General features: G+C 42.9%; 1 non-coding gene and 1 pseudogene across 1 annotated transcript; both read left to right on the forward strand.

Moving 5' to 3' along the window:
• The first annotated feature begins 40,677 nt into the window (after positions 1 to 40,677).
• Positions 40,678 to 40,738, forward strand: LOC116270877. Its single transcript, XR_004179182.1, has one exon. It is a non-coding gene; the product is annotated as a U7 small nuclear RNA (small nuclear RNA).
• Positions 40,739 to 44,567: 3,829 nt separating this feature from the next.
• LOC108580807 lies at positions 44,568 to 47,421 on the forward strand (annotated as a pseudogene).
• Positions 47,422 to 60,948: the final 13,527 nt, after the last annotated feature.

The raw sequence follows: 60,948 nt of genomic DNA on the forward strand, positions 1-60,948 counted from the left end.
CCTCCAACACTGGGGACTACAATTCAACATGATATTTGGGTGGGGACACAGAGCCAAACTATATCACCAGCATACTTGACCTATCTCCTATCTTCTGCTTTTTCTCATTCAGCTTTTGTTGGTTATATCACTCCTTCACTGTCAGAGTTTATAACATACACATTTTGCTCTTTTTTTTTTTTTTTTTTGAGACACAGTCTCGCTCTGTCACCCAGGCTGGAGTGCAGTGGCTCAATCTTGACTTACTGCAACCTCCATCTCCCAGGTTCAAGTGATTCTCCTGCCTCAGTCTCCCAAGTAGCTGAGATTACAGGTGCACCACCATGCCCAACTAATTTTTGTATTTTTAGTAGAGGTGGGCTTTCTCCACGTTGGCCAGGCTGGTCTCGAACTCCTGACCTCATGTGATCTACCCGCCTCAGCCTCCCAAAGTGCTGGGATTACAGGCGTGAGCCACCACGCCTGGCCTACCTTTTGTTCTTTAACCATAATTGCCATGTTTGTTTTCATCTTAGTTGCATCTTTAAATGGATTTGATGGTCATCGCCAGTCCCTTTGTGTCTTTTCTCCATTTACCCTCTATTAGAATCTTTTAAAAAGTGTTGTAGAAACTATATTTCCTGAATTCTTGCACATTAAAAAACATGTTTGTGTTGCCTTGTCTCTGAAGTACAGTTCAGCTGAGTAAAAATTTCCTGGGTCACAGTTTCTTTGCATGAAGACTATATAGACTTTTCCCATCTGTCCTCAAATATCAAATATAGCTGTGGCAACTTGGAGGCCAGTCTAATTTTCTCCTTTTAGTTAATTACTTTGCATAGTCGCTTAAAGCATACTTTCTTTATCTTTGAAGTCCAATAACATTACAAGAATATATTTTTGAGTCAATTTTCCTTGGACATGAGGTACCCATTCAATTTTTAGACTCATACTTTTAACTCTGGAAAATTTTTAAAATTACATCTGTAAATACATTTTCTGTTCTATTCAAATTTCTCCTTCAGGAACATGAATTATGTGCATATTGGATCTCCCGTGCCTGCCTGTCATGTTTATCACTTTCTGTCTAATCTTTTTTAAACTCTGGTCATTTCTATTTCATTTGCCTTCCTTTCTCTATTCTAATCGATAGGTCTATCTTACTTCAATGGTGTCTATTCTACCCTGGAAAAGTACACTTGGAAATAATTTTTTAAATGCTTTTTTGAAATTCTACTTATTTACCTAATGCTTTTAACTCATAGTTCATCTTTTTAAAATTGTGTAAAATACACATAGCATAAAATTTACTATGTTAATCATGTTTAAGTGTACAATTCAGGGGCATTAAGTACACTCACACTGTTGTGCAACCAGCACCACTATTCATCTCCATAACTTTTTCATCTATCCAAACAGAAACTGTGTCCATTAAAACGTAACTCCCTATTCTCCCTCCCTCTAGCCCCTGGTAAGCGCTATTCTACTTTCTGCCTATACGAATTTCCCTATGTTAGGTGCCTCATGTAAGTGGAATTATGCAATATTTGTCTTTTTCTTGTGTGACTTATTTCACTTAGCAATAACACCTTTGAGGTTCATTCATGTTGTAGCACATGTCAGAACTTCCTTCCTCTCTAAGGCTTACTAATATTCCATTGTATGTATATACGACATTTTATTCATCCATTCATCTGCTGATGGATATTTGAGATGTTTATACCTTTCGGCAATTGTGAATAATGCTGCTGTGAATGTTGGTGTGCCAGATTCTGATCCCTGCTTTCAATTTTTTCAGATATACAGATAGTTCCAGAGTTACGATGGCTCGACTTATGATTTTTCCACTTTACAGTGGTGCAGAAGTGATAGACATTCAGTATGCTTCTCAACTTATGATGGGGTTGTGTCCAGATAAATCCATCATAAGTTGAAAATATCAAAAGTCAAAAACTCTGGCCGGGCACGGTGGCTCATGCCTGTAATCCTAATACTTTGGAGGCGGAGGCAGGCAAATCACCTGAGGTCAGGAGTTCGAGACCAGCCCCGCCAACATGGTGAAACCCCGTCTCCATTAAAAATACAAAAATTAGCCAGGCATGGTGGAGCATGCCTGTAATCCCAGCTACCCAGGAGGCCGAGGCAGGAGAATCCCTGGAACCTGGGAGATGGAGGTTGCAGTGAGCCAAGATTGCGCCACTGCACTCCAGCCTGGGTGACAGAGCGAGACTGTCTCAGGAAAACAAAACAAAGTCCAGGTGCAGTGGCTCACGCCTGTAATCCCAGCACTTTGGGAGCCATAGGAGGGCAGATCACTTGAGATCAGGGGTTTGAGACCAGCCTGGTCAACATGGTGAAACCCCGTCTCTGGTAAAAATACAAAAATTAGCCAGTCATGGTGGCACACACTTGTAATTCCAGCTGCGTGGGAGCCTGAGGCAGGAGAATCGCTTGAACCCGGGAGGTGGAGGTTGCAGTGAGCCGAGATCACACCACTGCACTCCAGCCTGGGTGACAGAGTGAGCCAAAAACTCATTTTCAATTTATGATATTGTCAACTTTTTTTCCCCTATGGGTTCACTGGGATGTAAACCCGGGAGTGGAATTGCTAGATCATAAGAAAATTCCACATCTAACTTTTTAAGGAACTGCCATCCTGTTTTCCACAGAGGGTGTATCATTTTACATTCCCACCAGCAAGGCACAAGGGTTCTAATTTCTAGACATCCTTGCTGACATGGTTTGGGTCTGTGTCTCTGCCCAAATCTCATGTCTAATTGTAATCCCCAGTGTTGGAAGTGGGGCTTGGTGGGAGGTCATTGGATTACTGGGATGGAGTTCTCATGAATGGCTTAGCACCATCCCCACTTGGTACTGTATAGTGAGTAAGTTCTCATGAGATCTGGTTGTTTAAAAGTGTGTAGCACCACCCCACTTCCTCTCTTCCTCCTGCTCCGGCCATGAAAGACTTGCTTGCTTCGCTTTCACCTTCTGTCATGATTGTGAGTTTCCTGAGGCCTTCCCAGAAGCAGATGCTGCTATGCTTCCTGTACAGCCTGCAGAACCATGAGCCAATTAAACCTCTTTTCTTCATAAATTACCCAGTCTCAGGTATTTATTTATAGCAGTGCAAGAACGGACTAATACACTTGCCAACACTGTTTTCTTTTTCTTTCATCTTCCTTTTTGTATAATAGTAGTCATGCCAACAAGTGTGAAATGGTATCACATTGAGGTTTTTATTTGCATTTCCCTAATGATTAGTGGATGTTGAACATCTTTTCATGTGCTTATTGGCCATTCATATATCTTATTTAGAGAATGTTTGAGTCTTTCGCTCTTTTTTTTTTGAGGCAGAGTTTTGTCTTGTTGCCCAGGCTGGAGTGCAATGGCATGATCTTGGCTCACTGCAACCTTTGCCTCCCAGGTTCAAACGATTCTCCTGCCTCAGTCACCTGAGTAGCTTGGATTACAGGCATGCACCACCACACCTGGCTAATTTTGTATTTTTAGTAGAGATGGGGTTTCTCCATGTTGGTCAGGCTGGTCTCAAACTCCCGACCTCAGGTGATCTGCCCACCTTGGCCTCCCAAATTCCTGGGATTACAGGTGTCAGCCACTGCACCCGGCCTTTCACTTTTTGAATTGAATTGTTTGATTTTTTGTTGTTGAGTTGTAGGCATTCTTTATATATTCTGGATATTAATCTCTTGTCAGATATATGACTTGCAAATATTTTTTCCCATCATGTAGGTTGCATTTTCACTCTCCTGATAAAGTCCTTATGTATACAAAAGGTTTTAATTTTGATAAAGTCCAATTTATTTGTTTTTTCTGTTTATTGCCTGTGCTTTTGGTGTCATACTGAAGAAATTATTGTCAAATTGAATGTCATGAGGCTTTTTCTTCTAACAGTTCTCTTCTAACAGTTTTATAACTTTAACTCTTTGTTTAGGTCTTTGATCCACTTTGAGTTAGTTTGTGTATATTGTATAAGGTAAGGACCAACTTCAATCTTTTGCATTTAGATATACAGTTTTCCCCCCCAAAATTTGAAAAGACTGTCCTTTCCCAATTGAATGATCTTAGCACCCTTGTTGAAAATCAATATATAGGTTTATTTCTACACTTATTGTTCTGTAGTGGCCTATATGTCTGTCCTTATGCCAGTCAGAACCACACTGTTTTGATTACTACAGCTTTGTAGTAAGTTTTGCAACAAAAAAGCATGAGTCCTCCAACTTTGTTCTTTTTAACATTGTTTTGTAAGCCAGGCATGATGGCTGACTCCTGTAATCCCAGCACTTTGGGAGGCTGAGGTGGATGGACCACTTGAGGTCAGGAATTCAAGACCAGCCTGACCAACATGGTCTGTCTCTACTAAAACTACAAAAATTAGCCAGGCATGGTGGTGCATGCCTGTAGTCCCAGCTACCCAGGGGGCTGAGGCATGAGAATCGCTTGAACCCAGGACGCAGAGGTTGTAGTAAGCCAAGATCGGGCCATTGTACTCCAGCTTAGGCAACAGAAAGAGACTCCATCTCAAAAAATAATAATAAATAATGAAAATAAAAAAAGATTGTTTTGGCAATTAAAGGTCACTTGATATTCCCTATGAATTTTATAATGGGTTTTATTTTTATGAAAAACAATCATGTTGGATTTTGATGGCGATTATGCAGAATGTAGATAGCTTTGGGTGATATTGTCATGCTGTCAATATTAAGTCTTCCATTCTATGAATTAGAGGTGACTTTGCATTTAATGATGTCTTTTTAAATTTCTTTCAGAAATGTTGTATAGTTTTCTATGTAAAGTATTTTGCTTCTTGTGTTACTTTGTAAATATTCTATTATTTTTGATGCTGTCGTAAGTAGAATTTTTTTTTTTTTTTGAGACGGCATATCACTCTGTCACCCAGGCTGGACTGCAGTGGCGTGATCTCGGCTCACTGAACTCTCTGCCTCTTGGGTTCAAGGGATTCTCCTGCCTCAGCCTCCCGAGTAGCTGGGATTACAGGTGTGCGCCACCATGCCTGGCTAATTTTTGTATTTTTAGTAGAGACAGGGTTTCACCATGTTGCCCAGGCTGGTCTCCAACTCCTGACCTCAAGTGATTATCCCGCCTCAGCCTCCCAGAGTGTTGGGATTACAGGCGTGAGCCATTGTGCCCGGCCCCAAATGGGTTGTTTAGCTCTAAAAGTTTCTTTTAATGAAACCAACCTTTAGGGTTTTCTACATAGAAGATCAAGCAATCTGCATACAGAAATGATTTCATTTCTTCCTTTCCAATTGGATGCCTCTTTTTTTTTTTTTTTTTTTTTTTTGAGGTGGAGTTTTGCCCTGTCGCCCAGGCTGGAGTGCAATAGCATGATCTCGGCTCACTGCAGCCTCCACCTCCCGAGTTCAAATGATTCTCCTGCCTCAGTTTCCAGAGTAGCTAGGATTACAGGTGCCCATCACCATGCCCAGCTAATTTTTGTATTTTTAGTAGAGATGGGGTTTCACTACATTGGCCAGGCTGGTCTCAACTCCTGACCTCGTGATCTACCCTCCTCAGCCTCCCCAAGTGCTGGGATAACATGTGTGAGCCACCGAGCCCTGCCGGACGCCTCATTTATTTTCCTTGCCTAATTGCTCTGGCTAGAACTTCCAATACTATGTTAAATAGAAGTGGCAAAAGTGTGGCTGGGGACAGTGGCTTACGCCCTCTAATCCCAGCACTTTGGGAGTCCAAGGCAGGTGGATCATTTGAGGTCAGGAGTTCGAGATCAGCCTGGCCAACAGGGTGAAACCCCATCTCTACTGAAAATACAAAAATTAGCTGGGTGTGGCGATGCAGCCTATGATCCTGGTTACTGAGGAGGCTGAGTTGGGAAAATCACTTGAACACGGGAGGCGGAGGTTGCAGTTCCAAGATTGCACCAGTACACTCCAGCCTGGGCAACAGCAGAGTTTGACTCTTTTAAGTCCAAAAAAAAAAGAAAGAAAGAAAGAAAGAAAAAAGAAAAAAAAAGCAGTGCCCAAAGTGGGTATCCTTGTTTTATTGCTGATCTTAGGGAGAAAATTTTCAATCATTCTCCAATATTAGTTGTAGATTTTTCATATATGGCTGTCTTAGTCCATTTGTGCTGCTATAACAAAATACCTTAGACTGGGTACTTTATAAAGAATAGAAATTTATTTTTTACAGTTCTGGAGCTAGGAAGTCCAAGATCAGGGCACCACCTCTGGTGTCTGGTGAGAGCCGCTGTCTTTCCAAGATAGCATCCTGTTGCTGTATCCTCACATCCTAGAAGGTGGAAAGGCAAGAGAGTGCTCCCTTCATACTTCAGCCCCTTTATAAGGAAGCCAATCTTATTTATGTGGACAGAGCCCTAGTGATTTAGTCACCTTCAAAAAGCTACCCGTCTTATAATTGCACTGGGGATTAAGTTTCAACATGAATTTTGGAAGGGAATCATCATTAAAATCATAGCAACGGTTTTTATCATGATGAGGTAGTTTCCTTCTATTCTTACTTTGTTAAATGTTTTTATCACGAAAGAGGATTGGATTTTGCCAAATGCTTTTTCTGCATCAACTGAGATGGCCGTGTTTTTTTTTCTTTGTCCATTAATGTGTATTCTTTTCATCTTCATATATTGAATCATTCTTGTATTTTAGGAATACATTTTACTTGTTAAAGGTATATAATCTTTTTTAAAATGCCACTGATTCCAGTTTGCTATTATTTTATTGAGGATTTAACATCAATATTCATAAAGAATATGTGTCTGTTCTTTTTTTGTAGTGTGTTTTCTGGTTTTGGTATTAGGTTGATGCTGGCCTCATAGAGTAAGTCAGGCAGTATTCCATTCTCTTCAAATTTTTAGAACTGTTTGAGAATGATCGGTGTTAATTCTCTTTAAAATATTTGGTAGAATCAGTCAGTAAAGAAATGTGGTTCAGGCATTTCTTTGTTGGGAGATTTTGGATTACTAAATCAATCTCCTTATTAGCTACAGGTTTACTCAGATTTTCTGTTTCTTCATGATTCAGTTTTTGTGGGTTATGTGTTTCCAGAAATGTGAGAATTTTGTCTAGCTATTTAATTTATTGACATACAAATGTTCATAGTATTCTCTTTTATTTCTTTAAATTGGTAGTAATATATATACATTTATTTCTGATTTTAGTAATTTAGTCTTCTCTCTTTTTTTACCTCATCAGTTTAGTTAATCATTTGTCAATTATGTTGATCTTTTTGAAGGGCTAACTTTCAGTTTTGCTAATTTTCTCTCTTATTTTTCTAGTTTTGATTTTATTTTTCTTTATTCTGGTCTTTATTATTTCCTTTCTTCTGCTGGATTTGTGTTTTTGCTTTTCCTTAAAGTGTAAAGTTAAGTTGTCGATTTGAGATCTTTTTTCATTTTCAATGTATGTAGGTTTTAGCTATAAATTTCTCTCTTAGCACTGCTTTCACTGCATTCCATAAGTTTTGGTATGCTGTACTTTTATTTTCATTTGCTTCTTGGTTTTTTATAATTTCCCTTGTGATTTCTTCCTTGACCTACTGGTTGTTTAAAATTGTATTGTTTAATTTTCATATATTTCTATATTTCCAGCTTTCCTTCTGTTACTGATTTCTAGCTTTATTCTATTATGATCTGAAAATACATTTTGTACAACTTCAATCTTTTAAAATTCATTAAGAATTGCTTTGTGGTCTACACATTGTGTATCCTGGAGAAAGTTCCATGTACACTTGACAAAAAATTGTATTCTGCTGTTGTTGGGTGGAGTGTTTTGAATATGACTATTTGTTCTATTTGGTTTATTACTTTGTTCAAGTCCTCTATTTTCTTATTAATATTCTCTCTGGTTGTTCTATCCATTATTGAAAGTGGTGTTGAAACCTCCAAGTATTATTTTAGAACTATTTCTCCCTTCATTTCTATCAATGTTTCCTTCAAATATTTTGCAGCTCTAATATTTGGTGCACATATTTATCATTGTTTTATGCCTTGGTGAATTCACCCTATATCTTTATATAATGTCTTCTTTGATCTCCTGTAGCAGTCTTTTACTTAATTCTATTTGGTTTGATATTAGTATAGCCATCTCATCTCTCTTTTGGTTACATTTGCATGGAGTATCTTGTTCCATTGCAGGCATACCACAGAGATATTGTGGATATGGTTCCAGACCACTGCAATAAAATGAATATCACAATTTTAAAAGTCACATTTTTTTTTAGTTTCCCAGTGCATATATAAATTATGCTTTGGGCTGGGCACAGTGGCTCACGTCTATAATCCCAGCACTTTGGGAAGCCGAGGCGGGTGGCTCACCTGAGGTCAGTAGGTCGAAACCAGCCTGGCCAACATGGCAAAACCCTGGCCCCACTAAAAATACAAAAATTAGCCAGGTGTGGTGGCAGGCACTTGTAATCCCAGCTACTCGGAAGGCTGAGACAGGAGAATCACTTGAACCCGGGAGGCGGAGTTTACAGTGAGCCAAGATCACACCATTGTACTCTAGCCTGGGCAACAAGAGCGAAACTCCGCCTCAAAAAAAAAAAAAAAGTTATGCTTATACTATACTGTAGTCTTTTAAGTGTACAAAAGCATATGTCTTTAAAAATGTACATATCTTAATTTAAAATATGTTATTGCTAAAAAATGCTAATGATTATCTGAGCCTTCAGCAAGTTGTAATTTTTTGCTGGTGGAGAGTCCTGCCACAATGTTGATGGCTGCTTACTGATTAGGGTGGTAGTTCTGAATGTTAGAGTGGCTGTGGCAATTTCTTGAATAAAACAATAGTGAAGTTTGCTATATCAATTATTTTTTTCCTTTTTTTTTTTTTTTTGAGATGGAGTCTCGCTCTGTTGCCCAGGCTGGAGTGCTGTTGTACAATCTTGGCTCACTGCAACCTTCGCCTCCTGGGTTCAAGCAATCCTCCTGCCTCAGCCTCCTAAGTAGCTAGGATTGCAGGTGTGTGCCCCCATGCTCAACTAATTTTTGTATTTTTAGTAGAGACGAGGTTTCACCATGTTGGTCAGGATGGTCTCAAACTCCTGACCTCAAGTGATCTGCCTGCCGCAGCCTCCCAAAGTGCTGGGATTACAGACGTGAACCACCACACCCAGCCTGATTATTTTATTATAAGAAGTTAGATTTACTCATTTTGTAGATTGGGAATGTTCTTTTAAATATCTGAGGGTAGGTAAAAGTTGAGCAAACTGAAACATCAACAACTCTTCTTAGATTTGTAAAACATAAAAATAAAAATTTAAAAAATGGAGCTCACAAGGAAGGTAAAATGTTGCCCCCCACAACTGGAGAGACAAATAGGTAGGCGACTACAGAGAATCACAATATACTGGGGCAAAAACTTGCACTGGAACCAGTGCCAGGGGAAGGAAATCCTGAACTGTAATTGATTATTTGCCAGAGGCTGATTGTGGAAAAGTCTGAGAGTTAAAAACTCCAGAGTCATGGGGAGGGGAGGGGGATCCCCACGCTTTTGTGAGTGTTACCTCTAGGAGCAGAACCAGTTCTCACAGTAAATATATATCAGAGAATATTAGTAAAGAAAACCCCCTCATGCTTCCTGCAGGGGTGGAGAGAAGGAACAATTTTGAAATTCCTCAGAGGATTCTGCTCTTCTTAACAAGATTTGCTCTCAGGAGAAGCTAGTTAACCAGAACAAAGACTGGAAAAAAGCAGAACAGCATATACAAGAACTGTGGAACAATTATAAAAGATATCACATATGCATACTGTGACCACTAGAAAGAAAAAAGAAACAGAAGAAATATTTGAAACAATAATGACTGAGAATTTCCCCAAATCAATGTCAGACACCAAATCACAGATCTAGGAAACTTAGAGAACACCAAACAGGATAAATCCCAAACAAAAAAACAAAAAGACAAAAAAAAAAAAAAACAACCATGAAAAACCTATACAAGGCATATCATTTTTCAAACTACAAAAAATAAAAGATGATGAAAAAATTCTGAAAGAAGCCACAGGGAAAAAACAACAATCTATACGGGATCAAAGATAAGAATTACATCCAACTTCTCGTCTGAAACCACATAAGCAGGAAGAAAGTAGAGTGAAATATTTAAAATGCTGAGAGGAAAATACCAACACCTGGAATTCTGCAAAATTGTCCTTTAAACGTGAAGGAAAAAGACTTTCTCAGACAGAAAAATTGGGGTAATTTGTTGTCAATAGGTCTGCCTCACAAGAAATAGTTTTTCCCTCCCTCCCTCCCTCCCTCCCTCTTTGTCTCTCTCTCTCTCTCTCTCTCTGTCTCTCTTTCTCTCCTTCTTTCTTTCTTTCTTTTGAGACAGAGTCTCTCTCTCTGCCACCCAGGCTGGAGTGCACTGCTATGATCTCAGCTCACTGCAACTTCTGCTTCCTGGTTGCAACTGATTCTTGTGTCTCCGCCTCCCAAGTATCTGGGATTACAGGTGTGCACCACCACACTTAGCTAATTTTTGTATTTTTATTACAGAAGGGGTTTCACCATGTTGGCCAGGCTGATCTTGAACTCCTGGCCTCAGGAAATCTGGCCTGCTTCAGCCTCCTAAAGTACTGGGATTACAGGTGTTAGTCACCATACTAAAAAAGGTCTTTAGAGACAAATAAAAAAATATAGGTCAGAAAATCAGCTCTACATAAAGAAAGGAAGTACACTGAACAAGGAATAAATAAAAGTAAAATGAAAACTTCTATTTTTCCTTTTATTTTTGAGATGGAGTCTTGCTCTGTTGCCCAGGCTGGACTGCAGTGGTGCGATCTCGGCTCACTGCAACCTCCGCCTCCCGGGTTCAAGGAATTCGCCTGCCTCAGCCTCCTAAATAGCTGGGACTATAAGCAACCGCCACCATGCCTGGCTAATTTTTTTTGTATATTTAGCAGAGACGAGGTTTCACCATGTTGGCCAGGTTGGTCTCTAACTCCTGACCTCAGGTGATCTGCCTGCCTCGGCTTCCCAAAGTGCTGGGACTACAGGCATGAGCCACTGCACCTGGCCGAAAACTTCTATTTTTCTTATTCTTGATTGTTCTATCAGATAACAGTTCATTCAAAATAATAGCAACAATTGTATTTGATCATGCAGATTTCTGTGTATGCCTCGTGTGTGTGTATGTTTATATGTATTTATATAGAAGCATAATGAATGACAGCAATGATATAAGGGACAGGAAGGAAGAATTAGGATACTTTTTTTCTTTTTTGAAATGGAGTCTCACTTTGCCACCCAGGCTGGAGTGCTGTGGCGTGGGCTCGGCTCACTGCAACTTCCGCCTCTCAGGTTCAAGTGATTCTCTTCCCTCAGCCACCCCAGTAGCTGGAATGACAGGTGCATGCCACCACACTTGGCTAATTTTTGTATTTTTAATAGAGATGGGGTTTCGCCATGTTGGCCAGGCTTGTCCTGACCTCAGGTGATCCACCCGCCTCAGCCTCTCAAAGTGCTAGGATTACAAGCATGAGCCAGAATTAGGATTATTTTATTACAAGGTACTCACACCACTGGTGAAGTGGTATAGTATTATTTTAAAGTAGGTTTTAATTAGCTGTAAATGTATGTTGCAAACTCTAAGGCAACCACTAAAAAAAGTGAAAAAAGAAGTATAACTAATATGCTAAGAAAGGAGAAAAAAATGAAATCATATAAATGCTCAATTAAGACCAGAAAAGGGGAAAGAAAAAGAAAAAAAAAAAAAGAGTGGAAGACAAAATAGGGAAAAAGAACAAGGGCAACATATAGAAAGCAGAAGCAAATGTTGCAGACAGTAATCCAATTATATCAATAATTACATTGAATGTCAATGGTTCAAATACAGGAATTAAAAGATAGAGCTGTGGATGTTGGCTGGGCTCAGTGGCTCACACCTTTAATCCCAGCACTTTGGGAGGCTGAGATGGGCAGATTATCTGAGGTCAGGAGTTCGAGACCAGCCTGGCCAATATGACGAAACCTCGTCTCTACTATAAATACAAAAATTAGTGTGGTGGTGGGCGCCTTTAATTCCAGCTACTTGGGAGGCTGAGACAGGAAAATCACTTGAACCCAGGAGGTGGAGTTTGCAGTGAGCTGAGATTGCGCCACTGCACTCTAGCCTGGGCAACAACAGTGAAACCCCATCTCAAAAAAAAAAAAAAATAGAAATGATCATGTGGATCAAAAAACAGGACCCAACTACATGTTGTCTACAAGAAACCCACTTCAAATATAAAGACACATACCAATTAAAAAGTAAATAAATGGAGAAAGACATACCATGTTTACATGAATCAAAATAAAGGAGGAGTAGCTATGTTAATATCAGACAGAGAAGACTTCAAAGTGAGGAAAGTTATTAAGAATAAAGAAGGGCATTATATAATGATAAAAGGATCAATTATCCAAGAAGATATAACAATCCTTAATGTGTATACACGTAACAACAGAGCATCAAACTACATGAGGCAAAATCAGATAGAACTGCAAGAAGAAATAGATAAATCCTCTATTATAGTTGGAGACTTCAACACCCCTCTATCAGAAATGGACAGACCTAGCAGGCAGAAAGTCAGTAAAGACATAGTTGGTGATACACAACACCATCAATCAATTGGACGTAATTGACATCTATAGAACTACTTCATCTAACGACAGCAGAATACACATTTTGTCAACCACATAGAAATTCGCTAAGATAGGGACCACATTTGGGGCCGTAAAAAGCACTTTAACAAATTTAAAAGAATAAACTATGAACTATAAGAAAACATTGAGGAAACTCTCCAGGACATCAATCTGGGCAAAGATTTCTGGAGTAATGCCCCATAAACACAGGCAACCAAAGGAAAAATGGACAAATGGGATCATATCAAGTTAAAAGCTTCTGCACAGCAAAGGAAACAATCAACAAAATGGAGAGACAACCCAGAGAATGGGAGAAAATATTTGCAAACTATCCATCTGACAAGGGATCAACGAGAATATGTAAGGAGCTTGAACAACTCCATAGGGAAAAAAAATCTAATAATCTCATCAAAAAATGGCCAAAATATTTGAATAGACATTTCTCAAAAGAAGACATACAAGTGGCAAACAGGTGTATGAAAAGGTGCTCTACATCATTGATTATCAGAGAAATGCAAATTAAAACTACAATGAGGTATCATCTCACCCCAGTTGAAGTGGCTTTTATTCAAAAGACAGACAATAACAAATGTTGGCAAGGATGTGGAGAAAAGGGAGCCCTTGTACACTGTTGGTGGGAGTGTAAATTAGTACAACCATTATGGAGAAGAGTTTGGAGGTTCCTTAACAAACAAAAAATGGAGCTACCATATGATCCAGCAATCCTACTACTGGGATTTCCAATAGAAAGAAAATCAATATATTGAAAAGATATCTGCACTCCCATGTTTGTTGCAGTTCTGTTCACAACAGCCAAGATTTGGAAGCAACCTAAGTGTCCAAAAACAGATGACTGGATAAAGAAAATGTGTGACTTATACCCAATGGAGTACTATTCACCTGTAAAAAAGAACAAGATTCAGTCATTTATAACAACATGGATGAAACTGGAGGTCATTATGTTAAATGAATTAAGCTGGGCACAGAAAGATAAACATTGCATGTTCTCACTTATTTGTGGGGTCTAAAAATCACAACAATTGAACCCGTGGAGGTAGACCGTAGAAGGATGGAAGGGTAGTGGGGGGTGTGAGGGGAAGGTAGAGATGATTGATGGGCACGCAAAAAAAGAACAAATGACTAGGGGCTAGTATTTGGTAGCACAACGGATGACTATAGTCAATGATAATTTAATTGTACTTTTAAAGATAGCTAAAGAAGTATAATTGGATTGTAACACAAAGGATAAATGCTTGAGGGGATGGATACTCCATCTTCCATGATGTGACTATTACGCATCACATCCCTGTATCAAAACGTCTCATTACCGCATAAATATATACACCTGCCATATACTCACAAAAATTAAAAATTAAAAAAAACAAATTAACACAAGTAGAAATTATACAATGTCTGTTCTCAGACCACAATGGAATGTAACTAGAAATCAATAACAAAAAGATAACAAGAAAGTCTTCAAATATATGGAGATTAACTGCTTCTGCACAACACATGACTCAAAGAAGAAATCTCAAAAGAAATTTTAAAATATTTTAAACTAAACAAAAATGAAAACACAGCACTAATATTTATGAGATGCGGTGAAAGTAGTACTTACAAGAAAATTTATAGCATTGAATGCATATATTTGAAAAGAAGAAAGATAAAAAAATCAATCGTCTAGGCTGGTCTGAAGGTAGTGAGTTATCTCAATTGATGGTTCACAGTCAGTTACAGATCAAACTCCTTGTTCTACTCTTTCTCCCCTTCTCACCATTGCACTTGACTAGTCTTAAAGAAAAAAAAGAAAAAAGAATAGAAAAATCAATCATCTAAGCTTCCACCTTAGGAAATTAGAAAAAGAAGAGCAAATTAAATCAAAGTAAACTGAAATAAACAATAAAAATTATAGCTGAGGCTAGGCACGGCAGCTCATGCCTGTAATCTCACCACTTTGAGAGGCCGAGGTGGGTAGATCACCTGAGGTCAGGAGTTTGAGACCAGCCTGACCAATGCAGTGAAACCCCATCTCCACAAAAAATACAAAATTAGCCAGCCGTGGTGGTGCATGCCTGTCATCTCAGCTACTTGGGAGGCTGAGGCAGGAGAATTGCTTGAACCTGGGAGGTAGAGGTTGCAGTGAGCTGAGACTGTGCCATTGCACTCTAGCCTGGGCAACAAGAGCAAAACTCCATCTCAAAAAAAAAAAAAAATTACAGCCAAAGTCAAAGAAATTGAAAATAGGAAGTCAGCCAGGTGCAGTGGCTCACGCCTGTAATCCCAACACTTTGGGAGGCCAAGGCAAGTGTATCACCTTAGATCAGGAGTTCAAGACCAGCCTGGCCAACATGGTGAAATCCTGCATCTACTAAAAAATACAAAAATTAGCCAGGTGTGGTGGTGGGTGCCTGTAATCCCTTAAGCTACTCGGGACGCTGAGGCAGGAGAATCGCTTGAACCCAGGAGGGGGAGGCCACAGTCAGCCAAGATTGTGTCACTGCACTCCAACCTAGGCAACAGAGTGAGACTCCATTTCAAAAAATTTTTTAAAAAAATAAGAAAATAAGTCAATAGAAAAAAAATCAATGAAACCAAAAGCTGGTTTTTGAAAAGATAAATAAAATGGATAAGACTCTAATCAGGCTGACCACAGGGAAAAAAAAGAGAAAGAGGATACAAATTACTAATATAATGAGAAAAGGATCATCACTACAGATCCCATAGATAGCAAAAGGATAATAAAGGAATATTATGAAAAACTCTATGCCCACAAATTTGATAACTAGATGAAATGGACCAATTGAAGAAAATACTTCTGCCAAAACTCCCACAAAAAGAAATAGGCAATCTGAATATATATATATTCAGATTGTATATTCATTCATATATATTCATATATGTAAATATATACATTCATATTCATATATATTCATTAAATATAATAAACTGGAGTAGTAGTAAACAATTATCCAAAATCGAAAACACCAGACCCAGATGAGTTCATTGATGGGCTCTACCACACATTTAAGGAATAAATTTTTATTTTTTGAGATGGAGTCTCACTCTGTTGCCCAGGCTGGAGTGCAGTGGCTCAATCTCAGCTCACTGCAACCTCCATCTCCTGAGTTCAAGTGATTCTCCTGTGTCAGCCTCCTGAGTAGTGGGGATTACAGGCATGTGCCACCATATCTGGCTAATTTTTGTATTTTTAGTAGAGATGGGATTTCACCATGTTGGCCAGTCTGGTCTTGAACTCCTGACCTCAGGTGATCTGCCCACCTTGGCTTCCCAAAGTCCTGGGATTACAGGCGTGAGCCGCTGTGCACCCTTAAGGAAGAAATTATATCAATTCTTTATAATCTCTTTCTAGAAGCTAGAAACTGAGGGAATACGTTCTAATTCACCCTATAAGGCCAACATTGCTGTAATAACAAAACCAGACAAAGACATTATAAGGAAAAGAAAACGGTCGGGTGCAGAGGATCACACCTGTAATCCTAGCACTTTGGGAGGCCGAGGTGGGTAGATCACTTGAGGTGAGGAGTTCGAGACCAGCCTGGCCAACATGGGGAAACCCCATCTCTACCAAAATAAATATGCAATATAAAATACAAAAATATAAAAATTAGCTGAGTGTGGTGACATACGCTTGTGATCCCAGCTACTTAGGAGGCCGAGGCATGAGAATCACTTGAACCCAGGAGTAGGAGGTTGCAAGGAGCTGAGATTGCGCCACTGCATTCGAGCCTGGGTAACAGAATGAGACTCTGTCTCAAAGAAACAAACAACAACAACAAAAATAGGAAAGGAAATTATAGGCCAATATCTATTATGATTGTCGACACAAAATACTCAATGAAATATTAACAAATCAATCAAATTCAATAATGTATAAAAAAATTATACATCACAATCAAGTGGGATTTATTCTAGGCATTCCAAGCTAGTCCAACATTTGAAAACCAGTTCACGTAATCAACTACATCAACAAGCTAAGGAAGAAAAATCACATATCAATAGATGCAGAAAAAGCATTTGACAAAATTCAATATATCTATTCATAATAAATACTCTCAGCAAACTAAGAATAGAGAGAATTTCCTCAACTTGATAAAGAATATCAAGCTAATATTATACTTAATGGTGAGAAACTAGAAGCTTTCCCATTAGGAGCAGGAGCAAGGCAAAGGTGGCCCATTTTACCACTCCTTTTCAACATTATACTGAAAGTCCTAGATAACACTACAAGGCAAGAGAAGAAAATAAAAAGTATACAGATTGTGGAGGAAAAAATAAATCTGTCTTTGTTCACAGATGGCATGATTGTTTATACAGAAAATCTGAAAGAATAGACCAAAAAAAAAAAAAAAAAAAAACCCTCCTGGAACTAAGAAGCAATTTTAACAAGGTTGCAGGATATACGGTTAATATACAAAAGTCAATGTCATTCCCGTATACCAGCAATGAACAAGTGAAATTTGAAATGAAAAACTCAATACCCTTTATATTAGTGGCCCCCAAAATGAATTAGGTACAAATCTAACAAATTATGTATAAGATCTATATAAGGAATGTGACATAACTCTAATGAAAGAAATCAAAGAGCTAAATAAATAAGGAGAAATTCCATGTTCATAACTAGAAAGACTCAATATCACCAGGATGCCACTTCTTCCCTGTTTGGACTATAGATTCCATGCAATCCCAGTCAAACTCCCAGCAAGTTCTATTTTATAGATATTGATGACTGGGCACAGTGGTGGCTCACACCTGTAATCCTAGCACTTTGGGAGGCCAAGGTGGGGGGACTGCTTGAGGTCAGAAGTTTGAGACCAACCTGGGAAACATGGCAAAACCCCATCTCTACAAAAAAATGCAAAAATTGGCCAGGCATAGTGGCATGCACCTGTAGTCCCAGCTACTCAGGAGGCTGAGGTGAGACAATGGTTTCGGCCCCAGAGGCAGAGATTGCAGTGATCCAAGATTGTGCTATTGCACTCCAGCCTGAGCAACACAGCCAGACCCTGTCTCAGAAAAAAAAAAATTAACTGGGTATGGTGGCATGCACCTGTAGTCCCAGCTACTTGAGAGACTGAAGTGGGAGGCTCACTTGAGCTTGGGAAGTCAAGGCTGCAGTAAGCCAAGATCGCACCACTGCACTCCAGCCTGGGAAACAGAGCAAGACCCTGTCTCAAAAAAAAATTTTTTTTACAAAAAGATATTGACAAACTGATTCTAAAGTTTACACGGAGAGGCAAAAGACCCAGGATAGCCAGCTTAATATTGAAGGAGAAAACAAAGTTGGAAGACTGACATGTCTGACTTCAATACTTACTAAAAGGCTATATAGTAATCAAGACAGTGTGATATTGGTGAAAGAATAAACAAATAGATCAATGGGACAGAATAGTAAGCCCAGAAATAGACCCACATAAACACAGTCAACTGAGCTTTGACAAAGGAGCAAAAATAGTCTCTACAGCAAATCGTGCTGGAACAATTGGACATCCACATGAAAAACAAAAAGAAGAATCTGGACGGACATTACTCCCTTTATAAAAACTAACTCAAAATGCATCACAGACCTGCCAGGTAGAGTGGCACCCACCTGTTGTCCCAGCTGCTCAGGAGGCTGAAGTGGGAGGATCCCTGGAACCCAGGAGTGCAAGGTCAGCCTGGATAACATAGCAAGACCCTATCTCTTAAGAAAAGAAAAATCACAGACCTAAATGTAAAATGCAAAACTATAAAATTGCTAGACAATAATATACAAAAAAATCTAGATGACCTTGGGTTTGGCGATGACTTTTTAGATACAACACCGAAGGTACAATCCATACAAAAAGAATTGATAAGCTGGAGTTCATTAAAATTAAAAGCTTCTGCTCTGCAAAAGACACTACAAGAGAATGAAAAGCCAAATCACAGACTGGGAGAAAATATGTGCGAGAACATGCCTGGTAGAAGACTGGTGTCCAAAATAGATAAAGAACTCTTAAAACTCAGCAGTAAGAAAACAAACAATCCAATTTAAAAATGAGCAAAAGACCTTAACAGACACCTCAGCAAAGAAGATATACAGATGGCAAATAAGCATATGAAAAGATGTTCCACATATGTCATAAGGGAAATGCAAATTGAAACAATTTACCACTACACATATATTAGAATGGCCAAAATCCAGAACACTGACAACACCAAATGCTAACAAGGATGTGGAGAAACAGGAACTCTCATTCATTGCTAGTGAGAATACAAAATGGTACAGCAACTTTGGACGACAGTTTTACAGTTTCTTACACAGCTAAATATACTCTTACCATTCAATACAGCAATCATATTCCTTGGTATTTACCCAAAAGAGTTGAATATTTACATCCATACAAAAATCTGTTTAGCATGTTTATTCATAATTGTCAAAACTTGGGAGCAACCAAGACATCCTTCAGCAGGTGAATGGATGAATAAACTGTGAGCTAAAAAGAAATGAACTATCAAGCCATAAAAGATATGAAGGAAACATAAATGCATATTGCTAAGTAATACGGCAATCAGAAAAGGCTGCTTACTGTGTGATTCCAACTATATGACATTCTGGAAATGGCAAAACTACGGCGACCGTAAAGTTGCCTGGGCTTAAGGGGAGGGAAGTATACATATGCAGAGCATAGAGGATTTTTAGGGCTGTGAAAATACTCTGCATAATTCTACAGTGGAGGATATATGTCATTGTGCATTTGTCCACATCCACAGAATGCTCAACACCAACAGTGAATAGAGGCTGGGTGCAGTGGCTCACGCCTGTAATCCCAGTACTTTCTGAGGCCAAGGAGGGTGGATCATCTGAGGTCAGGAGTTCGAGACCAGCCTGACTAGTATGGTGAAACCCCATCTCTACTAAAAGTACAAAAATCAGCTGGGCTTGATGGCATGCATCTGTAATCCCAGATACTTGGGAGGCTGAAGGCAGGAGAATTGCTTGAACCCAGGAAGCGGAGGTTGCAGTGAGCCGAGATCGCACCACTGTACTCCAGCCTGGGCAACAGAGTGAGACTTCGTCTCAAACAAAACAAAACAAAACAAAACAAAAAAAGAGCAAATAAACTATGGACTTTGGGTGATGATGAGGTGTCAGTGTCGATCTATCAACTGCAACAAATGTACCACTTTAGTAGGAGCTGCTGGTAAAGGGGAAGGCTATGTGTGTATATGGACAGGAGGTATATAGGATAACTCTGTATCTTCCTCTCAACTTTTGCTGTGAACCTAACACTGCTCTAAAGAAAAACAGAGACTTTTTTCTTTTTTTTTTTTTAAGTAACAAACAAACAAAAACTGGTGTTGGAGCTGTGTGTGTGCTGTTTTGTGTGTGGTGGTAGCTGACTGGTATTCCCTTTAGTGGATTGGGCAAGGATTGACTGTTTCTTTGGGGAACCCTGCATGTTTATACGTGAAAGTCTTTTCTTTTCTTTTCTTTTCTTTTTTTTTTCTTTTTACATTTTCTAGAAGCCGCATTAAGAAAGAGATAAACAGTCTGAGCGTAGTAGCTCACACCTGTAATCCCAGCACTCTGGAAGGTCGAAGTCAGGAGTTTGAGAACAGCCTGGCCAACATGGTAAAACCCTGCCTCTACTAAAAATATGAAAATTAGCTGAGTATGTGGCACACACTTGTAGTCCCAGCTACTCGGGAGGCTAAGGCAGGAGAATTGCTTGAACCCAGGAGGCGGAGGTTGCAGTGAGATGAGATTGCACCACTGCACTCCAGCCTGAACGACAGAGGGAGACTCCATCTCAAAATAAAAAAAAATTTAAATTTAAATTTAAAAAAGTGAAATTAATTTCCATCTATTTATGTGACCCAATATATCCAAAACATTATCCTTTCAACATGTAATCAATATAAAAATGTATTAATGAGATATTTTACAACTTTTGTGTACTGTCTTTAGAATCTTATGTGTAATTTACACTTACAGCACATTTCAATTCAGACTAGCCACAATTCAAGTGCTCAGTAGCCACATGTGGTTAATGGCTGCCATATTGGACATTCAGAAAGGGAAAATAATCATTATTGCCCTTGAAGGAGCTACGCTCCAGAAATTTTTTGCCTGTATGTCTTCTGTTCCAAGTATCAGATTTTTAGGAGGGAGCATATTATTGGGTAGGCCCAGTTTTGTCTTGCGCCTGTCCTGGACCAAGGCCAGAGGCCATCATATCATATTGAAGGGAGACGTGTTGGGTGTCTGAGAAGCTGGAGCTGTAAATCAGGCACCCATCTCATGAAGGAGCACATAAATGCTCCTGTCAATATTTAGTCATTTCACATGCAATATTATATCAATCGTGGTTATTATTTTCTGTATTTCTTGATGCTTTAACATCCTGAGGGCCTTGCTGACTTGGAGATACTGCCCCTCCTAGGGCTAGCCAATTCCTAAAGGTAGTAAAGGACTCATCTGCGAGTGCACCTTTCCAATACAAACCAACCGATCTGAAGTCCATACCCCAACCACCTCCTTTATCAGACTCTCTTACCTGGCCCAGACTCTCATATTCCCCTGCCCTATTCACTCCAAGGACAGGTACCAGGAAAGCAGGGACAGCTCCTCTACACTAGAGCCGACTGAAATTACTCAAAGTAGCCAATCCCAAGCCCACTTACCCTGCCTCACCCATTCCCTCCCATGGAATCCACGATAAAGATGTTTGCCCACACTCACTCCCTCTGCCTCCTGACCAACTCTGGTGCTTCCCTGCGTGGCCCTGCATGGCGTGCTCTGCCTCCAGTTTCTGGTATCTGTGAACATAACAAACTTCTTCCTTCATGATAGTCATTTCCATGTCTGCAGGTCTTCCCATACCTGAATACAACAAATGCTGGGTATAGTTTAAGACAGATATGAGACATTTCACAGGGTTTCCAAGGACCCAATGGAACTTAGCAAAAACTCTCCTGTCCATGTGCACAGTTCTTCTTCCATGCCCCCTGGATACCCTCTGTCTTGGTTTTTCCTGGATCTTTCCAGAGTTTCTTTAAGTGTATTCAGGCAAATACAAACCTTTTTACCAAAAAGGCAGTATAATATACCCACTGCAAAAGCTTTTAATCATCTCACGGCCACCAGTATCACTTCTCTTATTCTTGGTGTCCTTGTAGTAATTTTTTTACATTCTTTTTTGTTTTGTTTTGTTTCTGTTTTTGTTTTGAGACGGAGTCTCGCTCTTGTTGCCCACGCTGGAGTGCAATGGCATCATCTCGGCTTACTGCAACCTCTGCCTCCCAGGTTCAAGCCATTCTCCTGCCTCAGCCTGCCAAGTAGCTGGGATTACAGATGCCCGCCACCACGCTCAGCTAATTTTTGTATTTTCAGTAGACATGGGGTTTCACCATGTTGACCAGTCTGGTCTGGAACTCCTGACCTCAGGTGATCCACCTGCCTCAGCCTCCCAAAGTGCTGGGATTACAGACGTGAGCCACCCTGCCTGACCATTTTTACAAATTCTTATACGGTCATATGTGGTTTATATATTCTTGTATTGTTATTTGACAAAAGCTGTGTCTTATCTTTTACAGAGCTTCATCTATTACAGTGCTTCCCACATTGTCAGTAAAAGTGAGCTAAATTGTAAAAGATAGTGAGCAGATCTTTGTGGAATAAATGAGTTAATATTGGGAAAGTATATGCAGCACTCATTCTTTTTCAACAGTAATTGATTTTATAACTACTGTGCTTCTAAAATAATATTTTTTTAAAGTATAGCTGTCTCGGTTTATGTTTGGAATTCGTTGTGCATTTTAAGGGAAAGCAGATAGTATCTAGGACGCCTGGGAAAAGGTAAGCGTAAAAATCATATCAGAACTTTATTCAAACCTAACATAGGTAAATAACCTCCTCAAATAAATGAGTCAAGGTTCAGTATTTGTCTTACAAGGAATAGACTTACATTTTTAATTTGGAAACTCTGTCATGAGTTCAGCATAGGACAAAAGACGCATAAATCAGACGAAAATGGAGACAAAAGAAGTACAGTATGTTCCCAGAAAACTCTATTAGAAGTTAAATGGCACATAGAAAAATCCCTGCTCCTCGGATCATACTGGTATGGATTCTGATTCATGCTTTCTTACAGTTCAAAAGCAAGTATTTCCTTTACAAAGGGCCTGTAGTAAAATCTAAATCCTCTTCCAATCCCAAAGTGGTAGTTTAGGCACTTATTTACTTATTTTTTTCGAGACAGGGTCTGATTCCGTCACCCAGGATGGAGTGCAGTGGCGCCATCTCAGCTCCCTGCAACCTCTGCCTCCCAGGCTCAATCTATCCTCCTACCTCAGCCTCCCGAGTAGCTGGGACCACAGGTGCATAGCACCACTCCTGGCTAATTTGCATAGTTTTGGTAGAGACAGGGCTTTGCTACGTTACCCAGGCTAGTTTCAAATTTCTAGGCTCAGGCCGGGTGCGGTGGCTCACGCCTGTAATCCCAGCACTTTGGGAGGCTGAGGCGGGCAGATCACAAGGTCAGGAGATCGAGACCACGGTGAAACCCCGTCTGTACTAAAAATACAAAAAAAATTAGCCGGGCGCGGTGGCGGGCGCCTGTAGTCCCGGCTACTCAGGAGGCTGAGGCAGGAGAATGGCATGATCCCGGGAGGCGGAGCTTGCAGTGAACCGAGATCGCGCCACTGCACTCCAGCCTGGGGAACAGAGCGAGACTCCGTCTCAAAAAAAATAAAAATAAAAATAAAAATAAAAATTTCTAGGCTCAAGCAATCCTCCTGCCTCAGCCTCCCAAAGTGCTGGAATTACAGGCATGAGCCACTGCATCCAGCCTAGTTTAGGCACCTTTTTTTTTTTTTTTTTTTTTTTTTTTTGAGATGGAGTCTGTCACCCAGGCTGGAGTGCACAGGCACAATCTCGGCTCACTGCAACCTCCACCTCCAAGGTTCAAATGATTCTCCTACCTCAGCCTCCCAAGTAACTGGTATTACAGGTGCCCACCACCATGCCTGGCTAATTTTTGTATCTTTAGTAGAGGCAGGGTACACCACATTGGCCAGGCTGGTCTTGAACTCCTGACCTCACATGATCCACCCTCCTCGGCCTCCCAAAAGTGCTGGGATTACAGGCATGAGCCACAGCGCCCAGCCTAGTTTAGACACTTTTAAAAAGTATTCTCCTTTTGATGAAAATGGTTGTTTGTCCTCATAGGGCTTCATTTTCACCGAGCAGAAGGCAACATAATCCTGAATTTCTTGGATTCCAAATATCATCATCCCCTTTGTTATCAAAAGCAAACATTTATCAAGGGTAGGGACTGCTTCTTTGTTCGCCTGTGACCCTGGAGCCAGCACAGTGCCCTGTGTTTGCTGAGTTGAGATAAGGAGTCAGCTGTCAAAGAACTAACAATCAACAATAAATTTTAGCCCCTTGCATAACACCTAGACAGGTATAAATCAGTTGAAAATAATTTACATTTTAAAACACTGGGGTATTATTTTTAAAAGCAAAAGTACAAATCTTTTTTTTTTTTTAAAGTACAAATCTTAAGTGTATATGGCCAGATGCAATGGCTCACGCCTATAATCCCAGCACTTCGGGAAGCCGAGACAAGTGGATCACTTGAGGCCAGGAGTTCAAGACCAGCCTAGCCAACTGAAGGGGTGGCCTGCCCCTCCACACCTGTGGGTGTTTCTCGTTAGGTGGAACGAGAGACTTGAGAAAAGAAATAAGACACAGAGAAAAAGTATAGAGAAAGAAAAGCGGGGGCCCAGGGGACCGGCGCTCAGCTTACAGAGGACCCACACCGGCACCGGCCTCTGAGTTCCCTTAGTATTTATAGATAATTATCTTTACCATCTTAAAGATAAGGGAGTGGCAGGACAATAGGATCGTTCTTAGGGAGGAAATCAGCAGTAAGACATAAGAACAAGGATCTCTGTGACATGAATAAGTTTGAAGGAAAATCCTGTGCCTTGAGATAAACCTTTTAACAGCATTGTTTCATCCTATCACATGGGGATAAACCTTGGACAAAACCTAGCTTTTCTAGGAACAAAGACACACCCTGCACGCCCAAAATCCATTAAACCTTGAGTTACCACAGCACATGTCTCTTGCAAGGACAAGGTTGGGGGTAGGGTCACAGATTAACAGCATCTCAAATACAGAACAAAATGGAGTCTCTTATGTCCACTTCTTTCTATATAGACACAGTAACAGGCTGATATCTTTCTTTTCCCCACAGCCAACAGGCAAAACCCTATCTCTACTAAAAATTCAAAAATTAGCTGAGCATGGTGGTGCACGCCTGTAATCCCAGCTACTCGGGAGGCTGAAGCATGAGAATTGCTTGAGCCCAAGAGGTGGAGGTTGCAGTGAGCCAAGATCTCGCCACTGCACTCCAACCTGGGTGACAGAATGAGACTCTGTCTCAAATAATTAATAATAATAATAATAAAATAAGTGCAGAGCATGATGAACTTTAACAAATGAATCTTTTTGTGAAGCTGCCATGCAGGTTGCAATGTATTTCTAGTACCCCCAGAAGGCTCCTTTATGTCCCCTTCCAGTCCTGTCCTGACTGTATCATCTCAATCTGGCCCATTTTGAACATTATGCAGATGGAATCATACAGTGTGCTCTCTTTTGTGTCTATCCTCTTTCACTTACTATTACATCTGAGACTCATCCGTGCTATTGCATGTTCCAGTAGTTTGTTCTTTTCCAGTGCTGGGTAGTGTTTCCCAGTGTGAACCAACATACCACAATTTGCATGTTTGCTCTGCACATAATGGACTTTTGGGAGACTACCTGTTTAGGCTGTTATAAATGCACCTTCTATGAACATTCTTATACATATATTTTTAAAATTTTTGTTCATTTGATTGACTTTTTGGTGTGCAATTCTATGGATTTCAACATGTGTATAGATGTATATAACTACCACAATATCAAGAAAAAGTTGGTTCTGTCACCCCAAAAACTCTCTCCTGCTATTCCCTTAGAATCACAAGCCCCACCTCTTTACCCAGTCCCTTACAGCTACTGATCTGTCTTCCATTACTATGGCTTTTGGCTTCTTGAGAATGTCATATAGATGGAATCATATAGCATGTAACCATTGCAGACTGGATTCCTTCACCAAGATAATTCCTGTGGTATTCACCAACACAACAGGCATGCGCCACCACAAGGTCGTCTCTGTCAACAACAGATCACATATATGACAGTGGTCCCATAAAATTATAAAACCTTATTTTTCCTGTACCTTCTGGTTTAGGTTTGTTTAGACATACACAAATACTTATTTATCAGAACCTATCCCTGTCACTACACAGCGCATGGCTGTACATTCCTTTGTATTGCTGACATTATTACAAGTCTTTGATGGACAGACTTCTACTGGTATAGTCAAGGGAGTGGAATTGCTTGATCATAGGGTCTTCATATGTTTCACTTTAGCAGGTACAGCCAAATCGTCCTCCAAAGTGGTTGAGCCTGCAATGTAAAGGAGTTCCCATTGCTCTCTGCCTTCTTCGCCATTTGGGAAGCATTCTGGTCAGTGTGTAGGTAACATTTTAGCTATTTTTGTGTGTGTGTGCGTATAAATTACCTTTTAATATTTGCCATAAATCATACAAAGAATTAGCCATCCTCTGCAGCAGATGCTGTTGGTGCCTTGCGCGGACCCCCTGGGATCCCTTTTACTTCCCCCAGCTGCTGCAGATGCTAAGGCTCACACCTTCGGCTTTATCCAGTGCTGCTAGGCAGTTGGGGCTGCCACACAATTTTCATCCCCACCATCTCCCAAACACACACACACACACACACACACACACACACACACGGCAGACAGATTCACAATGTTGCAACTTATACTTCAGAGCTCCTGAATCAGGATCAGGCTGAGACAGGACTTCACCTGAAACCACATGCCTGTCTGGCTTTTCCTCTGGGCCCAGCCTGCTTCGCTCACTCCCTTACAACACTTACAACACTGGGCACCCTTACAGCACTGGGTACCACCACGCCCAGCTAATTTTGTATTTTTAGTAGAGACGAGGTTTCTCCATGTTGGTCAGACTGGTCTCACACTCCCAACCTCAGGTGATGGCCTGCCCCGGCCTCCCAAAGTGCTGGGATTACAGGTGTAAGCCACAGCGCCTGGCCTATTTTCATTAAATTTTTCAAGACATCTTTCTAGTTTTGTCTCCTCATCAGAAACGCTCAGGCCAGCGCAATGGCTCATATCTAATCCCAGCACTTTGAGATGCTGAGGTGGGCGGATCACCTGAGATCAGGAGTTTGAGACCAGCCTGGCCAACATGGTGAAACTCTGTCTCTACTAAAAATACAAAAATTAGCTGGGCGTGGTGGTGTACACCTGTAATCCCAGCTACTGAGGAGGCTGAGGCAGCAGAATCACTTGAACCCTGCGGGGCAGAGGTTGCAGTGAGCCAAGATCGAGCCATTGCACTCCAGCCTGAGCAACAGACTGAGGCTCCCAGTAAAAAAAAAAAAAAGAAAAAGAAAAGAAAAGAAAAAGAAAGAAAGAAGGAAAAGAAAAAGAAAAGAAATGCTAGATAAACTCATTCATTCTCAGGTATTAATGACATTTACTAATTCTTTTTTGTTGTTGTGTTTTGTTTTGTTTTGTTTGAGACGGGGTCTCGCTCTGTTGCCCAGGCTGGAGTGCAGTGGCATGATCTCCGCTCACTGCAAGCTCCGCCTCCTGGGTTCCCGCCATTCTCCTGCCTCAGCCTCCCGAGTAGCTGGGACTACAGGCGCCCGCCCCCACGCCCGGCTAATTTTTTCGTATTTTTAGTAGAGACGGGGTTTCACCGTGTTAGCCATGATGCTCTTGATCTCCTGATCTCATGATCCACCCGCCTCAGCCTCCCAAAGTGCTGGGATTACAGGCGTGAGCCACCGCGCCCGGTACATTTACTAATTCTTTGGTTCAATTTGTGTTTATAGAGGGCAGGACCTAGTATCTGAATCAGGTGTGGGGTTTATAAATATGGATAATATATTGGCCTCTTTTAAAAGGCCCTGTGTGCACAGGTATACATGCATTTTCCACTCTTTATTGTAGCTGTTATTTTATTTTGTCCAGTAGATTGTAAGCTTCTTGAGGTCAAGAACGATGTTTTATCTCTGTGCTACTAACTAGCATAGTACTTGGAATACACCATACATGTTTCTGGAAAACGGCATAGCCAAGAGAGGTGGCTCATGCCTGTAATCCCAGCACTTTGGGAGGCCAAGGTGGATGTATCGCCTGAGGTCAGGAATTCAAGACCAGGCTGACCAACATGGTGAAACTCCATCTCTACTAAAAATACAAAATTAGCCGGATGTGGTAGCACATGCCTGTAATCCCAGCTACTTGGGAGGCTGAGGCAGGAGAATCGTTTGATCCCAGAGTGGGCGGAGGTTGCAGTCAGCAGGGATGATGCCATTGTGCTCCAGCCTGGGCAACAAGAGTGAAACTATCTCAAAAAAAAAAAAAACACCAGCACGGCAGGGAGGATAGAAAGGAAAGAGAGGCAGGAGGCGGAGGAATGGCACTAGATTAACCACCAAGGCTGGGCATGCTGGCTCATGCCTGTAATCCCAGCACTTTGGGAGGCTGAGGCAGGGAGATTACCTGAGGTCCGGAGTTCGAGACCAGCCCGGCCAACCTGGGGAAACCCCGTCACTACTAAAAATACAAAATTAGCTGCACATGGTGGCGCATGCCTGTAATCCCAGCTACTCAGGAGGCTGAGGCAGGAGAATCACTTGAACCCAGGAGGCGGAGGTTGCAGTGAGCCGAGATGGCGCCATTGCACTCCAGCCTGGAAAACAGGAGTGAAACTCCGAATCAAAAAAAAAAAAAAAAAAAAAGGCCACCAACTCCTTGTAGTTTTCTCCACTGAGAAGTGGAAGTGGAAGCTATTTTTGCTCACCTTGAATCTGGGCTTACCTTGTGACTTGCTTCCATAATGAAATACGGTGTACATGATGAAGTGCCAGCTCCGGACCTATGCCTGAAAAAGGTCTGGCACCCTCAGGGAACTACCCTGAGACTACCATGCTGTGAGAAAGCCTCAGATAATAATCTCGTGGAGAGGCCACATGGAGATAACTGAGGAACCCAGACAACAGCAAGGGTGAGGCCTAGACATACCCTAGTTGGATTGTTCCAGCCAGACCTCGGCTATCTGAGCCATTCTAACTGAGACCCCGGACATCATGGAGCAGAGATGAGCTATTCCCACTACGCTCTGGTCAAGTTACTGACCCACAAAATCATGTTCCAATAAAATGTTGTTTTAAGTCACTAAGTTTTGGGATGGTGTGTTACACAGGAGAAAAAGAAAATCTGAAATTGGAGATATTCACCATCAAAAGAACAATGTACTGTCTCATCATTTCCAGTAGTCTTTATTCTACCTGAGATATGCCTGCAGGAAGAGAGCAATTCTTTTCTTTCTTTCTTTTTTTTTTTTTTTGAGACAGAGTTTTGCTTTTGTCGCCCAGACTGGAGTGCAGTGGCGTGATCTCAGCTCACTGCAACCTCCCCCTCCCAGGTTCAAGCGATTCTCCTGCCTCAGCCTTCAGAGTAACTGGGACTACAGGCATGCGCCACCACGCCCGGCTAATTTTTGTATTTTTAGTAGAGATGGGGTTTCACCATGTTGGTCAGGATGTTCTCAATCTCCTGACCTCATGATCTAACCGCCTCAGCCGCCCAAAGTGCTGGGATTACAGGTGTGAGCTACTGCGCCCGGCCAAGAGCAATTATTAATACAAAGAAAAGGTTGTACAAGTAGATATATTTGGGGGCAGAGAAAGTATTTCCAACACATTTCTCATATCCTACCAGGGGTTGGATATGAGAATATCTCCACTACCAACCCTTGGTAGGATATGAGAAATGTGTTGGAAATATTTGCTTGGTTATGTTGGGCATCTTGATCTGGGCTGAAGGAAGGCTGGGGTCCACCACAGGAAACTCAATTATCTCCTGTGGTCTGGGAGCGAAGGTCAATGAGTGAAGTGGATCAGGAAATGGTGACAGTGGATGGACTGGCAGACACCAACACTCAACTCTGGCCATTTATGGTCATGAGGGAACTTGGGCCCTCTATTACTGGATCCTTCATTTTTTTTTTTTTTCCAGAAGCAAAATAGCCAGATTTTTATATAAAATCTCCAAATTTTATATTTGGACTGTTGAGTTGCTCGTTTGAGCTCCCTGGTCCAATGACTGAGAGCACCGGGTGAGGTGTCATACTCGTCACTTTGCATGTGTGTCTCTCCAGGCAGCTTGTGGCTTTGCAAAATGTAAGTTGTCTATATGCTTTCCAGCAGAGTCCAACTGGATCAGACTCGGTGTGTGAAGTTCTAAGGGCTGGTAGGGACGTGCAGCAACTGGAACTCTCACACATTGCTAATGAGCCTGTGAATTGGTACAGTCATTTTAGAAAACGGTTTGGCAATAACTACTAAGGCTGAACATATACCTCCCCTAGCACTATGACCCAGTAGTGCCACCGCAAAGCTTGGTGAACATGTATCTGCAAGAGAAATGCAAATACATGTTCACCATAAGGGAGGAGACCACCCCTCATATTGTCTTATGCCCAATTTCTGCCTCCAAAGAAAAAGTAAAAACTGAAAGGCAGAATGAAATCCACAAGCAGACAGCCCGGCGCCACACCCTCGGCCTAGTAGTTAAAGATCAACCCCTGACCTAATTGGCTGTTATCTATAGATTACAGATATTGTATAGAAAAGCACTGTGAAAATCCGTATCCCGTTTTGTTCCAATCTAATTACTGGTGCATGCAGCCCCCAGTCACGTACCCCCTACTTGCTCAGTCGATCACAACCCTCTCACACGCACCCCCTTAGAGTTGTGAGCCCTTAAAAGGGACAGGAATTGGTCACTTAGGGAGCTCAGCTCTTGAGACAGGAGTCTTGCCGATGCCCTGGCCAAATAAACCCCTTCCTTCTTTAATTTGGTGTCTGAGGAGTTTTGTCTGTGGCTCGTCCTGCTACATTTCTTGGTTCCCTGACTGGGAAGCAAGGTGATTGGCAGATGGTCAAGGCAGCTCCTTAGGCGGTTTAAGCCTACCCTGTGGAACATCTCTGCCGGGGACTCCGACCAGCCCAAGCGATGCGGATCCTGAGTGCTCCCGGGTATGCATTTACACTGGTGGGACGCCTCATCAGAGCAGCGTGTGGCAGGCCCCCATGGAGGATCAACGCAGTGGCTGAACACCGGGAAGGAATGGGCACTTGGATCTCGACATCTAAAACTTGGTAAGACTAATCTTTAAACTTGCCCACTCCATTTGAGTGGAAGCGTGGCCTGATCACCCACGGCGTGCCTTTATCGGCACTTTGGTTTTGGTTTTGACTTGATTTGAATTGCTTGACAGGACTGGTCTTGGGAACTTGCCTACTCCATTTGCATGGAAGCATGGCCTGATCACCCACGGTGTGTCTGTACTGGCACTTTGGTTTTTGTTTTTGACTTGACTTGGATTGCTTGATACTTTGGTTTTGGTTTTGACCTGGCTTGGATTTCTGCATATTCTGATTTTGGTTTTGATTTTGGGTTGGTGCCAACTGCAAAAGTGCGTGTATGCCCTTTTTACCCATTCTTTGTTTTGTGGTGTGTGTGTGGTGTGAGCGTGGTGTTTTGTCTCGAAGAAGCATAGGTCAGGCACAAATAAGCCCACCCTATTAGGAACTATGTTGAAAAATTTCAAAAAAAAATTTAAAGGAGACTATGGAGTACTATGACACTAGGAAAACTTAAAACTTTCTATAAGATAGACTGGTCAGCATTAGAGGTAGGTTGGCCATTAGAAGGAAGCCTGGACAGGTCCCTTGTTTCAAAGGTATAGCACAAGATAACCTGTAAGCCAGGGAACCCAGAACAGTTCCTGTACATAGACACGTGGTTACAGATGGTTTTAGACCTCCTGCCCCCAACACACAGTGGTTGAGAGAACAGCAGCATAAGTGGTTGGCAGAGGCAGGGAAAGACCAGCAGAGAGAGAGAAAGGAAAGACAGAGAGGAAAGAGGCAAGGAGAGGGAGGAAGAGACAGAGAGGAAGAGACAGACAAAGAGGGAGTCAAGGAGAGAGAGAGAGAGAGAAAGAAAGAGAGAGGCAGAGAGAGAGAGAAGAAAAGAGGCAAAAGGAAAGTCAAAGAGAGAGATATACAAGTAGTTAAGAAAAAAAAAAGTGTACCCTATTCCTTTAAAAGCTAAGGTAAATTTAAAACCTATAATTGATAATTGAAGGTATTCTCCATAACCCTATAACACTCCAATACCACTTTGTTGTCAGTGTAAACAAGGGCATATCCCAAAAGCACTGAGGCCTTCCTATCAAAAATCCTTAACCCAGTAACCTGTGGATGGCCCAAGTTCATTCAGTCTGTAGCGGCAACTGCTTTGCTAACAAAAAAAAAGGGAAAAAAAAATAACTTTTAAAGGAAACCTCGTTGTGAGCACACCTCACCAGTTCAGAAGTATCCTAAGGAAAAAAAAGGGGGGGCGGAATTTATATAAAAAGAGTATTATATGGTAAATTCTTGTCCTGAAATAAATTAACTGGTTGTTTAAAGAAAGAAATATTTGTAATAAGTCAGTAAGTTGAGGCATGTCAAAGAATTGTCTGCGAAAGACATGAAAAAGAAATATGTTATAAAAAAAGAATTTATGCAAAAAATGTTGTGTAATTTAAAAGTAACTAGGCCTCCTGAATGTAAAACTACTGGAAAAAAAAACCAATTTATATGCAAGGTGTATAAGAAAAGTAAAATACACCTTTGGTAAAAGGATTATAAGGAGGCATAAGAAGGTACATTTTTACTTACATTAAAAAGTTTTTTAAAAAGTATTGTTTTGAAGGTTTAAGCAAGTTTTAAAATGCTAATTGTAAAGAAAATTCTGTGTGTAAACTTATTAGCTAAAGTTACAGACGTATCATCCAGTTCTTCTGTGAACTGGACATTAAAGTAAAAGCATAACAGGTTTCTCTTAAAGCACCAACCTGCTCTTTAGCAAAAATTATAGAAGGTTAAAAAGAGTCTATAAAATCTTACCTTATGGTCAAACATTTAAAATTAAATAAATATATCTACAAAGTTTTATTAAAATTGGGTTTAACATTAATAACACACTAATATAAAGATAAAATTTAGCTTATCCTGTATAAAAATCATACGAGAAGCACTGATAAATGTAAAATGGTATTTGGCTTTCCTTGGTTTAAAAACTAATAAAAATAGGTGCTAAAGGACATTTCTCAGTAAAAAGGCACTAAGGACTATAAAGTCCACTGCCAAGGTCCCCACATATAAAACAAAAGGTCAATTTCTTAAAAATTACATACTTGGTTTATCTTCCACTTTCCTTTCTTGCAAAAAAAAAAAAAAACTAAAAGTCTTTTAGCACATGTACCATCCCTAGAAGTTCCAGTAAACCAGCACCAGCCTGAAGATCACATTCTCATCAAAGGGTGGAAAGAAGAAAAACTCGAGCCATCTAGGAGGACCCTGCCTTGTGCTGCTAACCACCAAGACGCTGCTGTTAAATTACAGCAAAAAGGATGAGACTCGTCACACCCGAGTCAAAGCCACCCCACCAGAGGTTGGGCCATAGTCCCCAGGGGAAAACCCTACCAAACTAAAAGCTAAAGAGATTTAACTCTTTTCATCTATTTGTTGCTCTTTCTTCTTTCCTCGTTCTATTGCTGACCATCTAGTTATTAACATAGCAGATCCAATTTCACCTCAAACTATTGTATTTAATGCTTGCCTTGTTATACCCTGTGAGGACTTGCCAAGTCAAAGATAGCTCTCTACTTCAGAAAAGTACTTCTGTCCCTCTTGACTCTCCTTAGACTGGGCATTAGTAAACTAGGACCATTTAATCTAGGGAGATTTCGATAAAGATCCCAGGGCCAACCAGGAGTCTTGCCCCCCGATGTAGAGCTTACATGCCATAGTTGGTCCAAAGTTCTGTGGACCACTAAAGAGCAAGGATGGACTGCCCCAACTGGTTTTTGTAATTTCCTAAAACCATACATTCATTTTACTGGAGGATCATAGAAGTTAAAGACTTAAAACAAACTTTAGCAATTAAGACAGGATACCAAGATGCAAATGTCTGGTTAAAACGGATCAAATATTCTATCTGCATGTTAAACAAAAGCAATTGTTATGCTTGTGTGCATGGCAGGCCAGAGGCCCAGATTGTCCCCTTTCCACTAAGATGGTCCTCCAGTCGACCAGGTGTGGGCTGCATAGTAGCTCTTTTCCAGGATTCTACAGCCTGGAGTAACAAGTCATGCCAAGCTCTCTCTGCTATATCCCGAAGTCCAGCACCCTGCAGGTCAGCCCCTGAGGGCCATCCAGCCTCCGTCTCCCAACACTGAGTCCACTTCATGTCTCTCACAACAGGGAGGAAACTTAGCATTCCTTGGAGACCTGAAAGGATGCAGTGAGCTTAAGAATTTTCAAGAGCTAAAAAAAAAAACCAGAAAAACGTTATACCTATTTCAGATTGGTCTAAGTATTATGAGTAGTAGGTTTTAGAATATAGCCATGAATAGTGTAGGCAAAACCTCAACATCACTGAGTTTAATTGCGTGTATGTGAATGGAAATATATAGTAACAAGTAAATAAGTATATAATGCAATTTCAGATACTGGTATGTGCTTTTCTTGCTACTGTATGAGCTTTTCTTATAATCCTGTGAAGCTGAAAAAGGGAGGCAGAGAGAGAGAGAGAGAGATTGAGAGACAGAGAAAATTTACATTTATTACTGGTTTTAAAATTGTCTTTGTTTTTGACCACCTGATTAGTCATAAACCGCTAATGCTTTGTGTCGCCCATACAATTGTGTCCATTTTTCTTTGAGTTTTAATTTTTTTTACTTTATATAGTTCTAAGCTGTAATATTGAACACATAATCTTATCATTACTGTAAAGTCATCATTATTGTATTATACTTTAATCAATGTAAATTGGTCATTTACCATTTTAATACATTTGCTTGGAATTTACTTATCTACTAAATATTTTGCTGCAAAAAAAAAAAAGAATTTTCAAGAGCTTATCAGTCAGCCCTTGTTCATCCCCAAGCAGATGTGTGGTGGTATTGTGGTAGACCTTTACTGGGCACTCTGCCGAATAACTGGAGTGGCACTTGTGCTTTAGTCCATCTGGCTATCCCTTTCACCCTGGCATTTCATCAACCATAAGAAAAAAAATAAGACATTGTAAAATGAGAGAAGCCCCTTATGGGTCTTTCCACTCTCATGTCTATTTAGACGCAACTGGAGTCCCACGCAACTGGAGTCCCACGAGTACCAGATCAATTTAAAGCTTGAAATCAAATAGCTGCAGGATTTGAGTCAGTATTTTGGTAGGTGACAGTTAATAAAAATGTAGATTAGATAAACTACATCTATTACAACCAACAGCAATGAGCTTTTCATGAGTTAAAAGAAAAACTCATGTCGGCCCCAGCCCTGGGGCTGCCTGACCTGACAAAACTCCTTCCACTCTATGTGTCAGAAAGAGAAAAAATGGCAGTTGAAGTTTCAACCCAGACTGTAGGGCCCTGGCCAAGGCCAGTGGCCTATCTCTCAAAACAACTAGACAGGGTTTCCAAAGGCTGGCTTCTAAGTCCAAGGGCCCTAGCAGCAATGGCCTGTTAGCACAAGAAGCAGATAAACTAACTCTTAGGCAAAACCTGAATATAAAGGCCCCCCATGCCGTAGTAACTTTAATAAATACCAAAGGGCATCATTGGTTAACAAATGTTAGATTAACCAAGTACCAAAGCTTGCTATGTGAAAATCCCCACATAACCATTGAAGTTTGCAACACCCTAAACCCCACCATCTTGCACCTGGTATCAGAGAGCCCAGTCGAACATAACTGTGTAGAGGTGTTGGACTCAGTTTATTCTAGCAGGCCCAACCTCCAAGACCATCCTCAAGCATCAGTAGACTGTGAGCGGTACGTGGACGGGAGCAGCTTCACCAAACCCTGCAAAGTGACTCTGAAGAAGACGACAAGCCCTGCTCCAGTCACACCCGGAAGCTGACTGGTCCACACATGGCTGAAGCATGAGGAAATTCATCGCAGGACTAATTTTCCTTAAAATTTGGACTTGTACAGTAAGGACTTCAACTGACCTTCCTCAGACTGAGGACTGTTCCCAGTGTATACATCAAGTCACTGAGGTAGGACAAAAGGTTGCTACAGTCCTATTATTTTATAGTTATTATAAGTGTACTGGAACTCTAAAAAGAACTTGTTTGTATAATGTTATTCTATACAAGGTATGTAGCCCAGGAAATGACCAACCTGAGGTGTGTTATGACCCATCTGAGCCTCCCATGACCACAGTTTTTAAAATAAGATTAAGGACTGAGGACTGGTGGGGGGTCATAAATGATATGAGTAAAGTGTTAGACAAAACAGAAGAAAAAGGGGTGCCCAAACAAGTCACCTTAAAATTTGATGCCTGTGCCATCATTAATAGTAATAAGTTAGGAATAAGGTGTGGTTCTCTTAATTAGAAAAGAGGCTATATGGCAGAAAATAAGTATATTTGTCATAAATTAGGACTGTGTAGAAATAAATGTAAATACTGGTCTTGTGTCATTTAGGCCACTTGGATTGAAAAAAAAAAAGATCCAGTCCACCCTCAGAAAGGCAAAAATGGCCCTTCCTGTACTAAGCAACAATGTAACCCCTTAGAGCTAGAAATAACCAATCCCCTTGATCCTCGCTGGAAAAAAGAGGAGTGTGTGACCTTAGGAATTGACAGGGCTGGACTGGATCCTCGAGTAAATATCTTGGTTCGAGGAGTTTACAAACGCGCTCATGAGCCAGTGTTTCAAACTTTCTATGATGAACTAAATGTGCCAGTACCAGAAATTCCAGGAAAAACAAGAAATTTGTTTTTGCTATCAGCCAAGCATGTAGCCCAGTCTCTCAGTGTCACTTCATGTTATGTATGTGGAGGATGTAATAGGAGATCAATGGCCATAGGAAGCCCGAGAATTAGTACCTACAGACCCAGTTCCCGATGAATTCCCAGCTCAAAAAAAATCACCCTGATAATTTCTAAGTCCTAAGAGTCTCAATTATTGGACAATATTGCATAACTAGAGAAGGAAAAGAATTCACTCACCCCGTAGGATGACTTAGTTGTCTGAGACAGAAACTGTATAATGGTACCATAAAAACAGTCACTTGGTGGAGTTCAAATCACACAGAGAGAAATCCATTTAGTAAATTCCCAAAGTTGCAAACTGTGTAGATCCACCCAGAGTCCCACCGGGACTGGACAGCCCCCACTGGATTATACTGGATATGTGGACATAGAGCTCACACCAAATTACCTGACCAGTAGGCAGGTAGTTGTGTTATTGGCACTATTAAACCATTTTTCTTCCTACTGCCCATAAAAACAAGTGAACTCCTAGGCTTCCCTGTCTATGTTTCCCACGAAGACAGAAGCATAGCTATAGGAAATTGAAAAAATGATAAATGGCCCCCTGAGAGAATCATAACAATATTATGAGCCTGCTACTTAGGCACAAGATGGCTCGTGGGGATACAGGACCCCAATTTACATGATTAAGCATATCATACGGTTACAAGCTGTCTTAGAAATAATCACTAATAAAACCGTAGAGCCTTGACTATTCTGGCCCGGCAAGAAACTCAGATGAGAAATGCTATCTATCAAAATAGATTAGCTCTCGACTACTTGCTAGCAGCTGAAGGAGGGGTCTGTGGGAAAGTTAATCTTACTAATTGCTGCCTACACATAGATAATCAAGGGCAAGTCGTTGAAGACATAGTTAGAGATATGACAAAACTGGCACATGTCCCCATGCACATGTGGCATGGATTTGATCCTGGGGCCATGTTTAGAAAATGGTTCCCAGTGCTAGGAGGATTGAAAACTCTTATAATAAGAGTTATAATAGGCCGGGCGCGGTGGCTCAAGCCTGTAATCCCAGCACTTTGGGAGGCCGAGATGGGCGGATCACGAGGTTAGGAGATCGAGACCATCCTGGCTAACACAGTGAAACCCCGTCTCTACTAAAAAATACAAAAAACTAGCCAGGCAAGGTGGTGGGCGCCTGTAGTCCCAGCTACTCGGGAGGCTGAGGCAGGAGAATGGCGTAAACCTGGGAGGCGGAGCTTGCAGTGAGCTGAGATCCGGCCACTGCCCTCCAGCCTGGGCGACAGAGTAAGACTCCGTCTCAAAAAAAAAAAAAAAAAAAGAGTTATAACAGTAATAGGACATGCTTACTGCTCCTTTGTTTGCTACCTGTACTTCTTCAAATGATAAAAAGCTCCATCGCTACCTTAGTTCACCAAAATGCTTGAGCACAAGTGTACTACATGAATTACTATCGGTCTGTCTTGCAAGAAGACATAGGTAGTAAAAATGAAAGTGAGAACTCTCACTATTGAGTGAGAGTCTCAAAGCGGGGGAAGAAGGGAGGAGACCACCCCTCATATTGTCTTATGCCCAATTTCTGCCTCCAGAGAAAGAAAAAGTAAAAACTAAAAGGCAGAAATGAAATCCACTAGCAGACAGCCCAGCGCCACACCCTGGGCCTGGTAGTTAAAGATCGACCCCGACTTAATTGGTTATGTTATCTATACATTACAGACATTGTATAGAAAAGCACTGTGAAAATCCCCATCCCGTTTTGTTCTGATCTAATTACTGGTGCATACAGCCCCCAGTCACGTACCCCCTGCTTGCTCAATCGATCATGACCCTCTCATGTGCACCCCCTTAGAGTTGTGAGCCCTTAAGAAGGACAGGAATTGCTCACTCAGAGAGCTCAGCTCTTGAGACAGGAGTCTTGCTAATGCTCCCAGCCGAATAAACCCTTTCCTTCTTTAATTCAGTGTCTGAGGAGTTTTGTCTGCGGCTTGTCCTGCTACAACCAAAAGACATCTATTAGAAGGTTCATAGAAACACTATCAGTACTAGTCAAATACTAGAAATAAATACTGTCCATCATCTGTAGAATGGATAAACAAAGCATCCATTTATGGAATATTACACAACAATGCAAAAAAAAAAAAAAAACACAAGAGAAATTTGTTGCATATTTGCTGCATGCAACAACACAGATAAAACTCACAAACTGTTGAGTGAAAGAATCAGTTACAGGACAGTCCATACAGGACGATATATGGTGGGTGAAAATTCTGGCTGCATCACATCTTTGTATACCGACACTTAGTATATGAAGTTCAAAACAGAGGCAAAACTCATGTGTGGCATGATGGTTGTTACCCTTTTTTAAAAGTTTTAAATTATTTTTTAATCTTTTGAGACAGGGTCTCACTGTGTCACTCAGACTGGGGTGCAGTGGCAAGAGCATAGCTCTGTAAACTCAAACCCCTGGCCTCAAGTGATCCTCCTGCCTTGGTCTCCCAAAGTGCTGAGATTACAGGTGTGAGCCACTGCACCTGGCCAATAGTAGTATTACAGCAAAGAGGTCATAGCCCAGACCCAGGAGAGGGTTCTCAGATCTCGTGCAAGAAAAAATTCAGGGAGAGTCCACAATGCAATGTGAAAGCAAGTTTATTAAGAAAGTAAAGGAATAAAAGAATGGCTATTCCATAGACAGGGCAGCCCCGAGGGCTGCTGGTTGCCCATTTGTATGGTTATTTCTTGATGATATGCTAAACAAGAGGTGGATTAGACATGCCTCCCCTTTTTAGACCATATAGGGTAACTTCCTGACATTGCCATGGCATTTGTAAACTGTCATGGTGCTGGTGGGAGTGTACTAGTGAGGACAATCAGAGGTCACTCGTGTCGCCATTTTGGTTTTGGTGGGTTATGGCTGCCTTCTTTACTGCAATCTGTTTTATCAGCAAGGTCTTTACGACCTGTATTTTGTGCTGGCCTCCTGTCTCATCCTGTGACTTAGGATGCCTTAAGCGTCTGGGGATGCAGTCCAGTAGGTTTCAGCCTCGTTTTGCCCAGCTCCTATTTAAGATGGAGTTTTCTGGTTTACACACCTCTGACAGTAGCAACCCTTGAAAGTGAGACGGTGACTAGATGGGAGTGAGGGGACTTCTGGTGCAGTGGTCATATTCTGTTTCTTGTCTGTGCATTGGTTACATGGGTACATGGGTGTGTTCACTTTGTGAAAGCCACGGAGCTATACACTTTTGATTTCTGCACTTTTCTGTATACATGTTGTATTTCAATACAAAGGTTTTTTTTGTTCTTGTTTTTTGTTTTTTTCTTTAGACGGACTCTTACTCTGTTGCCAAGGCTGTAGTGCAGTGGCATGTAGTGTAGTGGTGCGATCTCGGCTTACTGCAACCTCCGCCTCCTGGGTTCAAGTGACCCTCCTGCCTCAGCCTCCCAAGTAGCTGAGATTACAGGCGTGCACCACCACATCCAGCTAATTTTTGTACTTTTAGTAGAGACAGGGTTTTATCATGTTGGCCAGGCTGGTCTCGAACTCCTGACCTCATGTGATCTGCCTGCCTTGGCCTCCCAAAGTGCTGGGATAACAGGTGTGAGCCACCCAGCCTGGCCAATACAAAATTTTTAAAAGCAACATTTGACAACTGTAGCACTTGCTCCTTCAACCTGGGTTGTAAAGTGAGGACAACAGCAACCTGGAACAAGCCTCTAGCCTCTAGCTTACCTGAGCTGAACATGTAGCAGGAGAGAGAACTAAGGCTTTGTGTGTGTGGTTTTTTTTGTTTGTTTTTTGAAGTCCTTAGAAAATAATGCAGCACTCTAGGCCTTCTAGTTGTCCTCCTAAATCTATTTTCCATCTTCCTGGATACATGGCTGCCTAACCAGAGGCTACATTTCCCAGCCTCTAATATTGGGCTAATGAGGAGGCAGGAGTGAATGATCTGAACCACTTCTTGCTATTTTGCATTTACCCTTTCTCAGGTGCCTCAATGTGGAGATGGCAAGGACAGCAGCAGCAACAGCACTTGGGAGCTTGTTAGAAAGGGAAATTCAGGTTACAGCTCTTGTAGAATTTGTCTATCAGGTTTTCCTGTCTTCACTGGAACTCCACAACTCCCAACAAAAAAAGAAATGGACATATTCAGTTGACCTTTGAACAACGAGGGAGGAAGGGGCTGGGGTGCCACCACCTGCACAGTCCAAAATCTGAATTAACTTTTTTTTTCTTTTTTTTTTTTTAAGACAGGGAGACTTGCTCTGTTGCCCAGGCTGAAGTGCAGCGGTGTTATCTCGGCTCACTGCAACCTCCACTTCCTGGGTTCAAGTGATCCGCTCATCTCAGCCTCCCAAGTAGCTAGGATTACAAGTGTGCACCACCACACCTGGCTAATCCTTGTATTTTTAGTACAGACAGGGTTTCACCATGTTGGCCAGGCTGGTCTCGAACTCCTGACCTCAAGAGATACACCTGCCTTGGCCTCTCAAAGTGCTGAAATTACAGGCGTGAGCCACCGTGCCGGGCCTGCATTAACTTTTGATTCCCCAAACACTTAACTACTAATACCCTACTGTTGACTGCAAGCCTTACAGATAACCCAGTTGATTAACACATATTTTCTATGTTATATAAATTATTACTATATTCTTACAACAAAGTTAGCTAGAGAAAACAAAATGTTATTAAGAAAATCATAAGGAAGAGAAAATACATCTACTATTCATTAAGTGGAAATGGATCACCACAAAGGTCTTCATCCTCACCATGTTCACACTGAGTAGGCTGAGGAGGAGGAAGAGAAGGGGTTGGTCTTGCTGTATAAAGGGTGATAGAGGCAAAGAAATCTGTGTATATGTGGAAATCTATGTATATGTGGATCTGCACAGATCAAACCCGTGTTGTTCAAGGGTCAACTGTTCTTGGTTCCCACCTGAGACCTAATGAATCACAGACCCTGTGACTGGGCTCAGCAATTTGTGTGTAAACAAGCCCTTGGGGAAATCTAACACACTCAAGTTTCAGGACCACTGATTTACAGGAGTCAACAAACCTTTTCTGCAATGGGACAGACAGCAAATATTTTAGAGATCCCAGGCCAGACAGTCTCTGAGGCAACTGCTTAGCTCTGCCATTGTAGTGCAAAGTAGCCAGAAGACAATCTGTAAATGAATGGGTTAGCGGGATTTGGCCTAAGGTGGGACTCAGAGAATTAGGTATATGCTTACAGTACAAGTAACCGCCAGGCAAAATAGTTTTCTTATCTTTGAGCAGAAGAATGTCCTCTGAGTCTCCCTCATGCCTCTTATCAGTCTTAACCTCTACTCTGAGCATACCGGAGTGACCAGTGCTGAATCCTTTATCCTCTGTGGCTGAGCCCTCCCTTCCAGGTTCCTTACTTCTTGCACCCTGCAAAATCTGCTCTGTGAAATTCTTTTTTTTTTTTTTTTTTTTGAGACGGAGTCTCGCTCTGTCGCCCAGGCTGTCGTGCAGTGGCCGGATCTCAGCTCACTGCAAGCTCCGCCTCCTGGGTTCACACCATTCTCCTGCCTCAGCCTCCCGAGTAGCTGGGACTACAGGCGCCCGCCACCTCGCCCGACTAGTTTTTTGTATTTTTTTAGTAGAGACGGGGTTTCACCGTGTTAGCCAGGATGGTCCCGATCTCTGACCTCGTGATCCGCCCGTCTCGGCCTCCCAAAGTGCTGGGATTACAGGCTTGAGCCACCGCGCCCGGCTGCTCTGTGAAATTCTATAATAACCCTTGTGTTAGTACTAAAGTCTACTAACAGCCAATAATGCCACTTGGAGTGGAGGCACTGGCATTTTAATTTGGGGCAAGGCTCGCTGGGCAGGGGGAAGATTGTGTCCCAATACTGTCTTGGGCCAACTGGTGGGTCTGTGGAGTAGGAAGCGCTTCCAGTTTCCCCAAAATCGCTTTCAGGAGAGAGACTGCTTTCGTGTAATTTCTGATTTGTCTTTTTCGAGTTCAGATTTTCCCAGAAGAAAAGCAAAGACCTGCCGACTTTATTTTTATTATTATTATTATTTTTTAGACTGAGTCTCGCTCAATTGCCCAGGTTGGAGTGCAGTGGTGCGATCTCGGCTCACTGCAACCTCCGCCTACCGGGCTCAAGCGATTCTCGTACCTCAGCCTCTCAAGTAGCTGGAATTACAGGCATGTGCTTGTATTTTTTAGTAAAGACATGGTTTCACCGTGTTGGCCAGACTAGTCTCAAACTCCTCACCTCATGTGATCCGCCCGCCTAGGCTTCCCAAAGTGCTGGGATTACAGGCATGAGCCACTTGCGCCCGGCCAGATCTGCCGATTTTTAATCTCACCTGGGTTTAGAGTGAGTGCAGGGTTCGTATGGCGCTGTTTGCAGTTTTATTCCGTTCTGGCTTCAGCGTTCCTACAGGGAACCCCAGCTGAACATACCGTCAGTCCCTCCTTCCGCTGGGCCTGACCCCCTGGGCTGGGAGTGCCTGGCACCCTCCAGGGAAGGGAGCAGCCCAGGTGGGTTTCCCCTTCTACGCAAGCAGAGATCACTTCCCGCCACGTCTGTCTGAACTGCACCTGCTCGGCCACAGAGCCAAGGCAGCAACCACCTCTCTCTGTTTCTCATAAGGGAGACCCAGGGGAAGGCCCTTTCTCTGTCTCGTATCCATTAGGTATCTTAGTCACAACTCAAAATGGGTTTAATAGGGAAGTTCCCGACTCGTTTCACTGAAAACTCTAGGGATAATTCTGGCTTGAAGCACAGCTTGATTCAGGGGCTCAAACACTACCACAGGGCCTGGTTTCTCACTCCGTCCAGCAGCCCTCCTTGTTGGCTCCATTTTCAGACAGGCTGGCAGGTGATGGCGGCGGATCCAGGCTTCTTTCTCCCGAGTGCATAGGCAGCAGGGCGGGCCTCTCTACCCGCAAAGCCTCCTCACACCTCATTGGCTCCAAACCGGTCACAAACTGCCCCTGAGCCATTTCCTGTGGCTGGTAAAAGATCAATGCTGATTGGCTAGGTGTGATCCGTGTGCCCTGCCCTGGGGCTGGGATGGAGCCACTGGAAGCGCACAGAGGGAAAGTGAAGGAGGGGTGTGTTAAGGAAATCAGAACCCAGCTGCCCCTACTGAGAGAGTGCGACTGGATGAATCTTAATGTGAGGTCGCCCAGACTCTAGTATTCAATTGCAAGTAGTTTGAGAGATGATTTCAGGGAGTAGGGAAGCAAGATAAGAAAAGGAAGAGAGCCAATAAAGAAAGCTGCGTTATCGGCCTGGCGCGGTGGCTCACGCCTGTAATCCCAGCACTTTGGGAGGCCGAGGAGGGCGGATCACCAGGTCAGGAGATCGAGACCATCCTGGGTAACACGGTGACACCCCGTCTCTACTAAAAATACAAAACATTAGCCGGGCGTGGTGGCGGGCGCCTGTAGTCCCAGCTACTCGGGAGGCTGAGTCAGGAGAATGGCGTGAACCCGGGAGGCGGAGCTTGCAGTGAGCCGAGACAGCACTACTGCACTCCAGCCTGGGCGACAGAGCAAGACTCCGTCTCAAAAAAAAAAAAAAAAAAGAAGAAGAAGAAGAAGAAAAAGAAAAAAGAAAAGAAAAGCAAAAAGAAAGCTGCGTTATCAGCAAGTTATCTCTGCGGGCACCTGGAGCCCGCTCCTCCTGGAGAGCTTGGGAGACGGTGTAGAAGATGCTTCAGAGTTCTCCCAACAGAGCGGCGAGAAAGCTGCAGTGTGAAGCCGACAGCTCCTCATCTATCGTTGACAGAGAACTTTCAGCTTGCCCTATTTGCCAGCCCTCCTTGCTCTTCAGGAGGGGGCGGGGGCGGGGAGGAGGAAGGGGGAGAGAGAGAGGGAGAAAGAGAACCTTCCGGCAGAGGAGGACTTGGAGGTGTTTGCAGTAGCCAGCGCTCAGTGTGTAGGGGTGCATGCCAAGGGGTTGTGCATGGCATATGGGCAGTGTCTGCCACAGGGTGCTGACAACAAACGTCCTGTTCCTTTCCCGCATCCCATCCTCCAGGAGTCTTTTCCCATAGTAAGGACTAGGGCCTTCTCTGGCCCATGTAGGCAAGACGCCATTCCTTCTTCTGATAAATGAAGAAGAATATCAAACCCATAAACACAGAAATAAAACAGTACCCAGAGCTTCCCTTAGTATTAAACATACCCTATTTCACAGGGACGTCTCCTGCAAAAGGAAAAAAGGTTTTGCAGGTACAGAGTCCTGGGCCAGAGGCTAAAGCTCTCTAAACCGCGTGGTTGACTCACTGGGCAGGAACAGATAAGCTGAATTTGAGACAACTCCACCCGGACCATGTGGAACAGGGTTGGGAAAGGGTAGGTATTCAAACAGAACTCGGAGCTGTCACTGGGAGTGGAGTGGCTGGACGCTGCACCAAAATTCCCCACAGATGTTGGCTGCAATGGCAACTCTTTTATTTGTTGATGTACAAATATGCAACATCCGTGAGTTCCCCAACACGAGTATGACCATTTAACCTCTTTACATTCCCTACTTCTCTGCTCTCTTTCTCCCATTATTTAATTATTAAATTCTATTAGTTACCTTTGTAACTTTAAAAAGAAGACCTTTATTTCTTTTTCTTGATTCATTAACCAAATTTTTAAAGATATATTTTATTTTAAAAAGTATTTTATGGGCTATTTGCTTGGTTCTTGGTGTCTGGCTCTTCTGATTTTGTTTTCTTTTTCTCTTTTTTTCCTTCTCTCCTTCCTTCCCTTCCTTCCTTCCCTTCCTTCCTTCCCTCCCCTCTCTTTCTCTCTTTCTTTCTCTTTCTTTCTTTCTTTCTTGCTTGCTTGCTTGCTTGCTCGCTTGCTTGCTTGCTTGCTCGCTTGCTTTCTTGCTTGCTTTCTTTCTTTTGGACAGAATCTCACTCTGTTACCTAGACTGGAGTGCAGTGCTGCAATTTTGGCTCACTGCAACCTCTGCCTCCCAGGTTCAAGTGATTCTCTGCCTCAGCCTCCTGAGTAGCTGCAACCACAGGTGCATGCCACCACACCCAGCTAATTTTTATATTTTTAGTAGCGACAAGGTTTCACCATGTTCGTCAGGCTGGTCTGGAACTCCTGACCTCAAGTGATCTGCCCGCCTCGGCCTACCAAAGTGCTGGGATTACAGGTGTGAGCCACCGTGCCTGGCCTCTGATTTTGTTTTCATTCAGAAAATATTTTGACTGGGTGTGGTGGCTCACGCCTGTAATACCAGCACTTTGGGGAGGCTAAGGAGAGAAGACTGCTTGAGCCCAGTAGTTTGAGACCAGCCTGTACAACATAGTGAGATCCTGTTTCTACAAAAAATACAAAAATTAGCCAGGCATGGTAGTACATGCCTGTAGTCCCAGCTACTTGGGAGACTTAGGCTGGAGCCCAGGAGGTCGAGGCTACAGTGAGCCATGATCGCACCTCTGCACTCCAGCTTGGGCAAAAGAGTGAGACCCCGCCTTTCTGTCTGGCAGCAGCCATCAGGTAAGCCACAGTGAGTGCATACAAGTACATCCAGGAGCTATGGAGGGAGAAGCAGTCTGATCTCATGCGCTTTCTTCTGAGGGTCCGCTGATGGCAGTACTGCCAGCGATCTGCTCTCTGCAGGGCTCCCCAATCCACCCGGCCCCATAAAGTGCGCCGACTGAACTACAAGGCCAAGCTAGGTTACATTACATATAGGATTTGTGTGTGCAGTGGTGGCCAAAAACACCCAGTTCCTAAGGGTGCAACTTACAGCAAGCCTGCACATCATGGTGTTAACCAGCTAAACTTTGCCTGAACCCTCAGTCCATTGCAGAGGAGCAAGCTGGACACCACTGTGGGGCTCTAAGAGTCCTGAATTCTTACTGGGTTGAAGATTCCACGTACAAATTTTTTGAGGTTATCCTCATTGATGCATTGCATAAAGCTATCAGAGGAAATCCTGACACCCAGTGGATCACCAACCAGTCTACAAGCCCAGGGAGACACGTGGGCTGACATCTGCAGGCCGCAAGAGCCATGGCCTTGGAAAGGGCCTTAAGTTCCACCACACTATTGGTGGGTCTTGTCATGCAGCTTGGAGAAAACTTGATACTCTCAGCTCCACCGTTGCCACAGATATAAGTAAAGTTTGTAAAATTCATAACTAATAAACAATTTAGGACAGTCAAAAAATAAAAATAAAAAATAATGAGACCCTGTCTCAAACAAAACAGAAAATGTTTTGAAAAGTTTTTTATTCTTATTTTATACAGTAGAGACATACACTACATAATAATTAGCTGATCCTTAATAACTGAGACACTTGAAGGATGTCACTGGTAAACTGGGCCTAAATCTTGTTCTTCTGTCTTTTTAAAATTGATATATTATAGTTACACATATTTTGAGAGTACGTGTGATATTTTGATACATGTGTGCAATGTGTAATGATTAAGTTAGGGTAATAAGGCTATCTATTACCTGAAACATTTATCTTTTCTTTGTGTTGGGAATGTTACAATTCTCCTCTAGCTATTTTGAAATACACGCTAAATTATTGTTAACTATGATTTCCCTACTGTACTATTGGACTAGAACTTATTCCTTCTATCAAATTGTATTTTTGTGCATATTATCCAACTTCTCTTCATCTCTACTTCCCTCTACTAAGTCATTCTTAAAAGGTAATTTTTCAAACTTTGTTTTCACTTTATTTTAGATGTGTCTTTGTGTAAGGAGTTTATCACTGAGTTTTTTGTTTGTTTGAGACCGAGTCTCACTCTGTTGCCCAGGCTGGAGTGCAGTGGTGTGATCTCAACTCACTGTAACCTCCACCTCCCGGGTTTGAGCAATTCTCAGGCCTCAGCCTCCAGAGTAGCTAGCACTACAGGTGTAAGCTACCACGCCTGGCCAATTTTTGTATTTTTAGTAGAAATGGGGTTTTACCGTGTTGGCCAGGCTAGTCTCAAACTTCTGACCTCAGATGATCTGCCCATCTTGTCCTCCCAAAGTGCTGGGATTATAGGCGTGAGCCACCACACCTGGCCCGTTTGTTTTTAGATGAAGTTTCGCTCTTGTTGCCCAGGCTGTAGTGCAATGGCGTGATCTCAGCTCACTGCAACCTCCACCTCCCGTTCAATCAATTCTCCTGCCTCAACCTCCCAAGTAGCTGGGATGACAAGCATGTGCCACCATGCCCGGCTAATTTTTGCATTTTTAGTAGAGACAGGGTTTCACCATATTGGCCAGGCTGGTCTCAAACTCCTGTCCTCAAGTGATCCGCCCACCTCAGCCTCCCAAAGTGCTGAGATTACAGGTGTGAGCCACATCACCCAACTAATCAACTGATTTTTAAAATAGGGAGATTGTACTGGAATATGCAGGCAGACCGAATGTTTTCACAAGGATCCTTAAAAGAGGAAGACAGCCTGGGCAACATGGCGAGACCCTGTCTCTACAAAACAATACCCAGTTGTGGTGGCAACCCATCCATAGTCCCAGCTACTTGGATAACTGGGGCAGGAGAATCACCTGAACCAGGAGACAGAGGTTGCAGTGAGCCAAGATTGCACCACTGAACTCCTGGGCCATAGAGCAAGACACTATCCAAAAAAAAGAAAAAAGAAAAGAAGGAAAAAAGAAAGAAAGAGAGAGAGAGAAAGGAAGGAAGGAAGAAAGGAAGGAAGGAAGGAAGGGAGGGAGGGAGGGAGGGAGGGAGGGAAAGAAAGAGAGAGAAAGAAAGAAAGAAAGGAAAGAAAGAAAGGAAAGAAAGAAAGAAAGAAAGAAAGAAAGAAAGAAAGAAAGAAAGAGACAAAGAGAGAGGAAGAAAAATAAGGCAGGGCACAGTGGCTCATGCCTGTAATCCCAGGACTTTCGGAGACCTAGGCAGGCAGATCATCTGAGGTCAGGAGTTCAAGACCAGCCTGGACAACATGGTGAAACCTGCTCTCTACTAAAAATACAAAAATTAGCCAGGTGTGGTGGGCACCTGTAATCCCAGCTACTCGGGAGGTTGAGGCAGGAAGAATTGCTTGAACCTGGGAAGCAGAGGTTGCAGTGAACCAAGATTGTGCCACTGCACTCCAACCTGGGTGACAGAGCGAGATTCCATCTCAAAAAAAAAAAAAAAAAAAGAAAAAGGGAAAAAAATTGGGAGAGGGAGGCAGAAAAGGAGGTTAGAGTGATGGACATGCGAATTCAACTTGCCATTGCCGGCTTCGAAGATGAAAGGGACCGTGGGCTGAGGAAATGGGCAGCCTCTAAAATCTGGAAAAGAGAAGGGTATGGATCCTCCCTTAGGGCCTGCAGAGAGGCATACAGCCTGCCGACCCTTTACTTTTATCCCAGTGAGGGGCGTGTCAGACCTCTGACCTTCAGAACTGTAAGATAAGAAGTTTGTATTGTGTTCAGCCACGACATTTGTGGTAACTTGTTACAGCAAAAATACAAATCTAATAGAAGCAGAGTATCTACATAATATTTTGGATTTCTTCTGCATAGGAAAGTTAGTTGTCTTTTCTCACCCGTGTCATCTAATCTTTAGGAAAGTTGTATTTTTATTCTGGTGAATATATGTAAATGTATGCAATATACTCAGACTCAGTTCTCTATTCCTTTAGACATTAGGTGAGATGTTCACTTCCTGCTATGAACAATAGTAAAACTATTATGCTTTTCTTCCTTTCCTTTCCTCTATCATCTAATGCTAGCAATAAAAATATCTTTGCAAATTTTAATTGTATGCTATAAAATATGCTGTATTGCTTTCAATTCACATGCCTTCCCAACTTGACTCAGCTATGTATTCCCAGGTCCCCTCCGAGCCACAGCCAGTGAATCTAGAAGTATTCTTGCCTTCCCTGGGCTTCCACCATGTAATGGACCGCTGGGTCCGCAGCTGCCTCCTAGAAACTGGGTCAATTGTGATCCCCCTCCTTCACCATCAGCCTAGTTTTCCATCCAGATTGAGGAAGCTCTACTTCTTTTTTTTTTTTTTTTTTTTTTTTTGAGACGGAGTCTGGCTGTGTCACCCAGGCTGGAGTGCAGTGGCGCGATCTCGGCTCATTGCAAGCTCCGCCTCCGGGGTTTACGCCATTCTCCTGCCTCAGCCTCCCGAGTAGCTGGGACTACAGGCGCCCGCCACTTCGCCCGGCTAGTTTTTTGTATTTTTTAGTAGAGACGGGGTTTCACCGTGTTAGCCAGGATGGTCTCGATCTGCTGACCTCGTGATCCGCCCGTCTCGGCCTCCCAAAGTGCTGGGATTACAGGCTTGAGCCACCGCGCCCGGCCTAGGAAGCCCTACTTCTTTGGCCTCCTCCCATTGTTAATGGGCTCAGGTAAAGTGCAGCCTTGCAGGGCTCTGACTTCTCTGGAAGATGCTGGGGGAACCACAGAGTGCAGTTAACACAACAAAAGTTTACTACAAGTTCCTTGCAAGGGCTTCTGATAATAAGGTGCCTTGAAGTCATGAAACTCCAGAGTCAAAACTGTCCATGTACTCCCAAATGATTTCTCTACATTGAGAAAGAAAATTAGTGTGAGTAAAGAGGTGTGTTATTAGACCAGAGGTAAGTATGAGATGAGATTAAGCTATCACGGTTCATAGTTATGGGCTAGTGGGAAAGATACTCAATTATAGCTGGGCAGTTTTGGTTCTTTGAAGTTGTCTCCACTATGTAATTAGCGCCTTTTAGTTAGCTCTCATGGGCAATAATAGAAATTGCTATATCCCTAAATTCTTTCATATGTTGTTGGAAATCACTTAATAGATTTTTTCCTAAGGGTTTTATTTTCCTTTGTTTTATTTGTTTGTTGATAGAGACAGAATACAAAAATAGGAAAACAGACCTAAATAACTCATGAGCCAAGGAAAGATTCACAACAGAAATGAAAACTGAATGACAATGAAGATGTGACATAGCATAATGTGTGGAATATACCTAACGCAGTGCTTACAGGGAAATTTATAGCTTAATAAATATATTAGAAAAGAAGAAATGCTTCTATCTTAAGAACCTGTAGGCTAGGCACTCATGCCTGTAATCCCAGCATTTGAGGAGGCTGAGGCAGGAGGATCAGTTGAGGACAAGAATTTGAGACCAGCCTTGGCAACGTAGTGAGACCCCATCACTACAAAATTTTTTTCAAAAACATTAACCAGGCAGGCCAGGCATGGTGGCTCACACTTGTAATCCCAGCACTTTGGGAGGCTGAGGCAGGCAGATCACCTGAGGTCAGGAGTTCGAGACACGCCTAGCCAACATGGTGAAACCTCATCTCTACTAAGAACACAAAAATTAGCTGGGTGTGGTGGTGGGCACCCGTAATCCCAGCTGCTTGGGAGGCTAAGGCAAGAGAGTCTCTTGAACCCAGGAGGTGGAGGTTACAGCGAGCTGAGATTGCATCACTGCACTCCAGCCTGAGTGACAGAACAGTTTCAAAAAAAGAAAAAAAAAAAAAACCCAGGCAAAGTGGTGCATGCCTACAGTCCTAGCTATTCAGGAGGCTGAGGTGCTTGAGCCCAGGAGTTAGAGGCTACAGTGACCTATGATGGAGTCACTGCACTCTAGCCTGAGCAACAGAGCAAGACCCTGCCTCTAAAAAGGAAAGAAAAGAAAAAGAAAAGGAAAGAAAAGAAGCGGCGGAAGGAAGGAGAAAAAGGAAAAATAACCGGCTCGAAAAAGTTAAGGAACAAATAGATCGAGAAACATAACTACTAAGGTTAAATCAACAACAAGGTCCATATCAAAGACTGTCGTCATAATACTTAATTTCGTCGTGTCTCATCTGAACCGGTGATTTTAAGAACAAAATTATTCTTTAGTTCTGGAAGTCAGGTCAGTCAAAGCGCTGGGTAATGATGGGGGCTTCCAGGATGGTGCCTTGTTGGTGCATCCTCACCTGATGGAAGGAGGGCGGACTAGAGGGGTAAACTCTCTCCGAACCCTTGTTTATAAAGGGATTAATCCATTCACAACAGTGGAGCTCTCATGACTTAATGACTTAATCACTTCCCAAAATGTGCACCTCTTAATCCCACCACAGTGGGCATTATGTCTCAACATGAAATTTGCAGGGGACACCAGGACACCATATTTAAACCATAGCAACCTTGTTTCTTTTCTTTTTCTTTCTTTTTTTTTTTTTTTTTTTTTGAGACGGAGTCTCGCTCTGCCGCCCAGGCTGGAGTGCAGTGGCCAGATCTCCGCTCACTGCAAGCTCCGCCTCCCGGGTTTGCGCCATTCTCCTGCCTCAGCCTCCCGAGTAGCTGGGACTACAGGCGCCCGCCACTTCGCCCGGCTAGTTTTTTGTATTTTTTAGTAGAGACGGGGTTTCACCGTGTCAGCCAGGATGGTCTCGATCTCCTGACCTTGTGATCCGCCCGTCTCGGCCTCCCAAAGTGCTGGGATTCTTTTTCTTTCTTTTCTTTTCTTTTTTCTTTTTCTTTTTCTTTTTTATTTTTTGAGACAGAGTCTCACTGTGTTACCCAGGCTGGAGTGAAGTGGCGTGATCTCAGCTCACTACAACCTCCACCTCCCAGGATCGAGCAATTCTCCTGCCTCAGCCTCCTCAGTAGTTGGGACTACAGGCATGCGCTATCACACCTAGCTAATTTTTGTATTTTTAGCAGAGACGGTGTTTTACCATGTTGACCAGGCTGGGCTTGAACTCCTGACTTCAGATGATCCGCCTGCATCAGCCTCCAAAAATGCTGGGATTACAAGCGTGAGCCACTGCATGCAGCCCTTGTTTCATCTTTTACCCTGTTTCAGAATTATCTTTCTATTGTAGATGTGACCATCTACCCTCCTGCTCAAAGCTTTTCATGGCTTTTTTTTTTTTTTGCCCATAGAATGAAGTCCGAATAATTTTGCATGTTTCAGAACCTTCAAAACCTTGCCTACCCTATCTTCCCAGCCATATTTCCTGTCCCTTTATTATCCCTGTGGGTGTCAGAGATGACTGGTGCTCCTCCAAAAATTTGTGCTGCTCATTCCATAGCATGGAGCTGTCTCTTAAAGATGGATTCCCATGCAGGGACTCCATTTCCCACCCTCCTTGTGTCTGTGTGTGGCCAGATGGCTAATGCTTTGCAATAGAATGAGAATAGAAGTGACACGTATCACTTCTAGGCTGGATCTTTTTAAAGTGGATGGAGAATCCCCATTTTTGTTCTTCTTCTGCTTGCTAGAGCCAAAGAGAACCGAGGTCCTAAAGATGGCAGAGTCACACAAGGGAAGCAGTCTGGGTCCCCAAGTCATTCCGTAAAGAAAGGCTGCCTTGCTCGCCTCTGAGTTGGCTTCATTTTTACTGTTTTTTTTTTTTTTCCATGCAGAGACAAAAATAATCTGCTGCAGATTCTAGCTCACATTCTGCCAGTTTATTAACTGCAGCTCAAAGAGAACTCAGGCCAGGCACCGTGGCTCATGCCTGTAATTTCAGCACTTTGGGAGGCCAAGGTGGGCAGATCACTTGAGGCTAGGAGTTCAAGACGAGCCTGACCAACATGATGAAACCCTATCTCTACTAAAAATACAAAAAAAATAGCCAGGGCATGGTGGGACACACCTGTAATCCCAACTACTCAGGAGGCTGAGGCAGGAAAATCACTTGAACCCAGGAGATGGAGGTTGCAGTGAGCCAAGATCACGCCACTGCACTCCAGCCTGGGCAACAGAGTGACACTCCATCTCAAAAAAAAAAAAAAAAAAAGAAAAAGAAAAAAGAAAGAAAGAAAGAAAAGAAAAAGAAAAGGAAAAAAAGAGAACTCATGTTTATTGTGAATGTGAAAGTCATAGGCTTGATTCTCATGTGGCTACTTCAGGTCACATGTGAATCCCTGAGCCATTCTCATATTTGAGATGTTTTGGCCTGGCCTAGGTCACTGACCCACTTCTGCAATTGAAGGTTGGAAAACACATAGCCTGGGCTTGAAGGAGACGTGTTCCCCCCAATAGCTATTGAGTATGCAAAAAGAAACACACCCATTCAGCGGGCTCAGGACTTAAAGGGAAAGTATCGTCCTAAGGCTGTCTCAGGCCTTCTTCCATGCACAGGGGCTAAATCCCCACACGACTTCTCCAGCAAAAGACTGTGGCTCTTTTCTTCTCTGAGAGACAGGGAGAGACTCCATCTCCTAACCACGTACTCTTCATCTTTCCTCGTGCCCTTCTATGGAGATCAGCGATGTCAGAGACAGGTGGCCAGAGTTGCTGCTTCTTCCACCTTCATTTTCTTCCACAACAGGCTGAGGCCTGACATTCTTCAAGAGGGTGGAAAGAACTCTGTACGTGACATTTGAACTAATACCTGAAGGATGACAAAGGAGCAGTGGGGAGACCATGGATAACCAAGGCGCCGAGGTGAGAAGGAACACGGGTTGTTGGAGGAAGGGAAGCAGGTCGGTGTGGATGGATCAAGGGAGGCCAGGGAGAGGTTGGAAGGAGACAGGCTCAGAGAGGGAGGCAGAGGCCTGATCAGCAGGACCTTGTGGGCTGGGGCAGGAGTTTGGATTCTTTTCTACTCATGGTGGAAAGTTGTTGAAGAATTTTTAATTTTGGTCTGGGTGTGGTGGCTCACACCTGTAATCCCAGCACTTTGGGAGGCCAAGGCGAGCGGATCACCTGAGGTCGCGAGTTTGAGAGCAGCCTGATCAACACGGAGAAACCCTGTCTCCAGTAAAAATACAAAAATTAGCCGGGCATGTTGGTGCATGCCTGTAATCCCAGCTACTGTGTAAGCTGAGGCAGGAGAATCGCTTGAACCTGGGAGGTGGAGGTTGCGGTGAGCCGAGATTGAGCCATTGCACTCCAGCCTGGGCAACAAGAGCGAGACTCCATCTCAAAAAAAAAAAAAAAAAAAATCAATTTTGGAAAACACAAGGGACTAAGGAACATGTTAGCATCAGAGGTATAGAGTCAGTAAAATCCAGACTGTGGAAAATTCTTCTGAATAAACAACCTGCTTGCTTTCTTTCCTCCTTCCTTCCCTTCCCTGCCCTCCCCTCTCCTTCCCTCTCCTCCTCTTCCCTTTCCTTTCTTTCTTTTTTGGGTGGAGTCTTACTCTGTTGCCCAGGCTGGAATGCAGTAGTACGACTTCGGCCCACTGCAACCTTCGCCTCCCAGGTTCAAGGGATTCTCCTGCCTCAGCCTCCTGAGTAGCTGGGTTTACAGGTGCACACCACCATGCCCAGCTAATTTTTTTGTATTTTTAGTAGAGATAGGGTTTCACCATGTTGGCCAGGCTGGTCTTGAACAACCTGCTTTCTTCAAGAATAAGTTGCAAGGGAAAAATAGAGATGGAGGGGGAACCTAAAAGAGATTCATGACACACATCAACAATAATCAGATTGTGGCTATATATTTTTGTAATACAAACTGAAATAGTAACAGACAAAATTATGCCCCTGGATATATTTCAGGATAATCCCAATGGATGGAGTCATTTGCTGATTATCATAGCTGGTGGATGGGCACTTGGGGCTTCATCATACTATTCTACTTTATGTATATTTGAAATTTTTCATAATAGAAAGGTTAAATAGAAGTAACACTTCCTACACTAGATACTGTATCCAGATGGGAGCCTGCCTCGCTCCTTCTTTTCACAACCAATCTTCCTGAAAAAATGATCTCTGCCACTTCTTCACGTCCTTGCCTTCCATTTGTGTCTTTAGACCCGGCAGTCTTGAGTTCCTCTACCAGAACTAAGGCCCCCAGAACCTCTAAGCCATGGGACACTTTTCTTTTTTTTTCCTTTTTTTTTTTTGAGATGGAGTCTCACTCTGTCACCTAGGCTGGAATGCAATGGCGCAATCTCAGCTCACTGCAACTTTTGACTCCCAGGTTCAAACGATTTTTGTGCCTCAGCCTCCAGAGTAGCTGGGATTACAGGCACCTGCCATGCCTGGCTAATTTTTGTATTTTTGTAGAGACGGGGTTTCACCGTGTTAGTCAGGCTGGTCTTGAACTCCTGACCTCAGGTGGTCCACCCGCCTTGGCCTCCCCAAGTACTGGGATTACAGGCATGAACCACTGCACCTGGCCCAACTCCCTCACCACACCTTCCTTTCCAAACGCTCTCCAAACCAGGACAGCTAGAATCGGACAGCGAGGACTCACATGTCAGCTGGCCACACTCTGGCTTGTTGTTCTCATTGGAGAGCCTCTCTAAGTCTCCATCTCCCCATTTCTAAAGTGATGATAATAACAGTGTTTCCCTGTCCTGAGTATCGATTCCTATGTAACAATCTACCCCAAAACTTACAGGCCTAAAACACTATTTATGATGATCTTTTATGGTGCTAGGGGTGAATGGTCTCAGCTGGGCAGCTGTCACTTGCCTCATGCAGTTACAGGCAGATGGTGCCAGAGGCTTGTGTCATCTTCACTTACATCCCTGGCCCTAGACTAGGGCGGCTGGAGCAGCTAGAGCTGGTCAGGCGTCACTCTCTCCATGAGACCTCTCCGGGCAGCTGGTTTGTGCTTCCTTTCAGGATACTTGGACCTCTTATATGACAACTGGCTTCCCCCAGAGTGAGCACTCGCGGAGACCCGAGGCAGAAACATCTGATTTTTTTACAGCCCACAGCGTGGCACGGCATCCCTTTTACTACATTCAAAACTGCTAAAGTTCAAAAGGAGGGGACAGTGAAGTAGCAGGAAAAAGTCTCAAAGTCATTCAGCCCTGAAATAAACCCCACCTTCTATTGTAAAAAGCTCTCTCTCTTCTCTTTCACGCTCTCTCTCTCTCTGCCAACATCCTTTAGATCAGGGTTTATCAAAATATGAATGTGTTACTTATCTGGCTGCAAGAAACAGCACTGGCTTAAACAATAGAAAGTATTTTTCCCCTCATTATAAGCCTCTCATTATCACACCTCAGCCTCCCAAGTAGTTAGGACTACAGGTGCACACCACCACGCCCTGATAATTTTGTATTTTTGGTAGAAACAGGGTTTCTTGCCCAGGCTGGTCTCAAACTCCTGGACTCAAGCAATCCTCCTGCCTTGGCCTCCTAAAATGTGATTATAGGCGTGAGTCACTGCACCCACCTAATGTGATGTTTCAATACAGTATATAATGTGTAATGCTCACATTAGGTAATTGGCATGTTCGTCATCTCATTTATCATGTCTTTATGTTGGGAACACTTAAAATCCACTTTTCTAGCTATATGAAAATATACGATAAATGATTGTTTATTATAGCCGCTCTATAGTGCTGCAGAACGTTGGAACTGGCCGGGCGCGGTGGCTCATGCCTGTAATCCCAGCACTTTGGGAGCCAGAGATGGGCGGATCACAAAGTCAGGAGATCGAGACCATCCTGGCTAACACGGTGAAACCCCGTCTCTACTAAAAATACAAAAAATTATCCGGGCGTGGTGGCGGGCGCCTGTAGTCCCAGCTACTCGGGAGGCCGAGGCAGGAGAATGGCGTGAACCCGGGAAGCGGAGCTTGCAGTGAGCAGAGATCACGCCACTGCACTCCAGCCTGGGCGGCAGAGCGAAAAAAAAAAAAGAACATTGGAACTTATTCCTCTTATCTAGCTGTAGTTTTGTATTCAGCAACCAGCCTCTAGTCATCGCCCCCCTCCTCTGCTTCCCAGCATCTAGTAGCCATTGCTCTGCTCTCTACTTCTATGAGATCAACTTTTTAAGCCTCCACACGTGAGTGAGAACATGCAGTATTTATTTTTCTGTGCCTGGCTTATTTCACTTTTTTTTTTTGAGACAGTTTTGTTCATGTTGCCCAGGCTGGAGTGCGATGGCACAGTCTCGGCTCACTGCAACCTCGGCCTCCCGGGTTCGAGCGATTCTCCTGCCTCAGCCTCCCGAGTAGCTGGGATTACAGGCACCCGCCACCAAGCCCAGCTAATTTTTGTGTTTTTAGTAGAGATGGGGTTTCACCACGTTAGCCAGGCTGGTCTCAAACTCCTGCCCTCAGGTGATCTGCCCCCCTTAGCCTCTAAAAGGGCTGGGATTACAGGTGTGAGCCACCACGCCCAGCCTGGCTTATTTCACTAAACATAATGTCCTCCAAGCTTACCATGTGGCCACAAATGACAGAATTTTGTTCTTTTTAATTGCTAGATAGTATTGCATTGTGTATACTGGTCTCTCTCTTATAAGGACATTTATATTGGCATTTAGGGCATTCCCTCCCAGATGATCCAGGATACTCTCCTCATCTCAAAATCCTTAATCCAATGACATCTGCAAAGACCCTTGTTCCAAATAAGGTAATATTGACAGTTTCCAGGAATCAGTGAATGGATATCTTTTGTGGGGAGGGAATGCATTTTTCAGCCTACCACAGTGGGAGTGAGCAAGGCGGAAGAGGATCAGCCTCTCTCACGGAAAAAGCCATCTTCCTTTACAAGAGTGTTGCCCCCAAATCCTTTTTCTGACACCACCTGTAAGATTTTAGCTCCATGGATATAACTCCCATTCCATCACATGGTGGCCGTGAGAATGCCTGAGCACAGTAGGGTAGTAAGGTAGGCCCGTTATGGGATCCTCTGATGGAAGACCAACTGAGGACTCCTCAAAGGCCTTGCTGAACCTGTCTTAGAACTGCCCTGCAGACTAAGATGTTGCCAGTCAGATTCCTTTCCTTCCTTCCTTCCTGCTCTTTGCTGCTCCCTGGGGTCAGCCCTGCACCCCAGTCTGACGCCTCACAAAACCTTCTTCTGGCTCCCTCCTCATTTCTCTCACAGACATTCCCCCTGGTACATTTCTTGCATGTCTAATCCCTTCTTGGCATCTGCTTCTTAGACAATCTACTTACCCTTAACTCAACTTTTCATTAAATCAATGTATTTAAGAAGGAATTTTACATCGCTACTGGAGATAGGAAGCCAAAATCACTTGCCATAAATAGAGGGAAAGCTGAAAATGTACAGGTATACACGGACAAAATAATGTTATTAAATTTTAGCCAGTTACTCATTGCTTACTTGCCAGAGGATCAAAGTCCGAGATTGGATTGCTCTTTAAAGGGAGTTTAGCTAGTGTTAGGAAGGTGTTAAAGACTTATTCACAGCTGGGTGCAGTGACTCATGCCTGTGACCCCACCATTTCAGGAGGTAGAGGTGGATGGATTACTTGAGCTCAAGAGTTCAAGACCATGAACTCGCCGGGCGCGGTGGCTCAAGCCTGTAATCCCAGCACTTTGGGAGGCCGAGACGGGTGGATCACGAGGTCAGGAGATCGAGACCATCCTGGCTAATACGGTGAAACCCCGTCTCTACTAAAAAATACAAAAAACTAGCCGGGCTCGGTGGCGGGCGCCTGTAGTCCCAGCTACTCGGGAGGCTGAGGCAGGAGAATGGCGGGAACCCGGGAGGCGGAGCTTGCAGTGAGCTGAGATCCCGCCACTGCACTCCAGCCTGGGCGACAGAGCGAGACTCCGTCTCAAAAAAAAAAAAAGACCATGAACTCTGGGCAACATGGTGAAACCCCGTCTCTACTAAAAATACAAAAATTAACCAGGTGTAGTAGCATGCACCTGTGGTCCCAGCTCCTTGGGAAGCTGAGGCAGGAGTGTCACTTGAGCCCAGAAGGTTGAGACTGTAGTGAGCCGTGCTCATGCCACTGCCTTCCAGCCTGGGTGACAGAGCAAGACCCTGTCTCGATAGATAAATAAATAAATAAACCACACAAAACAACCCTATTCACATCAAACTAAGACTTTCCCCTGAATCTAATCAGAAATATCAAAAGAGAATTAAAGAAAGAATAACTTTCTCATTTTGGGGTTCCATGTTAACATTTACCATAGACCAATAAATACTCCTCAAACGGACACATAGCCACACACATGGTTGAAAGGCAGTAATGATAAGTTAATCGTTGAGGAAACCTTGTGGCAGGAAAACTATTGAAATATTAATTTGTGTTTTGTTCTAGTAGTAAGTTTTCCTCCATCAGTACCAATCAGTTAGCTGTTCTTCATGCTTTCTTGTCTTTGGGAGGTCTGTGTGGAGAGAGCAGAGTCTTTTGAAGGTGCTTCTCTTGTAGTCTTCAAAGCAAGCTAAATTCATGAGTGGGGAAGAGAGGTGTGTGGACACAGGACCATGGAAGGATAGAAGGAGGTTGCTCAAGCTAGGGAGGAGGACAGAGGCTTGGGATCCAGAGAGCAGTGAGGACCCCCATTCCCCTCCTTGGGGACAGAGTCCAAAGTGGAGAGGGAAGAAGATAGCTGCATGGCAAACCCACCACATCGGGATGGAGCCTTGGAGTCAAATTGAAGAAAATAAAATCACATGACATTATCCACACACTTGAGTTTGTGCATCTGGAGCCCTACACACCTATAAGCATCTTAAACAAATTTTTTTTTTTTTTTTTTGAGACGAAATCTCCCTGTGTCTCCCAGCCTAGAGTGCAGTGGTGCAGTCTCGACTCTCCACAACCTCTGCTTCCCGGGTTCAAGTGATTCTCCTGCCTCGGCCTCCCGAGTAGCTGAGATTAGAGGTATATGCCATGATGTCCAGCTAATTTTTGTATTTTTAGTAGAGACGGGGTTTCACCATGTTGGCCAGGATGATCTTGAACTCCTGACCTCATGATCCACCTGTCTCGGTCTCCCAAAGTGCTAGAATTACAGGCGTGAGCCACCGCATCTGGCCAATAATTCTTTTTTTTTTTTTTCTTTGTTTGAGATGGAGTCTTGCTCTGTTGCCCAGGCTGGGGTATAATGGTGCTATCTTAGCTCACTGCCACCTCCGCCTCCCAGGTTCAAGCGATTCTCCCACCTCAGCCCCCCGAGTAGCTAGAATTACAGGCATGTGCCACCATGCCCAGCTAATTTTTGTATTTTTAGTAGAGATGGGGTTTTCACCATGTTGGCCTGGCTGGTCTTGAACTCCTGACCTCAGGTGATCCACCCGCCTCAGCCTCCCAAAGTGCTGGGATTACAGGCCTGAGCCACCGCGCCTGGCCAATAATTCTTGTAATGATGATCAACTCATTCCCAAGCCATCTATTTACATTTATATTTTTATGGTGCCCCAAATGATGGCGATCTGTTGTTTTACATGTGTATCTTCAATCTACAGAAGCATACCCTCTGTCTCATGAGGGTGAGCTAAAACGTTATTGTGGCCTGGTGGCCTTTGGAGAACCAACTTGTGGTTTGTTGGGAAAGGACACACTATGTTTTCCATGAGTCGCTAGGACAGCAGAGAAATAACAGGTATCATCTTAATAGGTATTTAGTGGAAATTCTTAGTAGCAAGTGAGAAAGCACAACTTCAACTGGACTGAGAGAGAGAGAGAGAGAGAGAGAGAAAACAGAGAGGAGAATCTATTCGAGCACTCCAGGATAAATTTGCTTCAGATAGGGCTGGATCCAG

This window comes from Papio anubis, chromosome 16, assembly GCF_008728515.1.
Source record: "Papio anubis isolate 15944 chromosome 16, Panubis1.0, whole genome shotgun sequence".
In the NCBI taxonomy this organism is placed as follows: Eukaryota; Metazoa; Chordata; class Mammalia; order Primates; family Cercopithecidae; genus Papio; species Papio anubis.